The sequence below is a fragment of the Epinephelus moara genome, chromosome 1 (assembly GCF_006386435.1).
Source record: "Epinephelus moara isolate mb chromosome 1, YSFRI_EMoa_1.0, whole genome shotgun sequence".
Classification (NCBI taxonomy): Eukaryota; Metazoa; Chordata; class Actinopteri; order Perciformes; family Serranidae; genus Epinephelus; species Epinephelus moara.
Genome location: NC_065506.1, coordinates 30,823,052 through 30,887,061, shown reverse-complemented (window position 1 = coordinate 30,887,061; position 64,010 = coordinate 30,823,052). Strand labels below are relative to the sequence as shown.

At 41.2% G+C, this 64,010-nt stretch overlaps 1 protein-coding gene across 2 annotated transcripts; it reads left to right on the top strand.

The window, feature by feature from the left end:
- The first annotated feature begins 16,695 nt into the window (after positions 1-16,695).
- On the top strand, positions 16,696-60,736 carry acsf3 (acyl-CoA synthetase family member 3). Of its 2 annotated transcripts, none has more exons than XM_050051485.1 (10): positions 16,696-16,774; positions 18,973-19,768; positions 23,662-23,817; positions 28,069-28,223; positions 29,805-29,950; positions 37,594-37,691; positions 38,076-38,202; positions 54,402-54,536; positions 55,611-55,722; positions 58,312-60,736. In XM_050051485.1, exons 2-10 carry the CDS (start codon positions 19,046-19,048, stop codon positions 58,424-58,426), a joined length of 1,767 nt encoding a protein of 588 aa, XP_049907442.1. In that variant the 5' UTR covers positions 16,696-16,774; positions 18,973-19,045; the 3' UTR covers positions 58,427-60,736. The 2 variants fall into 2 exon arrangements, with proteins under 2 accessions (XP_049907442.1, XP_049907449.1); XM_050051492.1 differs by lacking the exon at positions 16,696-16,774 and adding an exon at positions 18,565-18,584.
- The last annotated feature ends 3,274 nt before the right edge of the window (positions 60,737-64,010 follow it).

Below are 64,010 nucleotides of genomic sequence, written 5' to 3'. Positions count from 1 at the left end.
GGTGAAACCCTTGAGATGTTATACACCTTTATGTGATGAGCCACGCCCTCCGCAATATTCATTGCCTTATAGAAGCTCAGTTTTAGTAAGTTTTCCAACTTTTGCCAAGAGGGAACTTTAGATATTGGTCCCTAGATTATGTTCACCGAGTTTCATGCAGATTGGTCAAACTTCCTAGGAAAAGATGGATTTTAATTGATTTTCAAAAAATTCAAAATGGCAGAAAATCTATAAACCGGAAGTTAAGGGTTCTTGAGGCAAATTTGTTCATCGTGAGGAGAGGTATCTCTGTGCAAAGTTTCATGTCTCTACGACATACGGGGCGTGAGATATGCCCATTCAAAGTTTGCAATTTCAATCGGTTGCTATAGCGCCCCCCTTTGGCCAATTGATGTAATATTGCTTCATTCGCATCCTCCCATGACCCTCTACCACTGTGCCAAATTTCACATGGATTGACCAAGTCAGTGAGGAGTTTTCATCATTATTTAGTAAGATGAACATTGCAGATAATGTGTTTTTGTTTAATTTGTGCTGTTTGTATTTATATATTTGTTTTTCATGCTGATGTTCCTAAAACAGAAAAACTTGAATGCCAAAAGAAAAAGAAATTAAAAGTCACCAGAATGTATCTGTGTTCTTTATTTCTGTATAGTCACAATAACTAATCATGCCATTTTTTTTACTGATATTTTAAGATCCCAATATGTGACAGTGTTTAAATAAATGGCAAAAGTTGTTAAATTTGAACATTTCTATGTGCTCCTCCTGGGAAACAATAGATTCTTAGCTGCATACAGTTTCAGTGAGCCTAAAACATCATGTTTTTATCCAAACACTAAAGCAAACATATGTAACAAATTTAAATAACTGTCCTCTGCTTCTTGTTCCTGCTGCTTCTGCCCTCAGCTGGCCTTTCTCTCCCTTTTCCTTTAATCATTAAAACCTCTGTATCTCTTTGCTCCGGTCTTTAATGTCTCCTCTCTCTGTCATCTCATTAACTGAAACGTTATGCCCGGCCATGTTTTTCCCCCCACTTTATATTGTGCAAAACTGTGAACAAAAGAGGAGCAAGGGAGAGCAAATGGACTAGAATGAAAGTGGACAATGGACCACAGAAGTAAAAGGTTAAAAGGTCACTTCGGTCGTGACCCCTGCGGCCAGTTAGCAGCTATGTGGTCTGTGCTGCCACCACCTAAGCAGCTTGTTACTGCTGGTCGGGTCACCTCTGTCTGCCCTCTCATTTATCCACACACAGCAGGCTTACAAAGTATACAGACTATGTGGAAAATATACAAATAAAATGATATTTGATTCTTTTTTTAATGGCTCGAAATATTCATCTTCTCATGTCCTCTTGTTACTTCCACATCGCTCTCTTTCTTTATGTCTTTGCTATCTTTCCACTTATGCTAAGTGACACGGTGTGACCTTCCTCCAGTACACAAGCTGGCTCCCAGAGCCTGCAGAGACCTTCACAATATTGCTTTTGAACAGGGTCCAATAAACAAACAATTACAAGAGAGGAAGACGTATCAGGCTGAATTGCTTCACGATGGTGAAGCGTTTAATTTCTGATTTCACAGTCTTTTGGAAGAGGGGACAGGGGGCCAAGCCAAACAGCAGTCACTTTCCCAGGGACACACACACTGCTTCTTTCTCCCTCACACACACACACACACACATACACACACATTGTTATTTCCATGCCCTACTGTTTTTGAACGGCCTGTAATTACCTCTCGTAGCCCTCATGTCATGGCTCCCATTTTCAATTTAATGTATAGATGTAATGCATTGTGGCCCGAGGAAAACATCCATCTCTATCTGGGTTTTTACATGCTGCTCATAACTGAATTGCATATTGAATAATTCAATTTGCAGCCATATATAATCACTACATATTGTGGAGAGTAACCACAGTTTCAATACTCACCTAATGGATTGATTCAGTTATAACAGTGGGCTGGAGTAAGTAGTTTTCCTACTGGCTTGTCTAACCGCAGTGTAGCCATAAAGACCAACATTAAGCTACACACAGATCAATACATACCACTGGAAAGGGGGTGGGGGGAAATATCTTGAGTAATATCATGATGAAGCCTTTTCCTTGGTGAAAGTTAAATGTTAAGGGATATAAAACATCCTTTAACGCCTCTTCTGTGAGATGCATTCATGTTCTGCTGCAGTAATTACAACATGACTCTGAGCGGCCACCAGAAAATCAACAAGATACCTACACATTTGCTGCACGAATTATGTTTATTTTATGTAATTTTCCTTTTATAGACCGTAAAATATGAATATCTCTTTGTGATTAAACAATCTGAAAAGGAAACATCACTGATTAAACTGTCGGCAGCCTTTGATGAAAGGACAGCAGACAGCAGTGGCAAAACATAATTCATATCCTTCAAGTTAGCTGAGAAAAAAATAGAAGCACCACAAAGTACAAACAATCTTTTAAAACCTCATTCAAACTTTCCGTGACAAAAAGAAAGGAAGCACTAGCTGTGAATTAAACTATTAAAATGACTCATTCAGAAACTGGTTCCTTCTCCGTTGTTAAATATTAATGTCTTAATTTGTTAGAAGCACTGTGATGGTGTAGCCGGTCCAGGTGCTGCTACATCTTACAGCTGTGCTGCACTCATATCCTGATGGGTAGCTGTCACATTGTTAAAGCAGGTAACTACAGCCTTTATGTGCCACAGTAGAGAATATAGTATTTCTTTTTTCTTCTTCTTCTTACTTTTTACTTGTTCTACTCGACCACTAATGAGGCCGGAAGCTGCCAAAATTGCAAATAAATAAATGACTTGATAGATAAATCAATATGCCATTTAATGTATAAAAAATAATATTGAAAATAATTGTAGTCATTTATTAACTGAATAAATGTGACAACTGATATTTTTAGTTGTAATTTGCTTAATAATTTCTTTATCTTAGAATTAATGCCCCTATTTATTTAATTTTTCAATTTCTTTATTAGATATTTAATTTTATGACTGTTTAATTTTTTTTCATCTTAGTGTTTTTTTTTATTTTAAATGTATTTTTAAACATATTCATCCAGTTTTAAATGCATTTATTGATTTTTCTAAAATTTATTTATTTATTTATTTATCTATGATTTTGGTTTCTTCCATCTTCCATAGACTGTTGTTCCTTTCACTTAATGATTGAGAGTTTGCACTTCTACTTAAACTACCCATTGAATTTGGGGGTTATTGTGATGTTAATGCAAAGAAAATGTGAACAGAAATGTTTCCCACTATGTTTCCATCTGAAACATAATGATGAGAGCCTCACCAAAATATTTTTTTTTAATTTTTTAAACCAATACTTTTGTGCTAATACAGTAATTCTTATTTAGAATATTAGGGGTAAATAACTTATGGGCTCATGAACCCCCTCGCTTTCTCCCTTGCAACCTCCCTCTTTCTATCCTTTTGCCTTTTTCTGGGCACACACACACACACACACACACACACACACACACACACACACACACAACCACACAATAAACCGACACGTGTGCCTGCCCTCTCCCATTGTTCCTGTGGTATTGTTCTCAGTGGATTTGCGCGTATCATTCGCTTCACCGATACATCTGCCAGCCCTGATCCATTGTCCAGCAGCGTGCCACACAGACAGGCATCAATTAGGCAGGCCGTCCCTTTCTGTAGAGATGTGATTGTTTTGGCCTGGTCTCCATCGCAGCACCTGTCTCACACATGTTGGTGTCCTTTGATGGGCCATAATTTAACCCCTGTTCAAATTACCCGGGTGTAAAAATAGCGTGTGCATGTTCAGCTAATGATTAGCTCACTTAAGATCTCTTTACTGTACAAAACATTACAACCAACTTTTACAATACAGCAATTATGACTCAATTGCCATTTTTCATGTAGGCCCAGTTGAGGGGCATCATGGTCTTTAACACATATAAAAGACTTATTAAACTTTCTATATATTATTAGTGCTATTCTTAAAGGCTTTTAGATTATTAAGGTCAGCCCCTGTGGAGCTCACTTTAAACTGAGTGAGGAGAGAAGTTGATGACAGAGCACAGAATCATGACAGGCATCACAGGGTCTCACAGAATGTCCATTTACTTATACATCAGGTTGATGTCATATCAATAGCTTCAAAAATGAATCTGTGAATGATCAAATTGAATGTCATTGTGGCACATCAACTATTCCATTATTTATTTAGTGTCTTTTTTAAGATATATTGACTCTGCATTCAGATATCTTTGTTATCTCAGGGACCGTTCAAGAGTTTTGAACACATTTGCGTATTCGTCTAACGTTTGTTTTCAAGTCACATATTTTAACAACTGGCACCGTTCAGTGTAAACACTCAAACTGCAAAGAAAAAGCTATACATACATTGTTCAGTTAAAGTGTTTTCAAACTCTAGTTGACATATATAGTGCGTAAAGTACTTTATTTTATTTGTCCCCTTGAGAATTTTTTTTTTCATTTTGTTGTTATTTTTCTCGATTTACACACCAACACATTCTCACTCTGACCTTGTCATATATCGACGTTTGGTCATGGACTTTCCACGTCCAGATACGCTGTGAAAGGTACCCTGGGTGCGCTGCGTGTAGCGTTTTGGGTGACATGTCAAGTTATGCCTGTTACATGCATTGTCATCTTTCAAAATACACTTCCATTTTCACAGGAAATTGACCCTTTTACATACAGTCTCTTTCAAAATAAACGCACTACGTCGGTACAATACTGCAAATTTAATTATTTTTTCCATCAACAACAAACACATGTGGTTGGGTTTAGGCAACGAAAGCATGTGGTTGGTCGGTGTTTGTTCAACCCATCCTCCCACCGTACTTTTGTCACCTTAACTTCCATTCCTGTCCCGCTGTGTTTCCCCCTCACACCCCCTAGTGCCACTAAACTATAATGGCGACCGGCCGCATATCATGATGACGTTAAAGACAGCTTTTTTCGTCAGTGTGTGACGCCGCAAGTCACTGCCAAAGCGCCAGATTTCAATGACTCTGGAGTGAGACCAGGTTGTACACGCTCATACAGGCATGCATCATGGCGGGATGTTCAGGATGATGGGTTACCGCAGCACAGCACCCTGAGCAGTTAGAGGTTTCGGTGCCTTGGTCTAGGGCACCTCTGCATTGCCCAGGAAGTTCACTGGCACCTCGAAAGCTAACACTCTGTATCTGGTCTGCGTGGAACTTAAACCGGATACCCTCCACTTCCAAGCCAAGTACCTACAGACTGAGCTACTGCCACCCCATTTCAACAATTTTGAAAATGTTATCCAGAAATACTATACTAACTTCTCATTAAGTATTCCTTGGCATTTCTCTGCCTTTATTAGATAGTTGGCAATAGATAGATGACAAGAAATGAGGGAAAACAAAGATGGGTAATGACATTTAACAGAAGTCGCAAACCAAGGTCAAACGTGAGACTTGCAATTCATGGTCAGTACCTTAATCCCCTAACGCCGGGGCATCCCAGCTCTCTAGACTTCGTCAACGGTTAGGTTACAGTTTAGTTTTGCTCATTAGATTTACTTGTAAAGTGTCAGTAAAGTTGCAGTATCTATACTTGAGTAGGTATTATAAAACTGTCTCAAGCACTACCTACAGTTTAATTCTCCACAGTCTGAATGCTGTTTCAAGGGACTTTCTGTGCTGCTGAATAGATACAGTACTGCTCACTGCTACAATATGGTTTTGCTTTTGTTGACATGGCAAAGTTTAAATGTAAAGAAACTGAGTTTTGGCACAAAAGCACAAACCAGTCAAACTGCATTCATTGCACATCTTGCTTTTCTAATAAAACCACCCCAGCAAAAGATGCTGTCCTGCATATGAACCTCTTTCAAAAATATGTTGTCTCTCAACTCTGAAAATTACAAGCGCTGCAGATCATTTCACTTTATATTGTTTCCTCTGGATAAACAAAACAATAAAAGCATTGTAGCAGGCCCTGACTAGTACCATAATGGGACTGTTATTTGGATTCACCTCTGTTAGGTTTGGCCAAGAACTTTGACATATTAGACTCTGCGAACAAAGACTGCAGGAAGTGAAGAGCAGTGATTGGATAATGAAAGCCAGAGCAGAGGGCTGTAAGAAGCCAGAGTTCTTAAAAAAAAGAACCAGACAGCACTCACAACACATGTGGACAACTCATATGTGCACTTGTAACAATCAGATATAATACACAACAGCTGACTCAGGCTAGTGTCTAGACCAGCATCTGACCTGCAGGGTTGTTTCTCGGGGTCACAGCGCTTCAAAAAGGCTTTGAAAAGGACTCTTGTTTTGGCTGAAATTACACCAGCTACCCTATAAACTCCCACACGTCAACAGTCAAAGGATACAATACAATACACCCTGTCATAAAAATAAAGTTTCAAACTGTAATTATGTCCACATCATGACTCAAATTGAATATTTGTATATTAGTAATAGACATAATGATATAGTTCCTGAGTCTGTCTTTTATCTCAAACCTTTATTTTGATATAAAACATGTATAGATAATAAAAGCAAAAGATTTATTGAAGAAGTATACATTGTAGTAAACTAACTTGAAATGCACGATTTCACCATTTCATTACAGTGGATCAAATGCCAATTTGTAAACATTTCATGCAAATTTAATGCAAATCCATAGTGAATCACAGAAACATGAAAAATACACAAATTACAGCAGTGCAGAAGAAGTCACAGTGTGTCTGGGAAGCAGAAGCCGCCGCACACTCCACTAATCACACTAAAAAGCTTTTGTAAAACATTAAAAAAAGCAACAGTACCGAATAAAAGTCCTTGTTTTCTGTGGTTTCCATATGTCAACATCCACTGATGTGCATTTCATCTATGTCCGCATGGATGGAGCAGAAGTAAATATTAGCTTGTGTACAAAAAGATACTGTTAATCTGTTCTCAAACTTCATGGTTTAAAAGAACCGCAGCTAATTAACCGCACACCAAAACAGGAATACATTTTAATATTGATCCCCTTATGTCCCTGGTGCATTGTCTGTGTGCATGTGTGTGTGTGTGTGGGTGCATGTGCGTGTGTGCAGGCAAGAGTATGATTATGAATATTTTAAGAGCACATTTAACATGGCGAAGCCAGAGCAGCCTCGGTGAGGGATTTGCGCCTACTCTTCAGCTAATGACCCCAGGCGCTTCCAGCAAAGCTTCTTCATATTTTAAAGAAAGTCGATAGAGCTGCAGCCCAGTCAGCAGCATTAAGATTCATACAGACGCCACAGGGACCCTGAAAAAATTAATAACACGCGTGTCTAACAATCCTTCCTGCGATTTAGTGGAGCACCCAAGCTCTCTGCCTGAAATGCAAAGTAGTAATGAACACACAGATAAGATAAATTCTGAACATGCATCCCCTACCCCTCAAGTCAATGCACAAACACACTCTTTACACACACTCTTTCCTTCATCCTCTGCTCAACAAACACACCCAATCACCTTCCCGCACTTCTGACCAAAGGTATCCAAACACACTCCTTTAATCGCTCTTCACTCCACGGTTTCACTGCCTGACTTTTTTCTCTTCTCCTCTTTGTCTCTCCTTTTAAAAAATGAGAAGAAAGCACAAATCCAAGGGCTCTAAAAGACCAAAGATGGCACTACTGAACAAAAGATTTTTTTTCCCACTTTGCCTGGCTGTAATGAATTTTTCAAGACTTCTCATCTGCAGGTGTGCAGAGGCATTGACAGGTCCTCTCACTGCAAGGTTAGCCTTTGTCTAGAATCCATCTCAACAGCTCTTTACTTGTTTACAGTTTGCCAGAATTGTTCAGGCTGCACTGCTGGTAGCGCTTCCTATCGTCCGATGAGATGAGGATGCTAAGTGCACACATACATTTACAGTATGTTTGTATGTATTCCTTCTTTCTTTGATATATTACAAGAAATGAGAAAGTGTCAGCACACTTGTGAAGAGAGCTGTTGTTCCTTTGTGTGTCTTTCCAAATGTAAACTAAGGTTAAATAAATAAATGAATGAGAATCCATGAAATTATCTGGATAGTTTAGACTTTCAAAAGACTTAATTTTTATTCTAGATACCTACAATCTTAGAATTAAGGCACTATAGAACCTTGGTTCCTCCGCTTGTCCCCATAGGAGGACTTTTTGGTTTTCGATAAAACCTTTTGTTAAGGTTTCACCTGGTAACCTTTCACAGGGTTCTATCGACAACCCAGTGTAAAGAGTTATAGCTAGAACCATCTGTGAAAGCTTCCACCCAGAATCTCCTATGTGATGAAGTGATGAAGTTACACCATTGGTCTAGAAATTCTGAGTGATGACATGAGGATTGGTCTTTTCCCATTGGCCTTTGCTCTTTCAAAATGAATAGAGTGCTCCAGGGATGAACGTTTTTCTGTGGGCCAATGGCGTTTATGGTTCTTACACGTTTTGTTTAGCCAGATAATCTTCACAAATGAAAACATCTTTTATTTTCTTTATAGCCCAAATGCAATCCCTGACTTAAAAAGCTAACATTAGGCCATAAACAAACTACGCTACAGTTACATTATTTAACATCCCTACCACAACAAGGCAGTAAAGCTGTGGTCAGCATGATGATGTTGTGTAGTCTCATGTAGCCACTCGTTAGCAACCGCCTTTTCTTAGGACACGTTCAAGCTTCAGAATTCACGAGTGGGCGATATGCTGACATATGTCGTAGAAAAAGAATGCCAAAGTCTCTTGAGCTTGTGTTGACCACAGACCTTATTTCAGGCATCTAAGCAAAAACCCACTAAAAATCCCCATTGAATTTGAGACAAAGAACCTGAGCGCAAAAATGCTAACTCATTTTCGGGGACTCATTCCTGGGGCACTGAATAGGTGCTGACACTGACAGTCCTGTATTACTGTACTACTCATTTTCTGTCACCATCAGAATACTTTAGCAGTCATCCTCATCAGATGCTACATATTGCCAACATATTAGCGACATCAGGAATCTACAGCTGTTGAAGTCGTGCTGCTGATGAGTTGTGGTTTGCAGTTTGTAGTTCTGAAACGAAACGCAATATAAAGGCAATGTTGCTCTGTAATGAGCATCAGTACGACGTATGGTGCTGTCTGGGTAGCATAGCATGATAGCATGCACTCTTGTCACAGCATACGAAATCACATTGCTTTCATCGGATAAGTTCCTTGAGGTAGAAAGGGGTTTCTGGCACAACTTCACCGATTCACAAGGTGCATGGAGAGTGAGGAAACACTGAAAAATGTCAAAAGAGCTCCAGCAACACTTGTGGTATGGAAAAAAAACTTTTTTCATCGGATAAGTGACAACTTTGTCTGGCTCATTTTCTGTAGCCATTGTAACGTTACAAATAGAAGTATGGGGGAATTAGCAAGCTAACTTGCTAACTAGGCAGCCACCCGCCAGCGATGGCATTTTAGATGAAGGAAAGTGAGGATCACCTTATCAGTTCATCAGTATGACACAAGCCAAAACGTTATTGACAACCATGTGTTACAATGTCAGATATTATTGTGGTGAATTAATTATGAATAAAGTCCATTTGATGCTCGTTTTGTTTATGTTTTGTTTTTTTTACCGTTTCATCACTACTACAAGTGCAGCTGTATCCAGTATCTCACTATCCTCATTCATATTTTAAGAAGCTACAAATTATATTCAGCCACACAAATAAGCCTGAAATCAGAACAGAAGTTCAGAGAATTGTTGCATAGGGATGATACACTGTCGAATCTACTTGCATGGGTGTGAAAAGGCAGGTTTTCAGAACGTTGCAGAACGGCGCATTGCAAGTAGCTGCATGTTTCAACTCGACTTGTCAGGAATCTTTGGGCTGAACTGAACTGTGGTCTTATAAACCCTTGAAGAACCTTTTCTTTAAAAAGGGTTGTTCAGGGGCAAATGGTTCTGGGTAGAACATCCTCCCCTCAGGAAGAACCCTTTTGAAGCCCTTAAACATTTATTCAGTATGACAATGGGCGCATGCATTAGGAGGGCGTGCTCAAATCTGTTGTAGAGTTGTAGAAATGTAAATTAAATGACATAGGTTGAGTTTTCGGACTACCAGGAGGTGAGGAGCTGTAGTGCAGTAGGCAGGACAACGGTACAGCAGTAGGCTTTGCCCTCCCTGTGAGGCTAGACAACATATGGCACTGTCTCCCAGAGAACAACACACCACCCAAGCAGCCTGGCAGCCTCAATGTGTGTGTGTGTGTGTGTGTGTGTGTGTGTGTGTACAGGCAAGTGAGGATGCGTGTGCCTGCTTGTAGTATGTTCATGTTTTCAGAGGATGGAACAAGACAGATGCCTGCCAAGTTTCTTAGCATGGCAGAAGAAATAAATTGATGATGTATGGAAAATGTTTCCCCTTCCACATCCACACAAGCTGAACAGACATTAAACATGACAAACATTTGCAAGGCTTTCAGACGGATTAGAAACAACCATCTCCTGATGTGAACTCAGAACATCTATTTTTATCTAAGCCATATCATGAACATGCTTTAAAGAGTGAAAGAAGATGGAGGAACTAAATATTTCCCATTACATCTGGATGTAATAAAGTGCAACCGTATGCAGCTTTCGCATGCTTGTTTGAATGAGCTGCTATAACCCTTTCAGAGGCAGCATTATGTTGAGGATGCAGGGCAGAGTTAGTGAGCTGAGCGGAAGTCTTGATCGTCTGTCTAGCAGAATAGTTTCCATTTTCATGTGTGTGAGTTAAAAGGGAAAGAGGAGAATCAATAAGGCATTAGTGGAAAGCCATCAAAAAATTCTGCAGCGATCTGAAGCTTATTACAGCCCGTAGGTCAGGAAGCTGGATATCATTTATTTAGGGTGAGTTACCTTAAGACTACAGTTAAATCAACTTTATTCCGTCCATTTGACCACGGCGTCTGCCTCAGTTATTCAGAGAACGTGTAAATTACAATAACAAGTTGCAGCCGTTTTCACATAACCTTTATTGATATACAGTGTTTGTCCCCAGTGAATTAATATGACATTTTATAAAAAATATAAAGAGGGAGCAATTCTGCAAACAGACTGCTCTCTACAGTAAGTATCTTGACTCAAAGATCCTGTGCCAACCCCAACAGTGAAGACCCACAGCATATAGCCACTCCAAATCCTCTAGTGGAGACATCTCTCTCTAAGGCCATGATGAGAGGCTCATGTAAGCAGCTCATCAGCAGCCTGTTTGCCCATATGTGCCTCACACCCCACAGTCCCCAGTGGGTCCTGGCTCTGTGCAGTGATACCATCTCATCTGCCAGCATGGACCACTTGGAAAAAACCCCAATCCCTCTTCTGGTTGGCCTATTCTGCCCTCACTGGCTCGTGTTATGATCTGCACAGAGAGTGCAGCCAGTCTGTCCACCAAGTCAAGTACCCAATGAAGGCTTGGCTGCCAGAAACAGAACATATACAGGTGAATAAGAGAGGTTATGAGATGCAACTGAAAATCCAGCCCTGCCTCACAGAAATTACATTTATATACAGCTAATTTGAAACAATAAATATGTTTTGAGGGGAACGTAATGCCTGGCAAATTGTGTTTCCATTAACATAATGAGGAGATGTTGCTAATTAACACATCTGGCAAGTCACAAAAATGTTGATACTGAACGTATTAGCAAAGTGTTTACTGACAATGTAAATCAGTTGTTTCCCACCAAAATAGACCATTTTGCAATACACTATCCACTCATAGTGACTACAGCATTATTTTTATGACCTTTTTTAATCAACATTTAACCCAAATCTTTCTCTAAATTCAACCAAAGTGCTCTTGTTGCCAAAATCTAAGACAGGAGTCTGGATGCGAAGTTCTTGTGTCAAAGTCCTGCATTTTTTACTCCCACCATCCTCCCCAACTACCTCCTACACTCTACATCAATACAGTGTTTCATTGCCCAACAGAAATGTTGTCACTGAAGAATCCAGGCTGTGATTACGGTGCCACAACGTAATTAAGACAGAAGTTTTATAACATAAACATAATTTTTAGGAGGCAGGGTTGGATTATCAGTGGAGGCAAGCACATATGGTCTCACAGTAGACACACACACACACACACACACACACGGTGCATCAACAGTAAGAAGTAAAAACTAAAACAAAACACACATAATCCAAATCTTAAAAAATTCACTTTTTCTGGTACGCAAAATTCACAACACACATTCTTGACTCAGAGCAGGAGGAAGAGAAGCAGTCGTAGCGCTGTTTTGTCAAATCACTAAGGTGTGAATCCTCGGGGCCAGTATTGATGATGACATATGCTGTGGTAAGCAGACAGACAGGAAAGCAGGGTCCAGTGTCATATCTGCAGTGTGTCTGCAGGTCCCGCGCGGCGATGGTTCGCTTATCCCCCTGCCACCACACATATGTTTGGGAAACGGAACAGTTGGACGTGGCCGAGGGCTAAAATGGGTCAGACCGACACAGATGGAGAAAAAACTCCCACTGGGTCACTGTCAGATGACTAACACCCACAGAAAAAAAAAAGTGAGGGAATATGTGTGTGTAAGGGAGAGATGTAGTCAAATTTTGACAGATTTTAACAGCTTGCCAACATTTCTCTTGAAACAAGCCTAGAAATAAATACTAACAAAACAAGTTTTGAATTCAAATTAGGTCACGCTGTACTCGAGTAGCCAAGAGCAAACCACAAACTCTAGAGAAAGATGTCAAAAATTCCTGACATTAAATTCGGCTTTCTGTTTCTTCTTTTTTTTTTTTTTTAACTTTTCTTCCCTCTACTGTTTCCCTTAACTTTACTTCATGTATAAACAGAGCCAAAACTATATGATCAATAAAAGTCTCTGCTCAAGCTGCCATTTAAAGGAATACTTCACCCATAAAATGACTACATGGAAAACAATTAGTCATGCTTTTTTAGCAAAATATGCATGTGTTTGGGAAGTACTAAACATATGACTGGATAAATGAGACGTGGATTATACTACATGGGTTATGAGAGAGTTTGAAAATGGGTATTTCGATATAGTTTACTGTTTTTAAACATGGTCCCCAATAAGTATAAGTTTTCTTCATGAATTTAAGGTAACATGACACGACTAACTGATTTACAAATGTTCATTTTTTGGGTGAAGTATTACTTTAATACTGCAAGCGTGATCACGATTAACACAGTTTTTTGTGTATCGTTATCAAACTTTGATAGCTGACATTTGGGATAAATTGAAAGCTTTGTGTTTTTGCCCTTGGAACATGAGGGCTTCAAGAAAAATCAATTGGCAATGCAGGAGACACTAAACACATCTCTGGACAGATGGAGAGGAGTTCGTATTTAATGCATCTCAGTGATGAAATGGATTAATCCAAACCAGATATTTTCTGAGATAAAATGTAAAAATATATATATAGTGTCAGTGAAATAATGAGGCAATCTTCAGACAAAGCTGTCAAACTCTTTCTCCAATCCATGGTGTCACAGCTATAATGTATTCAGGGCGCTTCAGGCAAATGTCCTTGGTTGTCAAACCCTCCATTAGAAATTGAATGTGAGGAAATAATTGCAGAGTTGAAAGGTCACTCGCCCATTTGTTCATTATGAAAATGGGAACAGAAATTCCTTTTAGAGTAATCCTTGGCTGTCTTTTGATTCGATCTTTCAACACCATTCCCCAACACAAAGAGATGGGCCGGTGCTGCCTGGTGAAGAGCACTGAGTCCAAAATGCTTTGCCTTTCTGAGTGTTGTGTTACTGCCACTTATGTTTGTCTTTTGCTCACTGTGCTTTTGTTGATTTGATACTTTAAAAAAAATCACCTTTTGTAAACCAAGAGCTTCCAGTCATCTGTAAGTTGTTTCTCCCTGAGCCGCTGTGAAAGCACTTGGTGCAGATACAACACAAAGAGAATCATTACAGAGCATCCTTCATCTTTCACCTCAAATGAACCGTGCCATCACATGAGGACACACAAGTCCCTCTGCGCACGATACAAGCCATGTTGTCAACCGTGCATTAGTATGTGGGTGGCATGTGCTCTGCGAGGCAGTCATATGTTTACAGTGAATCTCTTGGATGAAAGTCAAGTTTGCAGCTGCAGCCTCGGAATAATTCATCGCTCGCCTTTTTACCCAGGAGGAGCCACAGGTAGTTGATGAAGTGGCAGTGCCAAGACTCCCAACTGGCGAAGACGAAGCGCAGCTGCCAGGAGTCAGCGCGGCCAGATGCCGCTGCTGATGTACCATGTGTTCCAAGCAGGGCAACAGTGTGTTTGTGTGTGAGCTGGGGTGGGAGGGGAGAGAACGGAGTGCTTGCCAAGAGATTCTCACATTGATGCCAACCTGACACATGCTTGGTTACTCCCCACGGTTTGTGTTACCATCTCAGCCTCTCTCATAGATCTGTGGGGGGTCCCCTCTTTCCCTCTTTCTCTTTTCCTCAGATGCAGTCCTTTGCCAAGATGGGAGTTGGCGCCTGCTTGCGGCCATCCTGCCCATCAGCGGCGAGATCCTTTCAGGTGGTCTTTGCTGAATGGTGTGCTGGCAGCAGGCCATTGCATCAGAGTGCCAGCTCCTGCTTGATACTCTTTCTAATCGTGTTTTCGCCATAACCGTAACCATAACTCCTGACGGTAGCCATGTCTTGTCCTCTCACCTCTGACAAACAAACAAATACATGATACCCTTTATCATCCTCCACTCTTCATCCATCCCTGCATGTCTCCAGTAGCTGTAGATAACTCCCTCAATGGCTCAGATTCCAGTCCCCATATAGCGCATGTCAAAAATATGGCCAACTTCCAGGAAACAAATCCAAAAGCATGGGTCGTCTGTGCCTTATTTTGTTTAATCGAAGACGACATTCGGTCTTTTTTAGGTCGAATCCTTAGAAAATGCGGCAGTGCCATCTGCATCAAAAAAGACTAAAGACTGTACAAATATCCTACAAAAAAGGAGTCTCTGGAAATTACATAGCTGCTGGGGTAGCATAGCATCCCCTTGAATAGCGTTTTCCCCACGAATGGGAACGAGTGGTCTTTGACGATACTATTCCTGAGAGTGGAGGGGAGTTCTCTGAAACAAAGGCTCCAATTTCGTTAGGAACATGCCATCCTCGTTTGCAGTGTAGGGGGTTTGGGGAGGGAAGTGAAAACTTTTTGAACGTGTGCCATGTCTGTACCATTCTCTTATCTGAGGCACGCGACTGCCAGCTGGCGGCTGAATGTGCCCACTTGCACTGTGATGATGAAGCCAGCCAAGCTAGTTGGCACACTGAGTGGTAGGACTGGCATGCGATCTAAAGCCAAACACAGCTCTGTGTGGGGTAGCTGCATATATGCTGCATTCTCTCTCCCCCTGTCCTCATCTCTGGTGAGCAGCCTCTACACCGGATCTGCAGGTCCTCCAAAATGGGGGCAGGCCTTGCCAACAACTACCTAGCAGAGTTAGGGACCACCGGATGGCAGACAAAAAACAACAAGTAATGCTAATATCTCTGTAATCAGTGATAGAGTTATCCAGTGGTGCACTTGTAGTTGATGACGTGGGTGCACTACTAGGTAGATGGATATTTTACTGAGGAGGAAGTGGGTATACTCACTATGTATTCCAGTGGCTTTAGAAATGATTGTGTTGCCTCCTGCATTTAGTAGAAAGTACTACATCAGATCATGTGTGTAATATTTAAACTCATAAATTTCCAACAAAAAAGTTAAATAGGCCTCATCTAATACAAAAAAAACTACATTAATTCATCTTAAAGGCAATGCAATGTCATAATTATCTGCACAGGTGCTCATTTAAGGGTAACACCACCTAAATTAAGAATTCCAGTATGACATTTCCATGGCCTAGAAAGGTGCAATCAGTATTTGTGAACATAAGCTACTCTCCGTCAAAACCAGAAACCAAAGAGGTAGGTCTCAAACTTGTGATGTCATAGGGCATAAATCTTGCTTTACTTTGTTTCCCCAAATGAACACTATATTGTAATGTTCTCAGTTCTTAATTAGAAAATGTTCCCATATACTCATAGCATTCCCCTGGGTGCTCTCAGTGTCATCTATAACAGTAATCTATAACAGTAATCCAGAATTCCTCCTTAGTCTTAGTTCAAGGTCATACATTCAGCATCATACTTGCATTTGGCCATGTCGTTTAGCTAGTTTGCTGTGTCTGTTAAGTAGCTGTCCATTTTTCACTCAATCTACAACAGGAAACAACATTTAAAATAAAAGCTCTGTGCCGGAAATTCACTGTACTTAAAAATAAAGTGTGTTTTTTACAAACTTGACACGTTTCGAGTCACTTGTGGTCCATTCAGAATGAACTTGCGACCCACCTTTGGACCATGACCCACCAGTTGTGAACCACTGATCTATAACATTCCAGTTTGTGTTTATTGGGAGCCTTATGACACCATAAACTTGAGTTTTAGCACTTTAGTTTATGGATTTGTGAAAGAGATGTTAATTTTTACTTAGATTTTTATGCTGTCTCAGACCATAGAAAGTAAGTGTATGAGTTTTGAAAATGGGCATAGTTCCCCTTTAAATCAAATAGTGGTAAAATAGTCATTAAAGTCACAAAACACAATGTTCTCGAACAATTACTATTTTTAAAATCTCAGTCACCACTCAAGAGCTACTGTGTACTCGTACTGTGTACTTACGAGGCAGGAACCATTGACGCGGTTTGTTTCATGTCGGAAGAGTAAAGCCGTTGCGCTGTCCTTCACTACAAGACGTACCGGCTCATGTATTGGTAAGAGAAATATGAATTTTAGGGGACATGTGCACAGCGGAACATGGGTATAACATAAGAAATATTCACGTACTATTTGTTGTAAAGACGTGATTTTTTTCGTCCGTACTTTGTGGCTGAGTTCCGTATCAGGGTCGTCTTCTGTCATTCGCTGTCAGTTGTCTAACATTATGTCAAATGCAGTCAACATTAGCTTAACGGTTAATTACAGGTAACGTTACTGAACTTGACAAACATTCGTGGCAGCAACAGAAAGAACAGTTCGCTAGTTTCTGTTTTAACTCGACAGTGTTTCATTAATTTCAGTGGGCACAGTTACACTGAATAACGTCATAGGTTTGAAAAGTGTATCCACAATCTACTGGTTACAAATGTCATTGTGTTGTTTTTATATATTCATTATAACAGTACTGGGGAAGCTGAAGTTGAACTCGGAGGCTACCCTGAGGAGAAGTCTTGTTTGGTTAACTGAAGCTACTTAGAAAAGTAGTTGAAAGTAACCTTGATCAAATTGACACTAAATTGCATGTTGTACAAAATTCTAACTAAATAATACTAAAAGTCACATGCCAGAAAAAATGCCACTCAATTTAGTTTATTGTAAAAAGTGCTCGCTTGTTCACAGTAGGTCTGGGAGATATGAGACTATATATTGTGTTCGATTGTGGATATTGTTGTAGCATGATTTTGGATTTATGGTGTTCTTTAAAATGTCTGCATTACAGTAAGGTGATGTAAATGAATCAACTATTCATTTCAAGTCAGTTCCTTTTATTGTCATTGTAAATAAATACAACAAAATTTAATGCACAGAATACAAAGGAACTCATTATAAAAGTAATGAATTACTAATAAAGGAGGGGATAAGATATAATTCATTCACACACACAAATGCACACACAAGCAGTGCCAACATATGCCATGAACATTATGTTAAAATTATCGCACATAAAGTAAATAAAAATTAATTATTACTGGCTGTGTGATTTCTAACCAGACTTTTCTATTTGCTTTAACACTTGGCTTAACGCACTTAGTCGTGATATCCACATTATTGGTCATTATTGATCAGTGAGCCAGGTAACTTTTAAAATAGCATTCTAACATTTATTAATAGATTAAAATAATAAATACTAACAACTAATTTGTTGTCGCAGGTGGTTCAATTACAGTTGAGAAGCATTGGTAAAATGAAAATTTAAAAAATCATTCCTTTCCTTTCATGGGCCAAAATTCTTTGCAGAGTTTCACCAGTTAACAACACAAAAAATTGCAAAAATGTAACTTAAGTATTTGATTCATATTGCAAATAACTGCAGTTGAACTACCAGCAAGCTGCTGCAAAATGTAGTTAAACTAGTAGTTTATATAGCTAGCTTCAAATCAGCAGATTTAGCTTTGCTGTCCTTGTTTTTAGCTGAATATCTATTTCACTTTAAAAGCAAACTGAGTCACAGTCCTTGTATGTGTATGTACTTGGCTGATAGAAGTGATTCTGATTATTATATGTTTATAGAAACATATAAAACATGTCTTTAGAAATAGAAAAGATCATAGACAGTGGTGACAGTCACACAGACACAGACGCTCTCCTCAGATAGATCAACAGTCCAAAAACTCAGAAAGAGACACTCCACTGCAGTTAAATCATCACAGAGAGTGTTCCCATGCCACTGAGAACGTGTATATAATTAACTCTGTGACTCTGGTGGGAGCTTCCCAAAGTCTGACCAAAACAGTCTTGATGATGTCAAGGAGTCTGAGTTACAATCTGGAGTTATGCGGAGCAATGAGTGTTATCATGGAAAATGTAGGATCCAACATTATGCAGGATATTTTAGAATAATAGTCAGCATTCCTCGGCCTCTGCTGCTTTGATTTTGGCAATCTATCTTTTGTAATGTTTCCAGCTTTAATTTTTCTAATAATTAACTAATCATTTTTTCAACCTGTCCCTTTTTCTATTCGCTAAGTGATAGAAGCAATAAATTGAAACCATGTGCACTGAACTTGTGTTAATTAGTGCAATGCTAGATGAATGAAAGTGAAGGAAAAGTGATTGCCAATTGGTCAAATTAAATATTACAGAAGGACGTCAGGAGGATACTTGGATTCATATGGTATTTTGCCTTCAGGGAAAGATGTCAAACTCTGTCTGTTGCTTGATAAAACTAATCCTTTTTCCTGTCAACTCACAGATGTCTGGATGCAAGAGGCTGAGGATGGAGCCATCCTGAGGTTCTGACTCTGGAGGGTCTGAGCAGCTCAAACATGCTGTCAGGAGTCGTTGCTGCCGCCTGTCACTCTCTGAAGTGGACATTACCTCACTGGAAAGCCCCTCTTCACAGAACTTGTATCCCATCAAAGCCAGGGCAATGGCTACTGGGAGCTGTGGTTCAAAGAGGGGCTCATAGATGGACTACAGCACCGTCATCAAGGATAAACCAGAGGCCAGTGTTTACCAAAGCCCCAGCATTTGGAGATAAGCTTGCTATCATAGACAGCAGTGGCAGTCACAGCTACAAGCAGCTGTATTGCAGCAGCTTAGGTCTTGCGGGTAGAATCAGCACCGCTCTCAACTCTGACTTTGGGGGTCTGGGAGGAAAACGAATCTCCTTCTTGTGTGCCAATGATGCTTCCTATACAGTGGCACAGTGGGCGGCTTGGATGAGTGGTGGGACGGCGGTGCCACTTTACCGAAAGCACCCTGAATCTGAGCTGGAGTACATCATCTCTGACTCCCAGAGTTCACTGCTGGTGGCAGGGCATCCCTATGCTGAAACCCTTGAGCCACTGGCACAGAGGCTGGGGCTGCCATGCTTGACACTGCCCCCGACTTCTGACCTGAGCAATTTAGATGAAGTAGACACCCAGGAGAAGGAGAAAGGAGGCATCACAGACTGGGCTGATCGACCAGCTATGATCATCTACACCAGTGGTACCACAGGGAGACCCAAGGGAGTTCTACATACACACAGCAGCATCCAAGCCATGGTAAATGTTGTCTTTTAAACCATAATTACATTGAAAACATAAAGTAAATGACATCTTTTAACTCCTTTTTGTCATAGGCTCACAGGCTTCTAGTTTAATGAACAGGTCATGTTTATCAGCAGTGAAATGGTTGGTTCACAGCCTTGACATAGCAGGAGATGGAACAGCTTGTGCTAATGGACTAAAAAAGCTGTGGCTAATTAAAGTAATGAGCAGTGTGGGTTGTTTGTGAACTCTCTGGTCTTTCTACAATGCAGCCATTTCACTGCATTTTTACCTTTTGTCCACATGCAAACTGAGTTTTAGGTCACTGAAAACAAACCTTTTGTAAAAGTCCATCTAGGGTTAGATTTTCAGAAACTCCATTTTCAGTGCTGACATGTAGACAAGGAAAACAGGTATGTTATTTGAGTGTGTGCTGTTACTCCTTTATGAGGTGACACAAATAAGACAATATTTCGCTCAAAGGCAGACGTGGCTGAAATAGTTTGAATTCCAACGTTACTAACAGGACTTTTCACATTTTTACACATAAATATGCAGTTACTCTTCCACTATACTGGGGAACAGGGGCTACAAGGTCACTCCCACAACATGACACAGACCCCACAACCAACATGGCATGTTTGGGGGAGCCCTTCTGTGTGGAGTTTGCATGTTCTCCCCTTGCCAGCGTGGGTTTTCTCCCAGTACTCCGGCCAAAGACATGCAGGCAAGGGTAATTGGTGAATGTAAATTGTCCGTATGTGTGAATGTGAGTGTGAATGGTTGTCTGTCTCCACGTGTCAGCCCTGTGATAGTCTGGCGACCTGTCCAGGGTGTACCCCGCCTCTCGCCCAGTGTCAGCTGGGACAGGCTCCAGGCCCCCCATGACCCCTACCAGAATTAACAGTTACAGTAAAGGAATGAAAAAGATGTTTTTTGTTCACCATAGTTTCTGTGTTAGCTAATGTTAAATTTATACAAGGGGACTTTATTAAACTTACCTTTTTAAAGATTTAATGTCATACAATGTTTGTAGTCACCACAATATTTAGGGGATGGGAAGTGTAAACGCTTCAGTGCATTCAGTCGCTTGTAGGAAGCTCAGACACCAGCGCCTCCGAAGTCAGAAATCTACTTTTTCAACAAATTTGCATAATCTTTTTCATGCTGTCCACGTTTGTTTTCCGAGTTTGATTTATTTAAAACATGGCATTTGATATTTCATGCAGCACAGGCAGAGATTACGAAGCCTGAGTTCCAACAAATGGAGATACATAAAATGTATGCATGTTTCTGAGTGCAAGAAGTATTCAGACATCCTCACACCCACATTAGACTCCCTGATTAGCATCATCCCTCTTTTGTTCCAGTCGAGTTTTCTGAATAATCACTAATTTATGCCATTAGAGATCTCCGAAGATTTTCCTGTATATTTTTAAGAGAAATTGACCTACATTTCCGATAGTGTGGAAAATGAAATCCCTCTGAAAGAAGGCAGATCCTGATTTGTCTCTGGTTGGCCCTGGGAAGTGACTGAGCGAGTGAGTGATTAAGTGAGTCTGTCCTTTTTCCTGGAAGGCAGCAACATCAGGTTGTCAGAGTTCCTGGAAAGCTCCTCCGTCAGGTTAATGTGGATAAAGACTTGAGGCAAACTGGAAAGGAAAATAAATTTACTATATAACTACCACATTTAAGCTTGGAGATATGAATATATATACTGATTTTTTGGCATGATTTACATTATGGTATATCATATTCATATACATCATATAGAATATGTACAATATGTATATATATATATATATATATATATATATATATATATATATATATATATATACATATGCAATTTAATACATCTCTAAGCCACCCAGCCTCAACAGGGCTTGAACAGTATAAGTTTCACAAAAGCAGTATTTAGATTAAGCCTATTGCAATACACTAAATTTAAAGTACCTCTTCATAACTTGATATTCACAGTCTGAAACATAAAAGTCTTTTAACAGACACAGGATAAAGTTCAGTCAGTTTCCATGCCCCCCATACTCAAATCTAATTTTGGCAACAGCGTGAACCTGAATGGCGAGTTGGTGGAGTCTGAGGATGGAAGGTGTTATGTGTTGTATAAGACATATTTGTGGTTTTGAGTCATGTAAATAAAATTGACTTTACTAGTTTGAAATTACAATGCATTTTTGATACAAATTTTCATTTACCTTAATCCAAGACTAAAAGCAAATGATGAAGGGAAGAAGTGCCTGAAACTCACTGACTCACGGCACCAACGTTCCCTTTTTCGCTGTACAAAAATATGCCTGAACATATTGTACTTTTGTTTTAAAAAAGATGAGGTCCATTATGTATCAGACATTTGCAGCCTTTAGAAATCACATAAACCGTTGTAAAGTGACATCCTGAACAATAAGAAGAAATAAGACATTAAAGGGAGATTTCAACCAGCTTTGTAATACAACAATGTGGGTCGTATGTGTACAGTACATGATCTGTGATAGACTTAGCCTACATCTATTCTGCTGGTGCACAGATCTCCCTGCTCATTTGCAATAATCCAGCTGATTTTTGCTGGCCCCAGGGCTGTTGCCCAAACTACAGATTGTAATTCCTCATGTTTTGTATGCCCGCCACCACAGGCTCACTCTGTCTGTCTCAAACTTTGATCAAACTGTAAAACCAGGCAGTGCTGATTGAAAATAAACCAAGATTTTGGTTCTCTGTTGCCTATTTATCACCCATAATGCCTTTAGAATCATATTTTAGTGCACAGTTTACCTGTAATATGAGAGTTTGCGAACATGAAGTGGGTGCCATACTGTTTCCTTTATTGTGAAAAATGAGGGCTAAAAATACTCAGATCAAACACTAAAACACATACTGCATTGCCTATTTATGTGTTTTAACTTACTGTTTAACTATAATATGAGAATGTTTGTTAGAGGCTGGCCGCCATATTGTGCGGACGAGCAACTCGCATTACATAACCCAACAGCGTGAGCATTTATTGGCCCAGTGTGGCATAGTGCAATCTGGTAGTTGTAGGTTTTCCACCTCTTGGGAAAAAGCAAATTCCATCGCCCTTTGTCTCTGTTTTCTCTTGTCGTGTAGCACCAATATCAAAAGTATTTGCGTCAATCAACTGCACAGACATTTTTATAAGAAGAGCATCTCTCCAGCTGTGAAATACTTCTTCAGTATCCCTCATTCCTGCAGTAACTGAGGGGTCATTTTCTGTGAGAAACAGTCAAGCAATCCACCATGTACTATTTAGGCCTTATATGATAACACTTAAAACGTGGTATTGCATAATAACAACTGGCTTCTTCAATGTGCAACACTTAAACAATGAAAACATGCCTAAGTGAATTGTGCCTATTTTGTTGTTTGCTGAGGATTTTTTTTTTATTCCTGCAACCTGCTACAAACATACAATGACATGACATCATGCTGAGATACTCAATTTCAGAGCAGGTATAATGAAAGCATTTCAAAACATGAATGATTAACATCAAATTTTTGGTGTTTCTTTCTATACTAACAGTTTGCACATCACGCAGGGAGAAATTAATTGTTGCAGAGCTGTATGGAGATTTCTCCACTAACAGGAGTCTCAGTAGACCATAATGCGGTTATTTCATAATAACTTTGAGTTATTGTAATGCTCTCAACTGTAACCAAATTCATTGTCCGCAGGGGTTGTCAGAAGTCATTCTTGCAGCAGCAGGAAATTACTAATTGAGTTGTGAATACAGCAGTTTAGAGGGAAATAGGTACAAGAAGTTAAACAACTGAACTGCAACACACCACCACAAAATATTGTAACAAATGTCTGCAGCAGTGGAAGCTGACTGAGGTTGCTGATCCCGCTCTCTCTTTCCTGCTGTCACCATCAGGTCCAGTGTCTGGTTTCAGAGTGGGCGTGGTCCAGAGATGATGTCATCCTCCACACCTTGCCGCTCCACCACGTGCATGGCATCGTTAACAAGCTGCTGTGCCCGCTCTGGGTGGGCGCCACCTGCGTCATGCTGCCTGAATTCCAGCCTCAGAAGGTCTCCACTGCACTCTGTCTCTGTCTCGAGCTTGTTACTCTTTCTCTTGGTGCAGCACACATTTTCATTAACACACCTGAACAACAGAGGCAGTTGCACAGCTGTAAGGCTCAGGAGGTGACTATGAGAGCGCAGCTATCATTGACAGTGAGGCTAAGGAGTATTTCAGATGTAGAAGTCCTGTGTGGGCAGGGTGCTGCTGTGCTGAAAAAGACCTTCAGCTCTTTCCACGTCACTCCCTCTTTCTCTGTCAGTGTTTCCCTTTCCCCTTCCACTTTTCTTCTCCTTCCTCTCTCCCCCGTTTCGTCTCCTCCTCCTCTCTCCTTCTGTCAGTCCCTCCTCCTCCTCCTCCCTCTCTGACTGTCAAACTAAGTGTTTGGGGCTCAGTGATGAATTGCCTTGTGTGGCTTTGTATCTGACCAATGCCGACTCACGGCAGGGGCTTAAGCAGCGGATCAATCGATGAGCTGACATTGAAGGATGATGGTGCTTGTTTGGCCCTGAGAAGGGAGGGGAAGATGGGGTGCTAAGTGTGTGTATGTGTGTGTGGTGTAGTTTTGGAACATATAGGGGTGTAGATGTCCACGTTTTGCATTGTTGGGTGTTTTGGTTTATACGTCAGGATCTCTACAGTTTAATGGCGGCAAAGGTAGATGGAAAGGGAAGGTCTTGAAAGGACATATGTATCTGTCAACATGGGTATTGCTACACTGTAAAAGCTATCAGTATTCAGCTGTTATCCCTGACCTTGTGTACCAAACCACAAAACCCCTCCTCTCACCCTCAGAAAAAAGCCTTTATTCTCCTCCTCCTGAAGTAACAGTACATTGATGAAGTGATCGATAGTCTGTCTCTTCTATCCCCTAAGATCTCTGAAGGGTAGCCTAGGCAGCAGAGGCCAGCATTGATTTTTTCTGATTTCGCCTGGAGATAGTGACAAAAATTTTCAGTGCAGGAATTGTGATCCAGTAAAGCGCTTATAAGTCTATTTCAAATGGGGCAGAGACTCTTCCTGGGGCTCACACGACAGCACCGGTCAGATTTCTTGTTTTACATTTGAATAAACACAGACTACTTCATCACAGCAGTTAACATTATGATTAATCGTGAGGAAATTATTTATTAACACATTAGAAAATAGGTTGTCACAGACATTATTGTGATATCTAATTAAAGGGAGGCCTAAAAAAAGCCTGAGTAGGAACACAAAAAATGTCTCGAAATATCACAGAAAAATTTGATTACGCTTGAGAGAGGTGTATCAATAAAAGGTTAATGCAGCTAAGTGTAATGGAAACAGATTCAGTGAATAAATGATGATGTAACATTGCATTTGTTGCAAAGACCACTGCAAACTCTTTTTGCCGTCTCTGGATGGCTTTTAAAGCGCTAATGTATGCTCACTGTTTCCAGAACTCTTCTGAGAGCACATAGCTGTACTAACAGTTGTTTAAAACACTCTAATTTTCATTGTCCTGTGTTCTCTCCTTTATTATACTTTAGGGGTGGGAATCATCAGGATCCACGATACGATATTATATCGATACATAAGTCAAGATACAGAATTATTGTTATTATTATTATTTTTAATATGTTGCAATATGCTGAGTATTGAGATAAAATATATTACGATTTATCACCCTTTTTCAATTATAAATTATGTCCCAAAAGGAAAACTTTGTCAACATCTGTTTTATCTAATAAGGAAAAGTTTTCAGTCTGTTCATCTCACTTCAGTCATTTTTTTTTTTGTTTTTTTTTTTGCAGCAAAATGTATCTAGTGGAGTGAAAAACTAACTGATTACATTGGTCACACGGGTTACCTAAAGTTTAATTTGTATTTGTCATATTAGTTGATACATGGCACTGTGTGACTGCCATATAACAAGGATGGTAAATGATTGTTATTGCCGCGCAAATTTTATATGTCACACTAGAGGCCGACGCTGTTGTGCTACATGTCACACCTGTCACACCTCTTCTGATTCCACGATGCTGGCATGCTGTCTTAAATCACATAGTGGAGCAACACGATGTCGCCGTGGTTTGGTTCCGAGACTTCGTAGCGACCCTATAGCGTAATTTCTTGTTAGTCAGATCGACCCCTCACTCCTCCAACTGCTCCACCTTGTTATCCAGCTATGGTTGCCTCTGACTCCAACAAACCAAGATGGCAGAAATACCGAACTCTTACATAAACTAATCAGTCACCAACTAATCAGTCACTAGCTGTGTCCATTATATTATAAAGTCTATGGCCAATTCCAAAACTATGCCTTTTTTGATACCTTACATTGAGGATTTTTTTCTTTTTAACAAAATGAACCAAACACATCAGTGTTTAATTTAGTTTTAACACAAACCACTGCACAAAAACTTTCCTAACTTAAACGCAGTGTAAAATTAATGCAATTATGATAGCTAATGAACAACTAAGTAAATTAGATTAAAGATCTGACCGAGCATTAATGCAAACTTTTGATACTTGACAGTTTTCAATACTCAGTGCTGCAGTCACGTCAACGTTCAACATCCAGCCCTTCTCCAGAGGAATTAGCAAATCTATTTGAGTCCCATGTTTACTGTTGAGCCCCGAGCAGATCATAGAGTTGTTTAGGATGCAGGCCATGGCCCTCGGCTCTCATCACATCCTGTCCCCTAGGTGGAGGCCAGCTCTTTGACGGACATAAATTGCTTTCCTCTCCCCTCCAGTCTGGACTTGGTGGAAGCGCTCCACTGCACTTGATAGACACCACCCAGAATGGTCAGGGCACACTCAGTCACTAATCCTTCCCTCTGCACAAAGTTTTATTCTGTGTGTGTACAGGTGAACCATGAAGCCCCCACAGTTTTTTAATATTAACTTATAATGATATTGTGAGGAACGAGATAGGGATCTAATTGGACTGTTGAAAAGTCTTGATCATTTCAGCGCTATTTGCTTATAAATCTTAGTTATGTTTGTTTATGAGACGCAGAGGAGGTGAGAGAAGTTAGATAGATAATAGATTAGTCTACGACGAGGTGACTCTGTGGAGAAGCGGAAGGAAGAGTTTAGAAATTGTTGGCACATTAAGAAGGATGTGGTGCTACTGTAGGTGAGAGGGATGATGGGAGAGACTGCATCTTTCTGTGTGTGAGTATGTGTCTAGGTGTGTGTGTGTGTGTGTGTGTGTGTGTGTGTGTGTGTGTGTGTGTGTGTGTGTGTGTGTGTGTGAAAGAGAGAAAGAGGGTGAGAGAGACTGCAGAGGCAGCGAAGCAGGAAATTACGAAATGGAGAGAGGAGGTAAGTGAATGTGAGATAGGGAGCGAAGGGGAGAGAGAAAGAGAGAAAGATGAAGGGAAGATGTGGGGGTCAGAGATGAAAGTAGAGAATGAAAAAGAAGCACTCGGGGAATGGAGGCAGAATGAAAGAAGGAGAAGAAGAAGAAGAAGAAGAAGTGAGGATAAGTAGACTGAGAGGGGAGGGGAATCGGAGACAGCTGGGGAGGAGCGTTTGTCTCCCGGGGAGGGGGGGGGGGGGGGGGGGGGACAGGACTTAGAGAAGCTGTCGTTCACCTTCACTTAATTCATGCTGTCGTTCCCATCCTCCCATCGTCTACTGTGATGTACCCAGACTGTGTGTTTGTGTGTGTGTGTGAGGGATGAGAGGGAGTGAGTGGGGCGGGGTGTGTAAAATAGCTTTGTCCTTGAACAAGTGAGTTTATGTGATATTTGAACAGTATTTTTTATATGTGCACGTAGTTCACGATGTATGTTTATGTACATTAACGCCGTCGTGTTTTAAAGCAGCCTGCTCGCCGCAGCGGAGGATGTGAGCGGCTCCCTCTGCAACAGTCAAAAAGCACATTTGTCAAAAGTAGCCGTACAGAAGGCCTTTTAACTGGCCGACGTGCCGGCTCTGCCCTTCAGCAGTCTGCTGTTTTCCTCCTCCTGACCTTTACAAATCTTGATTTTCTTTCTTGTCTTTTTTTGGCGTTGTGTTGACAGGTTTAATATGAGGGTACTGTCTGGACCTTACTCTGCCATTTACATCAAATAAATGAAAAAAATGGCACTTTTCACATGTGCTAATGGGATGAACCTGGATGTAATAATTTAGTTTGCATGGCCCCGTCCATTAGATACACCGCTTTCCTTTTTTTCCGCCTTTTCTTATCTGCCTCTCTCCCTCACTCCCTGTTCGCTTATATGTTGTGCTTATCTCTCTCTTTCTGTCTCTCTCTCTCTCTCTCTCTCTCTGTGTCCCAGGTGTGGGAGATGCTGCTGAGCTCCAAGGCTCCCCTGGTTAATGTGTTCATGGCCGTGCCAACTATATACTCTAAGCTGATCCAGTACTATGATCAGCACTTCACACAGCCTCACGTCAAGGACTTTGTCAAAGCGGTCTGCAAAGAGAGGATCAGGTACTGACATCAGTGACAGATTGCTTACTCATGGGTTGGTGTATGGATACACATATGTGCATGTGTGTATGTAAAGACTGGGGACAAATTAATGGAAAAGCCGTTATAAAGACATGGGGAAATATAAAGTTGCTTCCCTAGACAACTGAAAGTGTCATTAAATGGTTGTCACGAAATGATAGCAGGCACCTAAAGGAGATTTTTTACCAAGTGGGGCTGTTCTGAATAATTTGAGCTTCTGAGCGTAATTCATAACATTGACATTCAAATTCTAAATCGACATTTGATAGCTACCATATAGCATGTCAATTTATTCTGTTTAAAACGGGTGTTTCTGCACAGTTGCAGATAAGAAGATAGCCTACACTAATATCATTAGTACATTACTGTTTGTAGAATAATGCGGTGGCTGTTTGGGATTGTTATCAACTCATTTCCAATAACTTCAAAGCACTGTGAAGTCAAAATATATTGGAAAAAAAGTCAACATGTTTTTATCTAACAAAATATTCCTCCTCAACTACATTTTCACTGTGGTCAACAAACTATTTGCTCTCTCGCTTGCTGCACACAAAGGGATCGGGTCATTCAAACCGAGGATTTTGTTTGAGGATTTTAAATGTTATATGATATGATGACAGCCATTCAAAGCTTCATTTGAAAACCTCAATAGCAGCTCCAATGCTGGAGCTGGAGCTGCAAAAAAAGGCATCTGGTACAATCTTTGTCAAGGAGCAGTGAAGTTGGTGTCTGTATATATGTGTGCATGCAAATCAAAATGGCTATTTGCTTTTGTTTTTAGATGGCATTTTATTGCCTCTTGATATGCTGCAGCATTTTTGACCAGGAACACCGTGGACAAAATTCCCAACTTCTTTACTCCCAAAATAACTAGGAGTGGGAATAACTAGACGCTCCACGAAACAATATGATCACGATACTTCGGTCATGATACAATATTATTGTGAATTTTAAATGTGCTGCGATATGCTGAGCATTGCGATAAAATATGTTGCAAATTATTACACCTGCAAATTATTTCCCTAAAGGAAAACTTAATCAACATCTGTTTCATCAAATAAGAAAAAGTTTTCAGTCTGTTCGTCTCACTTCAGTCATTTTTTTGCAGCAAAATGTATGTAGTGGACTGAAAAAGCAGCTAATTATATTATTCAAGTCGGCTATCTAAAGTTTAATTTGCATCTATAATATTAATAATAAAGAAATCGATACTTGGCACTGTGTGAAGATACAATATTGTCAAACAAAAATATTGTGATGTTCTATGCTGTATTGATTTTTCAGATGTGCCTGTGCAGCACATATTATGAACTGTGGATGTACAAAAATGGCCTTCCTAATTTTTTTTTTTTAGTCCTCTTTTCATGTTTCTCAGAAATTTCCTAAACTTTCAAATCAATCATTACACTGATCCCCAGTTAATTTCCATTCCTGACTTTAATTGACGTGTTTCACAAAGTCAGAATAGAATAACCCTGGAATATGTTCTTCAGAGCCTGGTGTGTTTCCCTCATGTCTGACCCTCTCCCTCCCACTCTCTCTCTCTCTCTCCCTCCCCAGGCTGATGGTTTCAGGCTCCGCTGCTCTCCCTCTGCCCACTCTGCAGCGCTGGGAGGAGATTACAGGACACACACTGCTAGAACGCTACGGCATGACAGAGATCGGCATGGCACTGTCCAACCCTCTTAAGGGCCAACGCATCCCAGGTACACAAGTTTGACCGGCTGGATACACTGATGCGCACACACAAACACATACACACACACACACACACACACACACACATATACTTCTTTTACTACCAGTAAAAGTAAGATGTGAGTAAACTACAGTCACACTCTACCTGTGTTGAGAGTTGCTTATTCTGACTCCTTTACACTGGTTGATAACAATCATGTCATGCGACCTCAGGGATCAAAAACACTAACGGCACTGAGACAGCTGAAGATGCAGGTCTTGGTCTTTCTCCAAGCCAACTGTGGTGAGGTTACAACCCAACTCCTGGATCAACGGCAGGAAATGAAGCCAGAACAAAGCGTTCATTTCAAGACGTGTTTGGCGTCTGGTAATCAGCAGTTACAGCAGCTTAAAAACCTCTTTATGACAAAACAAACCAAGGGCAACATTTTCTCGTGTGCTCTTAACTGGTATGAACATCAATAAAGGTGAATTACAGCACCAAACCAAATGTGAATGTTATGCACTTCTAAAATATCAGTCTGAAATTTGTTATTTTAGGCTGAAAGAGGAAAAAAATAACATCATTGTTACCTCTTTTGTTTGTTGTTGCTGTGTAGTAATTAAGCCCTATGTGTAGCTGGCATTACTTTTTAAAATTTGCTAGCTTCTGATTATCAGTCAACAAACTTGCAATCAGTGATTTCTTTCACTATAATCACATTAAATAGATAAAAAAAATGTGTGTCCAAGAAACGTGGGTAGGAAGTGTGGTTTTAGACAGAGTTTGCGGCTTTCATGGAGATTAATTAAAATAAAAATGACTTCACAGAGCAGAGGTGTAGGGATTTTGTTTTCCATTCTTTTCCAAAGTTGAACTTTTTGTGGAGCAGCTGCTAATAGCACATCTCATTATGTGTGGTTTTGGTGAATTGTTGGTGAAATCTGCTGGGTGTCTATCAAAACAGGGCCAGTTTTTATTCAGAGCCTCTGGACATCTAGTTTATAGACCAGTGATAGTCAAATTACGGCCCGATAGGATGCCAGATGGCCTGCCGACCATTTTCTAATTTAAAATGAAAATAAATTGATTTGCACTGGGAATTTTTTTGTATTTTGAATGTTAATAAGGTGCCAGGGTGCATTAGCATCAAAATAGAGCTTGTTTATTTATTTAAAAAAAAAAAAGTGCAGGGGAGGATCCCCCAGACCCACTGACAGAGGTCAGAGAAAATTATTTATATATTAAATATCAATGTTTGTTTATCAACTGGCCCCTGGCTTTCTGTCATTTTACTAAAATGGCCCCCAGGCCCACGTCAAAAGCCAACTCAGACTTACAGTATCAAATCATCAAAAGAGGCAACCCAGTCAATGTTTGGGGCTCCTCAAAAAAATTTGGGAAAATGAGCCCCCTTGATGCACTATACAGCGCACTGCCACTACCCCAAACCCCCCTAAATGCGGCCCATTTTTAGCAACCGTAGGACAGCTGGATACCGTTAGTTAAGACAGTCAGCTAGCTACCTGTAACTATCATTCAAACAACGGTATAACTGTCAGGGCCTCGATGAGCTTCTTGGCCTGAGGCCCCCTAAAGTCTAGGATCACCGCTTTAAAATTTTAACCAATTTTGAAATTGGCCTGCGTCACGCACATGAGAGGAAACGTCACAGATGTTCTTCTCTCCAATCTCAAACATATGAAGGAGGATTAGGGCCATGTGAAAGAAAAAACAACAACGTAGATTTCAAGAATCAGTCATAAGTGGAGTGATGTGGCTCAGTGTGAACAGTTCCCGGGTGGTACCACGTTACGTGACATTGTAAATGTAATAATATCACCTTAAATCCTGTTGGTAACGCATTATATTACTTCGGTACTGCTAAAATGTATATTACTGTAACCCCCAACACTGTTTGTACACACTTTGTCACTTTTTATACCATGTTACTCGACTTTCCGTTCATAATCTGTGACTTTTTTCTTAAAACTATGAGTTTAATCTCGTAATATTTTGACTTTATTCTCGTAGATTTACGACTTTATTCTGGAAATCTAAGATTTTTATTTTCTTTAACATGGCCCTAATCCTCTGAACATGCACACACTGCAAGATTTGAAAATAATGGCTCATCACACAACAGAATATTATTCAGATCACTGTGCCAGAGGGAGCACAAATGCACCACTGCACATGATCTTTTGGGGAAGCTGATATAAAGAAAATGGAGAGTGATGTGGTAAGACAACTTGATTTTTTGTCAACAATGCTTTGCAGTGAGAAAAGCAAAAGTTAGAGGGCTAAATTTATCTGGATGAGAAAATGTTAAAGATGCGGTTAGCATGGTTGTCTGCTCTTCAGCGAGACCAGGAGTAGAGATTTTAACTGTCAGTTTTATGTGTCAACAGCAGTGTGCTAGCTAATATCAGCTCAAGGTCTAGATGGTTTACCGTTGCTTGGCAACACTGTCAACTGCTTTGCACTGACGTATTCTTAACTTTAATCATCCATATTTTAATCCTAAATATCAAACAAGTTTGCAGTTTGAGGGGTTTAAGACCGGATCTGAAAATCTGTCACATTACCAGATAATCTGGGCCGAACATCGGTATCGACCAAGGACCCAGACTGGATTTCTCCTGAGTTTCTTGGGACGGGTAAATCGGGGATTCATTTCTTGACAGAGTGTTTATGATAGCGGTTTAAAGTGCAGACTTTTGCCTACACTACAACATCATTGCCTAGGTCTACCAATGAGATGCCACTGCAGTAATGACAGCTTGTTTAATTCAGCCACCTTTCCCTGATTATTCTACACATTTGACGAAAGAAGCCAAACTATTAGCGTGACCACACACTTAGTAAGTTTCCTCTTTTCTATCACATCTCTCAAATATCTCTGATATCGCTCCACCTCCCTCCCCACTTTGATTCAGCACTTCACCTTCATGTGTTGTGTTTTGATCGTAGGCAGTTCTCTCAGGTGTGATGTCAGGTAAAACCCCACGATCCCAACGACACCTCCCTCGCACATGCAGAAACAAAGGCAAGGTCTGGAAATGAGGTCAGACTAGTGGTGGTTTCTTTCTTCTCCTGTCTTCTCCTGTCCTCCCCCCTTCCCCTCTCACTCCCCACCTCCTCCTTCCCCCCTGTTCCCCAGCCAACTCTTCCTCTTACAGGTAAAGCTAATTAGCTTGCAAGTGGCTTGGGTAATTCTCTGTCTGCTGTTTTGTTGAGGTATTGTTTTGTTTTGTTTGTCAGGTAATGCTTGGCATAAACTGAGCAGGCTGTGTTTGATTCCTCTCTGGTGATTATTAAGAATGGCTGTGGTTCTATTGATGTTTCCACTGCAGCACAGAGGAAGACATGTGTATGCGTGTGTGCATGTGTGTGTTTGTGTAGGTGTGAGTGTATGCAGGCGTGAGCTCGTGCCTGTTTGTGTCAGTGTGTTCTTGTCTTGTCTTTAAGTAGGTTAAAATGGATCAATAGCAACCACAGGAAACACTCTCAGAAGAGTAGTGGAGTGGAGTCACCCTCTCCCTCCACCTCTGTTACACACACACACTCACTTTCTTTTCTTTCTGCCCTCCGCCAACTTAGTAGCAGACAACTCAGCTCTTAATACACTTATTGACAGCAGTTGTATTAATAATGTTATACTGTATTTAGGGCATCTAATTGGCCTGATTTTGTTGTGTATCTTACAGTTTTAGAGCATTCCAGATTAACAGCAGCGAGGCTTTCTAGGTCATATTGCCCTTGTTGAGATGTAAATATGTGAGGTTAGTTCATCCTCATACTTTCCATCTTATAATTATCGCACTGTGCTGCCATGTTTTTAACTGACGGAGAGATCTTATCCTCCTCGAGATGTAATCCAGCTCAAAGCTTTATGTCTTTCATTAACTTCTTGGAAGAATGACTGCAGAACAATCCTATCTGGACCTTTGTCCTTCTTTCTCCACTCCACAGAGACCTTTTCCCACCCAGCATGTCGCATTTATACGCTGCCTGTACTCCTCAAAATGGCCCTCAATCTTGTTGAATCATCGCGGCCCGAATGCCACAAAGTCTCCGAGATTTCTACAGCTCCTGACATGAGAGGGAAAAAAATGATGATGGAGGAGGGCGTAGATGGGGGAGAGAGATTCCCTCAGTTGAACCATAAATGGATTTCTGAGACTTTGTCATTGAGGGAGACGAGTCTGTTTTTGTCATTTCGTAGATGGCAGTGTTTTTGCTGGACGGGGTGAAGAACTCGAGCAAGATTGCTCTGTCTACACCTCTTCACTCGATCAAAGGAAAAGTGGACAAGACTTTTTTTTTTTTGTTTGGGTTTTGTAATCTCTGATTTACCAGGTTTGTTTTAAAGGGCAATCCAGTTCTTTTAGACCTTCAGCATTAGTTCCATGGTTTCGGACATCTTTCTGATTGCTAATAATATTAACATTAATAATCGCATAGTCTGATGGGGCAAAAACTGAAGCTGTCATATGATTAGACATCAGCCAAACAGATTTGGATTGAAAACAAAGAAATACAGTAGAATCACTTCCTAAACTCGGTGTTTATCATAAGTTTATCAGTGTAGATAATCTGGTTTAACTGTTCATTCTCCATCAACGCTGCAGTATTGCTGTGTTCCCAGACCTTGTGGGGGTGGGAAGGTCGAACTTTACGTTAAAGGCCAGCTTGATCCATGTAGCACCTTTCAAAATGCGATTACAAAGTGCTTGACACATACACGTGAAAATAACAAATGAATTAATTATGAATTAAGTATACATGAATCAGAACATAGAACACAGCACAATGACAGGAACGCAAAACTATAGCACAGGAAGACAAGACATAACACAGGGATGAAGATCTACAGAAAGATTTGCCCGTAAAGCTGGGCTTTTAGTAGCCGCTTAAGACAATCCAAAGATTCAGCAAACCTGATAGATTGGCGGCGATAATTTCAGAGGCCTGGAGCTAAAATAGCGAATGCAAGATCAGCTTTTGTTTTGCAGTTTGAGTGGGGGATGGATGAAAGGCAGAACTGAGGATCTGAGTGGTTGAGAAATAGAACAAGGAACAGGAAGATCAGAAATGTAACTGGAGGCAAGGCCATGCAGTGCTTTGAATATAATCAACAAGATCATGTAGTTTATTCAGAGTGTTACAGGAAGCCATTGGAGGGATGCAAGAATGGGTGTAATGTGGGATCAACGGCAAGTTCTAGTTAATAGTTCAGCAACTGCATTTTGAAGCAGCTGTAAATGATTTAGAGCTCCTTGACTGAGGCACTTGTGTTGGAAATTGCTATAACCTAGACGGGAGAAAATGAAAGTGTGAGTTAATAGTTCAAGATCCATTAAAAATAACACATCTGATTTTTGCTTTATTTCTTAGCTCAAGGAAACAGGACTTGAAGAACTCTGTAACATGGTGGTCAAAGGTGATCTTAAGATTCGATCAGAAAGAGAGCTAGACAGTGAAGTTCAAACCCTGGCTCCTTTCTCACCTCCACGCAGTTGTCCAATCACAGCGTAAAGTGTGTGAATGTTAGATTGTCGGTTTTGGAAAGTTACAGAAACGTTGGACACAGCCCCAGTCGGAACGGTGTTTTGGAGAGCAGGTTTCTGCAGCTATTTGACTGTTTGACAAGCAGTTGATGAAACATACTGGCAGTTTAACCCTGCAGAAATGTCCTTGAGCTGTAGCCGATCCTGATCCACTCTATCCTCCAGAGCTACCTCACGCCGTAGGTCTAAATTAACCTTGTTCGCACCGTCCACAGCAGCTCAGGATGCACTGATCATTATAACTTGGCTAGATTCAGCTTGTCTAACCTTCTGGCTCAAGCGTGTGTGTTATCCTGCTCGTCCGCTGAGAAGCAGCCCAGTTACTTCTGTGGTCAGTTGGTTTTCCCCGCTGGACTGAGTGTAAGTGATGGTGTGTGATAGACATTGCCAATCAGGAGTGGAGTGGATAAGATCAATATGAAGTGAGAGAATCACTCTTTAATCAGGACCTGACCTGCTCTTTATTGGGAGAGCAGTGGTCTGTGAAATGGCATAATAGCCTTAAGGCAGGCACGCACACACACACTCACACACACGCACAGAAAAGACCACTGAGACCTTCTCAGTGCATCCCCCTGCGCACTCTTTGCTATAATTACTTAACTCAGGAGGTCACACTTGCACACACAGATGGAGGCTGCAGGTGACGTCAGTACATGTGAGGATTTTCAATTTGTAAGTCTTTTCTTTTTACATATTTCGTATTAATAGTTTCACTTAAACATTACTGCAGCTCGCAGTTATGAATGGTTTTGACGCTCAGCTCTTATTGTATTTCATAATTTGGCAGCTCAGTTATAACAATTTTATGCAACTGTGCTGCAATAAAAAGCCTTGTCAAGCACTCAGCGGTAGTTTGGACTAAATGGCTGGATTTTACTGTGGAGCCTGAAACAGCGTAAAACAAAAAGAAGTCAAGAGTGTGTTATTTAACTGGAGGCGCATGGAGTATTACTGACATTGTGTGTGCGGAGGGAAGGGATGTTTTGAATTATGGGTTGACTTAAAGGTCCAGTGTTTATGGGAATCTATTGGCAGAAAAGGAATATAATCATAATTATGTTTTTATTAGTGTATAATTACCTCAAAATAAGAATTGTTGTTGTGGCGACACAGTGGTGCAGTGGTTTGCTTTGGGGTGGGGGAGCCCTGCTGTGCAGAGTTCGCATGTTCTCCCCGTGTCAGCGTGGGTTTTCTCCGGGTTCTCCGGCGCCCTCCCACAGTCCAAAGACATGCAGGTTAATTAGTGACTCTAAATTGTCCATAGGTGTCAATGTGAGCATGAATGGTTGTCTGTCTCTATGTGTCAGCCCTGTGATAGTCTGGCAGCCTGTCCAGGGTGTACCACGCCTCTCGCCCAATGTCAGCTGGGATAGGCTACAGCCCCCCCGTGACCCCTTCATATCTACAGGTCCTTGTCCACAAAGACTGCCGTGTTGCACCGCCATTTTTCTAAACAACAAACAAAACACTGGCTCTAGAGAGGGCCTTAAGCATTTTTACATTACCTGAAGGCCAACATAGGTTATACTACATGCTTGGAAAGGGAAAAGCAGAGGGGTTGTGAATTGGTTGCAATCTACTAGATGCTACTAAATCATACACACTGCTCCTTTAATGCCATGGATACTGCCATTTAGTAGAATTTTGAGAATACTTCCTGATAGATCACAGTGTCCTGGAGTGTATTCTCAGCCTGGCATCTGTTTTTAAGAGTTCTCTTATTTGGAGTTTACTTGATGTCAGAGAAAACAGCTGCATCAGGCTTTACCTCAGAAATCCCCATTACTGTCCAAGTAAGCTGACTTGTGGTGACTGAGACGAATGGCTTTCAGTTTAGTGTTTTACAAGCTCAGCAAACCATTTAGTGACCAGTTATGCCCTGCAGACGAAGGTTAATGCCATGGTGAGGGAGCACTCTCACTGTGGTAGAAATCCTGCACTTAAGGTTGGTGATGATCACTCCACTGGTTATTGCTCATGTACGTGTTTAACTGCTGGAAAAGGGACAAAAATCATCCTGTCTTGCTTTCAATAGTGTTCTCTCCCTTTGTACTCATGTGTTTTTTGTCTGTATTTCTGCTTGATTTGTTGACAGGGGCTGTAGGGTTGCCGCTCCCCAGTGTGGAAGTCCGGATTGTCATGAATAACACAACTAACACCACAATTGTGGAGGGCAGTCACCGTGAGACTCAGGTAAACTTTAAACTAACAAGTCATAAGCTGATTTTATCTGCAGACAGTGGATGAAAAACAGAAGTTTATCAAGAAGAAGTGTAGCCAGGATACAGATAGTGACTGCAGATGTTCCATAAATAAATAAAACATATGGGATATTCTATTTTTTTAGTATTTATTACCCATTTTGATACAGTATTTGCCTTCATAACTCTGCATGCATGCGAGATTCAGTCTAGCATGCGTTGTCTTTGTTTTGTTGGCCAGTACATCACTCACCATTAAGTGGATAGTCATTTACTGTAAGTGTTATTCTGGCTACTTTAAACTGCACTCAACTCTTTCAAACTGTTTACCTCATCCATCTCGGTCTCCTCCTTTCTCTCTGTCAACGTATGGCAGGTCCGTCCAGGTCTGGAGAAGAAAGAAGGGGAGCTCCTAGTTCGCGGTCCGTCTGTCTTCAAGGAGTACTGGAACAAACCTCAAGAGACCAGAGAGTCTTTCACCGATGATGGCTGGTTCAAAACAGGTACCAAACCCTCCTCCTGGTCTTCTTCTCTCTACTCTTAACTCACACCACAGCACTGTACATGTTCACACTCATTCCCTCGGAGGGAGTGAATTCTGTCACTAATTGCATCTGCGTGAGTTGTACTGTCGGAGGGATTCGCGTAAGGAGGAAAGATGTCAAAAGATTTTTTCGTCTCTGCCGCAGACTGCACTTTCAGGGCTTGATTTTAAACACTTAAAAACCAGGAGTCCAGTCCACGAAGCACACACACACAGAAATTGAATATGTGTGTACTGCATGTGTGTGTGCACATTTTTGGGGACTATGAGGGAGTGATAAATGGACTATGTGTGTTTTTGGTGCTGCAGGGCATTTTTCCTCCTAAGTGGTTGTGACTGCTCTGGGTCTTGAGAAACCAAGTATTGCTCTCTCCCTCTTCCTCTTCCTCTCTCTTCCTCTCCCTTAAGTGAGTGTGTGGCAGCAGACAGGGAAGCTGTCATCAGAGGCTTTCTCCCCCTACAGCCCAGAAATTCTCTTTCTGCCCCCCCTTCCCCAAAAGGAGCTCTGCTTTACTGCAAAGCCACTGGGAGACAGGCGTTATGATGGCTGGGGGGGTTAGTGAAGAGAGGCTTGAGGACGTGAGGGAGGGCAGAAGCAATCGGCGGCGGTTTTGATTGTCATGTAGACAACAGGAAATAAGAGCCAGAAGCAAAAGAGTGAGGAAAGAGCTGGAAGTATCTGGTGATTTTGGAGGGGTTAGAGAGAGTCAGCTACAAAGGATGGCATGTAAGGCCCCAGAGAGAGTGGGGACGGATAAGGTGGGGATGGGGAGCTCGCGGTGGTGGTGGTGGTGGTGAGGTTGGAGGGTGAAAAGAAGCAAGGAAGGAGCGAGTGATGGAGGGCGATGCAGAGCGAGGCAGTGGGAGAGCAGGGCAGAGTGTGTTTAATTGGCTTTGCAGGCTGGAAGGACAGAGATCCAGAGCACAGCACGCTGCTGTCACACTCCATTACAGCCACTGGCCACATAATGAGAGCCCGCGCAATCAGCTCCCCACAGACCAGTCCCTCAAGCCACACACACACACACAAACGCATACTGTGGACTACTCAATAGAAAACTATCACACACATTCCTTGCCCACCCACCTGCCTATGTTCTCCGATGCCAACTTAAACACATGCACACATATAGAGGTGTGGAGTGGGAGGAGTTTTTTTGGGCATCCAGGGTGACAGAAGTAAAAGTTAAGATTATTTTTTGCTTAGACAGTGTTAGGTGCAGTTGAAGCACTTGGTATTGCAGGGTTTAGAGCCATATATCATAGTAAAGTGACAGAAAAAAAGTAGTGATGCATGATATTGGATTTTTTTGCCTATATCCAATATGCCGATATATGCCAATAATCGATACCGATATCAATATATCCACTTTTTTCCCCACCTACTTTTAGTGATCATCAAATCTCATCAAGCAATCAATATCATGTTAGGCATGCATACTCGTCATTCAGTCATTCATTGTGCAAAATAAGAGAATTGAAGTTGGGTGATTCTGATAGTTCCTTTTAAAGCCAATATTGCCGGATATCGATGACGTACCAATATTATCAGCATGTTGGCCAATTCCAACAGTTCATTTTAAAGCCAATATGGGCTGATACTGATAACGAAACAATATTATCATGCATCTATAGAAAAAGACATAATTTCCAAACAGCAACCTCTAAAGGTGAAAAATGAAGCCAACACAGAAGTGCAAAAACCTGCAGTTCCTCTAATGGCCTCTTGAGGCTGACTCCTAAAGTGAATCAATCCCCATAGGCCCCCATGTTACAATGCTCAACTTTACAGCAGAATAAACATGTCTACAGCCTGGTACAGAAAACAGTTTTGGTCTGTATAGCTAATTTCAACATTCATGATGACTGAGCCAGGGATGAATTTTTATACAACCCACCTATTTAATTTTTATTAAGGCTTAAAGTTATGCATAATTAAGGGTGTGGACCCTTTGAGTGACAGGCTGTTTGTGAGGTGTCACCACAGCCTTTAGGCATTTTCTGACCAAACACTTCTGGGGACTCCCTGAGAGGAACTGATCACTGTGGGGCTCCCCTGAGAACTTTGCACCACTAATAGGAACACTGAAGTGACAGCAGTTGGTACAGCAATGTCACTTTTGCTTCATGGAGTCAAAATCATGTTGAAGATATATGTTCAGTATAGTCTGGATGTCACTGTCAGCACATATGTCTGTGATTTCTTCCCTTTTTTTTTGTTCTGAACTGTTGTTTGTGTTTTTATGTTGTCGGTTGTTTACAAAGCGCTTGCTGGTGCTGCATTGGCTGGGTTTGACCAATAAATGTACACTTTCATCACTCATGGTTCCTCTTGTGCTGGGAGGTACCTACTCTTAAAACAGCAGCTTATAAAGTTCCTCAAAACAGCTTTTTATGAATCATTCCTAGTTCTCGCTGTGCAGACACAACAAAAATGGGGGTTCCCTCGCTCCTGTTAGGATGGCAGTGGCAAAAATGCCAAATTGGAGGCTTTAAAACAGGAGTCCACTAACCAGTGGGTGTTAGGGTGGCTTCATCCATTGTTGTAGTACAGTCTTTGATAATTTCTCAGAAATAAATTTGTAATGATGTTAACTGACAATTTAGACTGGCTGATGACCATAACGTAAACCAGTGGTACTGCTGAATTATCCTGTCTGTCTTTGTTGTGGAACCTTGAGAACAACATCATCATCAAAGAAACTTTAAATATGAATTTACAGCGAGGTTAAAAAAATACTTCTTCAGCTAATCCCACTTCACAACTCCACACACAAAGAGTCACAGTTAGTATATAGAAGGGCACATGCTTGTGTCGACAGTAAGCCACCACATAAGTTACGCTTGTCCACACTCACATGCCTGCCATGTCCACAGAAACTGTCAATGTGGATATCTGGTGGGGGGAGAAGTGTTAGATGGAGACTCCTTGCACTTAACCCTCTCCTTAGCTTCCTAGCTTCCCCCTCACACTCTTGCTCTTTTTACCCTCACACCTGCTCCCTGTTTCACACTCCACCTTTCTCTCTAACAGTCTGTCTCGTCCTCACACTCCATCTCTGACTTGCTAACTCTTGCTGATCTCTTGTCACCTTCCCACGGAGCTTTCTGTATCGCACTTTTTCTGCATCCTCCAGGATTTGACCTCCAGGTCACTGAGGAAAAATGAATGGTGTTGAGCACTAGGCTGCTTTTCAGGGCTCTGAGAAGTACTTTCTTTGGACTTGTCAAAATCGATGTTTTAACTTTTAAAATGAATTGCAAATATTTGTCATAACAAACATCTTTTAAAAAATGTTCCAGCAGGAATGTTATCCACAATTGGGGAGAAATTAACAACATCGACAATCGGTTGTTTGCGTGTTTCCCTGGTGTTAGCATGTAGCTTCATTTAGCAGTGTAGGCTATAATGTAGTAGCCTGTCTTTAGCAGATGACTATGTAAAGAAATCTTTCACAAGCCAACGTCCCCTTGTAGTCAAAGTAAAGAAAGCGTTAGAAGCAGAGTATTCAGGACAGTCAGGGATTATTCTATGGCCACCTTTAATATGAACATCCCACTTTGTTACATTACATATATATATAAAACAGAAAATAAGGAAAAGCACAATAGTTGCAGAGAGCCATGTTCCTCCCTGTTATCCAAGACTAGATTAAATGAATCACCTCAACTACGTTCATGGCTTAAAAACTGTCGTTTGTTAGATCAGCCAGCAGAAAGACTTTGGGCTGAAATAAAAAAAATAGTTTAAAATCTATCGCTGTTGAAAATGTTTGCCCTGTGCGGCAGACACCGAGTGCAAGATGAAGTCTGAAAAGAAAATAAAGCTTGGAGGGGAGACTGACAGGCCAATAGGAAGGGAGAGAGACAAAGGGAGAGAGGAGAAAAGTGGAGTGTAAGGAGTGGAGAAGGAGTGTGAGAGTTTAGATCAATAAGTTCTCAGCTGGCCAGAGGTGTCCTCTGTAGTGCGAGCGGGTGCTGTGTAGCATGACTGGCAGCTCTATAGGGAAGCTGTCACCTTCTACTGAGTGCTCTCTCTTTCCACTCATCTTCACAAACATCTCGGAGCACATTGATCCCCTCTTGCCTTTTTTTTTTAAAACCCTCTTTTTGTTGCTTGTTCTACAGTACAGTGTGTTCTGCTGTCCAGAGAATATGAGTTCAGCTCAAGTTGACAAGTCTGAAGGGGTTTTGTTGTTGGATATGATGAACACATGTAAATACAACAAGTCGGAGTCAACAAAGGTGAGCTAAGAGCAAGAGATAAACTAAAACTAGAGCAGTAGATTTGGGTTTAGCCGGTGCCTACCAACCAAGAGAGTCTCGTATGAATGATGAGGTTCTGATATAAACCATAAATAAATGTATGAATACATAAATTAATAAGGACTTGTGGGAAGAGAGGGAAGCTCAGGCATTAGCAATTTAGCGGAAGCTGTGTTTGGGGGCTAACTATTAACCCTGGCTTTTCTGATGCTTAATTATTTATTTGATTAACTTGAGGAGACTCAGGCAGAGAGGCAGAAAAGTTAACAAGAAGGCTAAAATCTTTGTCATTGTACTTCAGTTTTACACTCTTAATTGCTTATTCCCACAGAACCTACTTATATGAGCCAACTCAACCTTGTAAACCCAGAGTTAGCAAGAAATGTGGCAAAATATTGTTTTTAAGTTCAGATTTTGTTGCAGCTAAAACGATTTCCGACTGTTTTAAGATGCAACTTATAGTATGGCTTACATTATGATCACACTGTATGTTGCTGCAGAGGTTTTTCAGTCTCTGAAAACTGATTTGACAAAGCACATGTGTTAAAACGGATTCCACTGAGAGTGTGTGTGCATCCTTTTGTTAAAACATGTGTTTGTCTGTCTGCGTCTGCTAGTGTGCGACTGACAGACATGTAACCCCAGCTGTAAAGGTGAGCTCCAGGTCTGCGGGGTAAATTCTCCACAGACAAACAGAAGTGTGGCTCATATCCTGCAGAGCCATCACTAGTCATTTGTGCATCGCTCTTTTGCTCCCAGCTGTGCTCTCCTCTTCCCTGCCTCTATCCCTCTCTGTTTTCCCAATGTCATATTTCACCCCAAGTCACATTGTGTCCTCCTAACTCCAATGTCAGAGCTCCCTGTGGGATCCACCAACACCCCCAACTCTCCCCCAGCACTTTGTTCAAACCAGCAGTGCCTGTAACATTTACAGCCAAGGTGTCAACACATGGTGGTCCGGGTTTTTATAAACACCAGTTGCAGGTAGGTGTAGTTAAACACTGCATCATGTGAGCCACTAAACTCCAGGAGTGTTTGGCAAACAGATGAAGCAGCTGCCACTTTGTTCTCTGTATATTTACCTGCAGGAAACATTAAAATTTTTATAGGGTAAAAAACTTGTATTTACCCTTCCTACTTTGCTTCCTTTTTTTCTGGTCAAAAGCAAAACTAATCTGCGTCTTGAAATCTGGCTTCCTCGGTGTTCAGGCTTTATAATCGACGGCTGTTTTCTGGAGTCGATGTGTCTGGGTTGACTATCAGATTTGTGTGATTCAGTGCAGAGTGGGAGCATGTAAACGGCAGTTAAGTAGTTTGCTTGATGAATATGGCAGATCTGAGACAGACATCAATCCTCAAGTTCAGCTTGTTATCTGCTGGTGGAGAGGCAGCCCAGCAAGGAATATAATCAGCAACGCGAATATAAAGCAATTCAAGCTCCTTTAATTGCATTATATTAAACAAATTAGATCACTCATCCAAGTGCAAAGTGCTTTCTTGTACGATATTAATTACTAAAAAAAGAGCTGTGACAAAAGTTAAGGATGATAAATAATGTCAGAGCTGAGATTTCACTGCTTGGCTGTCTGTTATTTATCCTCATTAACTCTTCCATCTAGGCATCGGGGCTTTAATGTGGAACATTAATATTCATATATGCTAAGTGTTTACAGTCACTCTGAGAAGAGGCACGACTCACATCTAGGTCTCTCTCATCTTTGTGCGGATTGTGCCGGCTCTCCTCTCCACAGTGATGAAGGACACTCAGCTTTAACCCGCAGTGTGAGAGTTTAGGTTGTGGTGAAAGACTGTGACTGCACTTGTACCTTCTCCCCGAGGAGAAGCATCTCCTCATCGGGCTCACTGTAAACACTTTAGTGTTGCTAGTGCAGAGACGTGTATAAACACAACATGGCTGTCAAAAAGTGTCTCTGAAAAGGAAAAACACTATTGGGTTTTGGTTGTTGATGGGTCATTTTTGCTACCATTCAACAGATTTTTAAAAAGTTTCCATCGCTATGCCGAGGTGTCTGCAGAGTTGGTGTACACACGACTACACTGTAACTTTAGTGCTCTTATTAGCTACACTAAAATACAGCTATCGCCCACACAGCTTATGCAATCTCCACATGAGCTGTAACAGGTCAGCTTGAAGCAGTTTTTCTGCCTTTGTGGAGTGAGTGATGATTGTCGATAGTGAAGACAGTTTATACAGTAGCAGGTCAAAGAGCAGCTCGCTATGGAAGTGCAACATATTGGCTGCACAAAATGAGAATCACCTTAGACATAAGAGTAGAACCTGGTTTTAAAAGTTAATAGATGAAGCATAAAGCATATAAATCACTCACTATACTTGTTTGGTTGTTTTTAGGGACAGGGTTGAATTGGACATTGTTGGTAACTTGAGCCTGTAAAACTCTTAGAACATTATGAAAATAATTTAATTTGACTTTACCTCTACAGTGTAGCTACTGTATGGCAACACCTTAACACAGAAGAGTTATTCAGGCTTCTTTTGTCAATAAAGATCTTTGTGAAACTTCAAATGCTGTGAGGAGAAAACACAAGTTACTAAGGGTTTCCCATGACAACAGTACAGTGTTGCAGTATTCAAGATTGATCTTGGTCTCAAGACTTCTTTTTGAAGGTCTCCAACAAAGAAAATTCAGGCTATTATTTCGAGACTGATCAAAACCACGACTGAGGGGATATCATTCAATTGCCTGTGCTAAAAAGGAGTGTTGAATAAAGATGGTTGAATTTATTTCAACTCTTCAGTGTTTGTTTGTATTTGTTTGTCCATAGAAAACAAAGGAAAATGTCCATATGTAAATGTCACCTGTGCTGTTTTATCAGGCCATCTCTCATGGTAGACTTTACATACACATATATACAGTATATGGCAATAAGAGGAATATTCATGTGTTTTCTGTGGGTGTTTTTATGGGGAATGCAGATCTTTCAAATCAGTTTTAAGAGTGCCTGGTTTGCACGTTCCACATTTTATTCTAAGTGTATCATGCAGTTTGGGACCTCCAAAGCCGTGGTCTTGACTCAGTCTTGATACACTCTGGTCTCAGTCATGATGACTTGGTCTTGGTTTAGGTGGTCTTGACTACAACACTAAGACAGTGGCATAAGGTAGTTACAACGGGCTCCAGTGTAAGCTATTATGACAGACCCTATGGTGCACTAGTTACCTGTTATGTGCCTGAACTAGCTTTTTCCTTTTTCGGGGGCGTGAGCGAGTAACAAAACGTGTAGCTCAGCGTGTGACGTAAACAGTGATATGGGAGGGAAGCCGTGGCTGGTTAGTCCTTCGACATTCATAAGTTGGCCCGTCCTTCACCGTCCCCGTCACTTGACGATTAATGGCCTCTTCGTTTGCGAGGACAAGGAGGGCACGCAATTCCTTGTCCCCCCAGTTGCTCATCTTTACAGTGTCTGTCAGGTTTGCGTTTCCCTCTTGCTACTAGCTGCTCGCTAATTCCTGCTATCAGCTGTTTCCTGTTTATCCACCGCCAGTGGCTCGCACGTGCGGCGTCATCAACAGCTCCTCCCACAAGTCTTCAACAGCCCCTCCCGTTGCGGAAGGCCGTCTCGTTCTGTTTAAACCAAAAAGGTTCCGCCAATATGACCACCCTACGTGGCAGAAAATTGGGCGCCTCGGACCAACTCGCCAATCCGGCTCTGTGTGTCTAAACGCTCGCAGCTTGCCGGCAAAACCGCCCAACATTCACCAAAAATCTGGCAGCGTAAAAGGGGCTTTATTGTCACACGATCGAATAGAGACTTGGCATTGGATAACACTAACATATATTACCCAGAAATCATCATTGCATATATATGACAAAAATACCAATGGAAATTGTAAGGTTTTTTATAGTTTATTTGTAGTTTATGGAGAGTAGTAACATATTTTGTTATAGATTGCTACTGGCTATTTTACAAAAAAAAATGGGATGAGATGGGTTTTCCTTTTCAGAGGCGCATATAGTAAATATCAAATAGACTTTTTCTTTGAACACAGGCATATTTCTAAGGTAGCAATCCAAATCACTCATAAGGGCCTGTTTTCTGCTCAACATATAGTCAAAGGGCCCACTCTCTCTATGGGCCCCCTCACCCCATCGGCCCCAGTGCAACCACCCTGCCGTATTGTCCAGGTTTACGCCCTTGGTATTAGACAAATTAGAACTTCACTCATCCCAAAAAGGGAATTTGTGCAAAAGATGGGATGATAAATATTATATATAAAAAGGACACATCTGCTTTGTTTAACTGTGAAGAGATTAAAACTGCTTAAACTTAGAATTTCAAGTAATTTATATGTGAAGATATGTGTTTGTGGATTTTTACAATGTAGTAACCCATCTATATGAAATACTTTCTACTTCTAATCCCCTACTTGGTGTCTGGAATTGGATGTTTTAGCCACACTCTTCTTATTTTAACGGTTGCAGTCTGAGTTAGAGTGTGCAGTAAGTCAAAGCCAGAGTGAGATCATAATGTGACTGTGGACATGTTTTCCTTTTCATACACAAAGTATGCACTTTACAGGAGACGGCATGGCAGAAACATCTTCAGGGTTGAGTGGGGTGTGCACACAAATACAAGTGCATGGTACTTAGATGGAGGTCAGACTCATCAGATTCAGTTGTAAACACTCACAACAGTTATTTCAGTTTATTTCAATAGCAGTAGACATTGGACTGGAAGGTCCTGACAAACTAACGGATGACTTCTGTCTCCTCTACACACACACACACACACACACACAAAGAAAAACTGTATTTGTGCATGTTTAGTCGCCTCTCACCTTCCCAGACACCTCCAGCAGCGACGCCAGTGGCGAGCAGGCTGAAGTGTTTTGTGAGGTTGGCCTTTGTCATATGTCACACTCTGCCCTTTCCTTTCACACACTTTTTGTCCAGGCAAAGCAACATGTCCAGACTATGTGTGTGTGTATGTGTTGAATAGTTGTGTGCACCAAGGTCTGTACAATTACATTTCTACCAAGGCACATCGAATCACTGACAGCAATGAATGATTTTGGGAAGGCATTGAAAATATCCCATAGCTACTTTTGAATCTTGTCAAATCATACTCCACATTTTCTGAGGCAACAGAAATGGCACCATCGCTGTGGAGCCCCCATGCTGCTTCCCTGCCAGCTCTGAGAGTTTGATGAGTGGGTACTCAGGGAGAGAGGCAAACAGTTTGTTTGATGGGTAAAGAGCCAACAGCCTGGTGCAGCCATGAGGGATCTTACCTGCATCACATGGAGTCTTGTAACGAAATATCAAATAGACTTTGCACGATCGAAATTGTGTTAAAGTTTCAGTGTGTAGGATTTAGGGGGATACAGTGGCAGAAATGGAATAAGAAATAATAAGTAAAAACATCTGAAAATAATTGTTGTGTTCTCCTTACCTTGGAATGAGCTATTTATATCTATAAAGGTTGCTGGTCCTCAGACATGGAGTGCGCCATGTTGTACCGTCATGTTTCTACACAAGTCCAGAACGGACAAACCAAACACTGGCTCTAGGTAGGGCCATTTCTGTGTTTGCGTCGGCCACTGTAGTTAACAGCCCCTCTGCGATGAGAGCATGGAAAAAACCCAGATTTTTACACTTGCTTTATTCAGCGTTTTTACTGGTTTAAATCACAAGGTCCATTTATTTTGGAGAGGAGGAGACCACCGCAGATAACTCAACTCCCATTGAAAACGTTTAAATCAGGAAAAAAAGTGAGGCCACATGAAGTTATCAGCAGCGCCGGCCATGGCTTAGGTAGTATAGGCGCATGCTAAGGGCCTCATCTTCCACAGGGGGCGTCACAAATGGGTTAAGGAAAAAAAATCTTTTACTACTTTTTTACTAATACTATAAGTACTAACATTTTGAAATATTACATAAAGCCACAACAACATAACTACATAGCAAAGCCTTTTTTTCTGCGTTCCTGCCGCCCTCCCTGGCTCGTTACACTTTACCTGCTCTCTGGGGCAGATGGGCAAGTTATCTGACGTCAGGTGAACCCTGAAAAACGTTGTATCTTATCAGGTCAAAACAACAAAAGCGCTCTGGTGCCCACTCAACTACCACGACACTACTGAGAGGACTGTATGTGGAGAGAAAGAACTTGAAAAAAACAACAAGGCCACATGAAACCTGCAGGTTAAAAGCTAGTTATCGTTACCTCTAAGCAGCCGTTGCCTGCAACAAACAGCTCATGGAGGTTGCATTGATTTACATTGTTGGGCGTTCCAGCCCTTTTCAGTAAAAAATGATTATATGGCGATGGTAAATTATAATGTTCTCAGGATGTGTTCAATGTAATCTTATAAAATGTAGCTTTCGGAGAGAAATTTGAATAAATCCAGCTGTTAAAAGGAGAACTTTGTTGATGTTTTCACAGCAATATAAAACAGATATTACAGAGGGAATTATGATGTATTATATATAGTAAAAAGGCTTTTTGCTTTTTTTTTTAAAAAAAGATTTTTATCAATGTGAGGGAAGGTTAGGTTAAAGGTTGTTTCATAAATGTGCATTAGTGATTTTTTCCTCATTCAAAGGTAGTGTGATAAAGCACTGAATGGCTTTTTGGTAATAAACGTGCAGTACTTTTACTGTTGAGCAGCTTGCCTAGGGTATGTGTTAGGGCCACCACTGGTTATCGGGAAAAAAAAAGGTGAGCACACATTAGCAGGTGCTCATTGCAGACAGGCCAAACAGCAAAGAAGAAGCATTGATATGTAGCATGAAACTGTTTAATTCAATGTTTTTCCAGGTTTTGGTCACTTTGTCTGTTTGTTGTGGATTATCTGCAGATAATTCGGCTCCCTCACCTCACAATGAACACTAAAGGAATTCTAACCTGGAGAAGTTTCAGCTGGTTGCAGTCCGCTATTCTCACTGCTCGTAGCTGCCACTAAATCCCCCTAAATCTTACACACTGTTCCTTTAAATATATCCACATACAGTAGTACATGTTTTGTGGAGTTTTTTTCAGTGTGTCTAGAGGTTCTTAAAAAGTCTTAAATTCAATGTTAAAACAATAAGGCCTTAAAAGTCATTAAATATTCTTAAATTTGAATTTGTGAGGTCTTAACTACGACATTCACAAATACTAACATTTGATCTAATTTCATTTATCCATTTTGAATCTCTTTTTGTGGAAAATGAGTCAAACGTTCCTATGTAAAAATCCACATTTCTAATGTTTCGAATCTTTAAAAAACTTTAATACTGTCATTTTACTTCATACTTGCACTTACTTATCAGCAAAATTTAGACTGCCTTAACTCACTCTGATAACTATATTCCCACATAACACCTCTGCACAAGACCACATATATATACTACTTGCCTGCGATGCTTAAATAAGTAAAACATGATTTGTCCAAAAGTGTCCTAAATTTGGTTAAAAGGTGTCTTCAATGGGTCTTAAAAAGCATTGCATATTAACTGTCTGATACCTGTAGACACCCTGTTTTTGTGTCTAGAAATTTGGTAACCCCTGTCACTGCAGACAATTCATACATCTCCTCTTTCTGTCCTTTGGTTTGTTCAATGTAATTTGCTTCGTTTGCTATTGAAACTGTCAAGAATGACACCGATGTTGACTGTTTCCAGTCTGCAGGAACGGAGGCCAATCACCAGAGTTCTGCTAAAATGTTAAAATGTCACACTCCAGCAGAAATTCCTCTCAAGGCAATTTTGTGTTACTCTGGAAAAAAAATGCTGCAGCTGGAATTTTAAAAACACTGTTGATAACACACTTCTCTGCACAATGTTGTTTTTCCTGTGAAAATGATAATTAATGGCTCGAAATTATTTAGCGTTAATTTCCTGAAATTTAAATTGCGCCGTAACAGAGTGAAGTTTTCTGCAGAGCCAGCTAATGTCATTTTCTTGTTTTCTTAAAGACATGATGGAAGTTTTCTCTGCCCTCCATCCTCCAGTTAAAGTCTTGATCTGTTTTTATTTCTTTTTTTTTCCACACTGTGTGCCTTCACTTTCTTTAATGCCTCAGAATGAGATGAAAGCCCAGTGCAATTAGGCTTCTTATCGTTTTAATTAAGAAAGCCATTCGGCCATATCTGCCTCCGACGCCATAACACATAATGGCAGAGAGTCTCTGATGCCTGAAGTAGTGTTTGTGTGCGTGTGTGTGTGTGTGTGTGAGTGTGTGTGTATGTATGTACCGTGTGTATGTGTACAAGCCTGTGTGTATGCGTGCGTCCTAGTAACACAGTTCCCAACAATCTCTCTCCCGCCCTTCTTTCCTCTTTTATCAGTCCGTGTTCTCCAATCACTATTCCCACTTGTGCCTCTCTCCAAACATGCTGTTCTTTCCCTCGTTATTTCCTCCTCCTCAAAGAGACAAGGTCAAAGAGTCCTGTATAAGTACTTCAAACTCAATTCAAGTATGTTGTCTGAGTGTTTCTTTTCAACCCCTTTGTCAAACACTGCCTCAATTATACCGATTCCTTCCCGCCGCTTAAACATTTGCAGCCAAATGGACCAAATTTATGGTATTTTATTAGTTTCAGCTCATGCATACACACACACAGGACACACTAACAGATTATCAGTGTGCATGTAAACTGCTATTTCTCCATATCTATTTGCATAAGATGAAACCAAATTATTCCTACAGTTTGTTTTCTTTTTCCCCCTCATCCAAAAGAGGAGGAGAAAAGGGGGAAACTGTAACTACCCTGTTAGTGGTGTTAACACCCAACCAGGCTCCTCTTCTCCCTCCCTCTGCTCTCTCCCCCTCTCCCTCCATCCTCCCCCTCCTCCCCTGTTACCCTGGCCTATCAGTGCGGAGCAGTGGTCTGTGAAGAAATTCCCAATATCTAAATTTACACACTGTATCAATCTTGTTTAATAGACTGGAAAGCTTATAGCCGCCGTGGCAAGCCGGCAGAGAGGGCAGCGGTGATAAATTGTCGGTGTGCAGGCGACAGCCGCCCGTGATGTATAATGAAATATTTATGATTTATCCCAGCTAATAAACTGAAATGAAGTGCGTGATGTATGGGAACAGATGGGCCCTCTATTGATGCTGAAGCGGAGAGGCAAGAGGGGGGAAGAAGAGACAGGGAAAATAGGTGGAGAGAAGGAAACAGGAGATGTGATGAGAGATGCTCCAGAAGAAAAAATAGAGGGCAAGGATGAAACCAAGAATAAAAAAATAAAAAAAACATGGCTGTGTGTGTTTGGCTGACACTGAAAAAGTGGACGGGAAATACAAGATGGATAGAGGGATACAGGGTTAGAGTAGAGAACAAATGAGATTAAATGATGGAGTAGTGGAGAGATGGAAGATGGCAGTAAAAACAGACCACCATCAAAATACAATTCTTCTCCTAAAATGCTTCATCGTGTTGATTTCAGGTGAGGCAGAGCCAGTCTTTCTCTGTTAATGATACCATATTTCAGGTGTGGACTTTGTCCTTCTGTATTGTGTGCAACACAACAGATTAACCTGGTGGAAGTGCTCCTAACAGGGCAGTACTCGGGATTAAGGTAAAGGAATGAGCCCAGAGTCTCCCAGTGTAACCCTTCACCTCTCCTAAGAAATAAAGGAATAGATAATTACAGACATGGACAGTTTGGGAGATACACTAGTTAGATAAGAAGATTCACACCACAGTAAGTGTATTACACAAAATCCTTCAGTGATTATCAACCAAAAAAAGTTTTTTAAAGTAATTTTCTTTGTATTTATCCAAATCTCATCTCCCTGCACCGTGGTCTTAGTGTCCCTCCACAAGGCCAGGTATTGAATTCTAGTTGAAAATCCAGTTTTTAAATCCCTTTATTTTCATTTATTTCAAATTATTGTTTGGTGTTTAAAGAAAAGGTCTAAAGAGCATCTTTATCGGGGACCTGTTACGCTCATTTTCAGGTTCATACTTGTATTTTGGGTTTCTGTTAGAACTTTTTTACGTGCTTCTATGTTCAAAAAAACACTTGACACTGTCTGTGCTGTAACACCTGTATTATCCTCTGTGTCTGAAACACTCATTTTAGCATCTGTCTTTTTAAGCCCTCCTCCCGAAAAAGCCCAGTTTGTTCTGATTAGTCAGCATTTCCGGGTTTTGCGGGGCTTTCGTTTCCCAGCGTCTGACTGTAACGGAGTATATCAACACTTTTTACAATGTAAAATCACCGGTAAAATCTTCTGAATCAAAATCATCACAACTGGATATGTTCCAGCAGGAATATGATCCGAAATCAAGGAGATATTAGTAATGTCAGCAACGAAAATTGCATATTTGTTGATGCTAGCATGTAGCAACATGTAGCAGTGTAGTCTACATAATGTAAACACTTGCAGTGTCTGAAGCAGATGACCAAGTACAGAAATTCGTCACGATCTGATGTCATCTTGTCTTAAAAGTAGAAAAAAAATGTTAGAAATAGAGTATTTGGAGCGGTCTGACGCCTGAGGTTTTGGCTCACAGGGACTACTTTTACAAATGTTTATGTCATCATTTGAAACTTTGACCATGTTAATTTAAAACATCCTACATTGTAACATTATATATAATAAGGAAAAGCACAATAGGTTTCCTCAAACCAAAATATTGTGGCAGTAATTAAATAAAATGTATGGAGTGCGCAGGTTTAGCAATATGCCTTAAAACTTAAAGACTTGCTGTGTGTATTTGTATGTAGTTGTGAAACATAAACTCCATCCTGCAGATGAACGTTTTTTTCACTTGTAATGTAGCAACAGACACGGCCCCTATCCCTGACCTTTGTTGACCTCTTAGTACACCACCTTCATGCAGCCCTCCAACCTTAACTACTGTGTCCACTTAACCTTATCACAGCGTCACACACACATACACACGCACACACACACATCCATCCTCCCCTCGGTCCCAGCTGTGGACACACCACCTGTAATAATCCAGAAGGACACCTTCCTGTTCCTCCTTTTCCTCTCTGCGCTCCTTCCCTCCTCTGTCCATTTTTCTCCCCCTCCGTCTCTCTCCACTCATCCATACTGACCCATTTCCTCTGCTCGTCATCCCCAGGCCCAGCTGAGCCCCACATACTGTACTCATCCTCCCCCACACCTGTCCCCCAGACACCTAGCTGTGTGTGTGTGTGTGTGTGTCTGGAGGATGATGTGGGGGGATCCTTAACACTCATCCATTCACTGCACTCTGACTTTCTCTGTCACAAACACACATTAACAGATTTTTCTCCACAAAGCTTAAAGTTGTGTTTTTTTGGCTACAAGAAAACACTCATAGCAATTAGGGTCGATTAGGTTTTCTTGTAAGCGCAGCGTAGTTTACTTCATGAAAGAAAATGCAATAATTAGGAGAAAATGCTAATAACCTGCTGATTTTGCACCATAAATGTAACTAAAAACAGTAAATGTTCAATTTGCAGCTTGTTTTTGCTGCAAATGTTAGTTCTTTTTTTTTTTTTTTGCCAACGGCAATGTTGGTCTTTCAGTGTGTTGGTGGGTCGGTTGGTCCATCTCTGCATTTGGTTGAACTGAAATATGTAATGGACTGCTTGCCTTGAAGAGTAGTACCAATATCCATAAAGTCCAGACGATGATTTCTAATGATTTTAGTGATTCCCTGAGCTTTCCTGCAGCACCAGCAGTAGCCATTTAGTGCATGTTAGCATTTCGCTCAGAACGCCACTGTGTTTAAATACAGACACAGAGCAGCTAGTGAGGCTGTAGACTTTTCGTCTTGTTTAAAAATACAAAACATCAATCAGGTCACAGATTTTTTCCGATCAATCCATCTGTTTTTTTACCTGATCATAATGAACAAAAAAGTTCCTTTCCTTTCTTAAATCACCTGTACTCTCTTTCTCTTTGTATGGACACGTCTTTTAGGAGACACAGCGGTCTATAGAGACGGTGTGTATTGGATCATGGGGCGCACCAGCGTTGACATCATCAAGAGTGGTGGCTACAAGATCAGTGCACTCGAGGTGGAACGTCAGCTGCTGGGTCATCCAGACATCATAGGTAAGAGTGCTGCACTGGTCTCAGCGTGTATGTAGATAGACTGGGATGCATTTTTAATTGTCTTGGCTCTGGAGCACATTGAAGTAAAGTTAAAGTGTCAAGGAATTTAAGGTTGTTCATATCCAAATTAGGTCAACACTTACAGGACTTTCAGCCTTTGTAAATAGACTATATAATCTCAGAATTGTGCAGCAGGACAGTGATTCTAAACATACAGAAAAGATGATTGAAGACCTGTCCCCTAAAATTATTAGGATATCCAGATAAAAGGACTACAGGTCCTACACTTTCCATCTGATGCCCGTGCTTAAAGATAAGAGTCCACAATTTTGACCCCAGTTATTGTTCCATTTTAAAAACCAGTGAGCTGAAGGACAGAGCCAACACAACAAAAAAGGTGGCAGCATCCTAAAGGCCTTCGCACACCAAGTCATTTTTCATACGAAATTGTCGCACATTTAAAAAATAAATACCTCACGTTGTGTCAATATTGTTTACACACCAACTCCAAAACTTAATCCGTCATTAAAGTTTTCATGACAGGTTCCCTTTTCTGCACTTTTTTCACATCCATCCAAAAGCCTTTAGACAGTTGTTTGATCAAGAAGCAGTGAAGAAAATGTGGTGTAACCTGCGGGACAAATATAACCGCGACAAGAGAGAGAGAGGAATAGGGAAGAAGTGGATGGCCGACCAGCAAGAAAAAGAAGCAGAGGCATTGTTGTTCTCGAAATCTTCCACGACAAAGAGAAGGTAGCATCGGTTTCAGTTTAGTTTAGTTTATTTAAGACTTGACAGTACAAATTAAAAATGCCAGAATAAGCCAAGAGGCTGTTTTTCATCTGTAGTCCCTTGGCCAAGATGTTACACAAGGCTACCTAAAATACAACAAAGCACAATAAAAAAACAAAAATGAACCAAAATGAAACAAAAAAGGGTCACAAAGTTTAAAAGACGTCCTTTGAGCACACCAACAAGAACAGGACATGCAAATGCAATTTAAAAAGTAGAAAAGTGGTGAAGAAAGTTCAGTGATGGAAAAAATTGTATGTATGTATGATTTTTAATCTGCAGATGTGGCTGTGATTGGGGCCCCAGATGCCATTTGGGGTCAGAAAGTCACTGCAGTTGTGCAGCTGAAGAACGGGCAGAGTATGACCCTGGCAGAGCTGAAGACCTGGGCGAGGTACTGTGACTTTCAGATAGATAATCTGTCTGTTGGTTAGCTCTCTAATGACATTTGAGTGTTGTGTGTATCCGTGTTTTCGAAGTGATGTGAAAGCATTCCACACATTGATAATAGATTACTAACTGACCTTTGTAGGCATGCTGTTATTATTTTCTCTGGGGAGTGGGAAAGATGCTTGCAATAATCCTGCATCCCTCAGTCTAAGGTTGTGTTCAGACTGAGCAGCAGCCTCTGGGGCTGAAATTGAAGCCAGTGGAGAAGTGCAAAAAACTTGAATCTTGAATGGCCACGTGAGGCTGCCTCCAAAAGTGAGTCAATCCTCATAGACACTGATGTTAAAATACCCACCTTTACACCAGAAATTAACATGTTTACAGCCCGGAACAAAGAACTGTTTTGTTCTTTATAGCTAACCTCCTCCTTCATGGGTGAATTTTATATAGCTCGCCCTTTTTAATGTCATTTAAGCTTAAAGTTATGCATAATAAAGCTGAGTGACAGGCTGTCTGCAATACGTCAACACACTATGAGGCAGATACAACCCTCTTCCACAGCTCCACCCTCTCGTTGGAATATGGTCATCTCAGGTCACTTCTGGCTACAAAAATCCAAGATGGCAACAGCCAAAATGCTGAACTTAAGGCTTCAAACTAAGTCCACAAACAGACACAGACACAGGATTACTCTGCAAAAAAGTTTTATCTGGCTCAACTTTTGCAGCAGCACAAGTTCACTTTCCTGGTAGAAGAAAAGTTTATAATTACTTTGTAAAATTCTTTCTCATAGTTTTGTAAACTTTGCAGCAGCAGGTGGTTTCCAACTTGTACTGCCTTTGTAGACTGTGGCTTGAATAACTTACAACCAATCCACCATCCTGAATTCACCAACAAAAAAAACAACAACACAAAAAGATCCCCGTATCCCGTTATTGCAAAGGAGTGTTGACCCTGCCTCGGTTGAACCTTATTGCACTGATTCAAGAAGACTATTTCCACATCTCTTTGTCAGTCTTGTGGTAAACAAATGAAGGCTTCTAATGCAGACTCTGCAGTTCAGCACACACATCCCCAGTGACCCGCCCCCGAGTCCTCAGATCAATAGGAAGGGATGTGAGAGAAAGAGAGGCCAGAGATGGACTAATGAGGAGATGAAAAAGAGGAAGATGTGGAGGAAGTGAACAAATGATTGTTACGGAGGGCTTTGTCTTACGTGCTAACAGTTTTTTTTTTTGTCCTGCCCTTTCTAAATGTCAGGAGAGTTTATTTTGTCTAACGCAGAAAGTCGGTGGTGACTTGCAGCCCTTTGCTTTGGAGTGACTGAAGGCACTTTTTAAAATTTTCCACCTTCTCTACGTATAATTTTGTCTAATTCATTTATCTGCTTTTTTCTTTACTTTCCCACCATCTGTTTTGTCTCCTACACTAACTACTACCCACCACTATCATTTATTCACATCTCTGAATTCTGTATGAGTGCATTTTGTATGTGTGTGTCACGGCTGTGGTCCCCATATGGTGTTGGGGTTTTTAGATCCTACTGCTGTGGCCTGCTGGTCCAGCATGGTGGATTTCTGCGACTGCTTGTGACCCAGGTTAACACACACTTGCACACACATACACACACACACTCTTACACACAGTGTTTGCAGCCAGGGGTGCTGCCAGCGGACAGGCAGTGCCAGCACACAGCCCTCTGCTGAGGCCAGGGTGTAGGGGAGAGAGGGAGAGGGAGATAAAATGAGACATAAACAAGTAGATGGATGCTCACTCTTCAGTGCCCTGGCTTCAGCTGTCAGTCTGAATCTCTATCACACCCTGTGCGCCGCACACTGCCTCGAACACACACACACGCACGCACAAACACACCGCCCCAGAGAAATTGGTGACACGAGCAAGCCCCATTACAGAGATGTGTATGTATGCACATATACTCACTCACACTTTACTCACTGAGTCAGAGAGACGGAGACATCTGCTGAAAGGAGTGTTTGATGGCAGCAGTATGAGTCATTATGCTCACTCGCACCACAAGCATGCACACAGGAACACACACACACACACACATACACACACTCGGGCACAAACAAACAAACAAACTAGGTTAGAAGATAATAGAAAAGCTCCAGGCTTCAAGACTTGACGTAACAGCCATGCACTCAAAACCGAAAAAATAAAACACTTTTAATTATCCCAGCCTTCTGTTTTTCTTTTTATTATTTGTTTTTTTTATTTTTTTTATTTCATCTCACAGTGATTATATTGTTTTGTACGAAGGGAATTGTCTGTGTCTGGAAGGCGAATTGTGGATATTAGGGAGGAGAGCTGCAGAGTGTATGAAGGACATTTCTTTTCTTATCTCGACTACTCTGCCACGGGGCTAGCCTTTGTTTAGCAATTGTTTTCTGTTTTTTTGTTGTTGTTTTTTTTTCTCCCCGTTGTTGCATATGTGTGCGTGTGCATATTCTCGCCCATGTGTGCACACTGATCAGTGTTGTGTGTGTGTGTGTCGTTGTGCATGGCTGTCTGTGTTTATCTCCCTTTCTGCAGTAAACAGTCTTCAGTGTATTAACATCAGTGTTTATTGTAGGGAGCACATGGCGCCTTACACCATCCCCTCAGGCCTGGTGCTGGTGGAGGAGATGCCGAGGAATCAGATGGGCAAGGTCAACAAGAAGGACCTCCTGCGACACTTCTTCCCATGACTGGACCACGTTGATATGTATGACAACACACAGGATCCTGGTTAAAGAATTGCAGATGTCCTGACTGTCCCCATCTGGTCCTTAAATCAGACAAGTGTGCAGAGGAAACACAAAGTAATGGAAAAACACCTCATGGAAAATGACTTAACCTCTGAGGTAACTTAATCACAACTACGAACACTGCTCCGAAGGTAATTCTATTACACTGAATGCCAATTATGCCAAGCATTGTTTATCAGTTACTGTGTAAGGCAGGTCTGGAAATCATCACTTTGATACGTAACTTATTGAGACAATATGTAACAGCACTCCACCAAGAGGACACAGAATGTGTTCCTGACTGTATTTATCATGAAAACCTCAACATTATCAGAAGTAGCATCAAAAATAGTGGTAAAAATTTAAACTAACCAACATGGATGTGATGGACATATCATATCTCAGATGCTGCCAAGTACTGTTAATTGGTGTGCAGCATATGACCCACTTATGTAGGGTTTGCAGTTGTAGTGGTCCCTCAATTCTGTAATACAAACTGAATGCAAGTTTGGAATATGTGGTATGTTCACACTGGAAACATAACAGAGCTATAATGCTAAACAGTCAGTATGCTGACTAAAAAACTTTGAGTGTGCTCTTAATGGACACTTTTGTCCCGCAGCGTAAAGAACAAAGTAAATGCAGATTTTAGTGAGTTGACTGTCACTTGACAGCCACTGGTACTGTAAAGATTTATATACAGTACACACCTCATACAATTGATATGTAGACGGATGACTGTATATAAAGATGGACAAAGCATCTCCACTTCCCACTGTACAAAAATGAAGCCAAAATACCCCGGATACGGCCACTACCATCTTGCACAGGTGACGTCTTCTCTGTGGTATTGAGTTCTCTTCTTGTCGTTGAATCGCCCGCGGTGTCGCTGATTGCGAGCACACTGACGGACACACACAGCCATCAGTCATGATGTCATCCCCGTTTCTATGGCATCAAATAACTGACAAAAACCACACTTGCTGGCAAAATGAACTCTTGAACACACAACAGCATAAGAACTACCTTAAATGAAAGAAACCATCTTTGGGAAACTTTATTTAACGTGTACTTCAATATTTTAGCTTGGCCTATGTCCCATCCGCTAACATGGAGGTGGCGGGCTTTATGATCTATACTGCAGCCAGCCACCAGGGGGCAATCAAGCTGTTTTGACTTCACTTTAAGGGACCTGTCATGTCATTCATTTCTATTATACAGTCTATGGCAGTGGTTTCCAACTGGTCCGGCTACGGGGTCCAGGTTTCTCCTTAGTAATTAGCTCAAGGTCCACACAATTAAATATATTCAGCGTCATAATTAGTAGCTGTCCGTTAGTCCCTCTCTCTGCAGCAGGAAACAGCACTTCAAAATGAAAGCTCCGTACCGCAAATTCACTGTACTTCAGAATACAGTGTGTGTTTTTTAAAAACTTGATAAATTTGCAAGTCCATTGCACACTCAGAATGGACCTGCAACCCAATTTTGGACTGCAACTCACCAGTTGGGAACCACTGGTCTATGGTAAGTAGTATAGAAGTGGGACTAAACATGTGATATAGGTACTTCAAAGTCAGTATCTCTATTTTTGGAATGTCTGCATCCAGAAGAATTACAGGACCGATCGTTCAAAGTGCCTTAGTGAGACGGGATCAGGTAGTTTAGTCTGCTTTAATGAATAATTGCATGCACCATGAACTGGACTCAACTGTTCCATTAGAAACACTTCAACACAGCAGCTCCTACTGCTGAAGAGTGCTTCGAGTACTCTTACTGGAATATTCAGATTTTTTAAATTGTGTGATCAGAGAATACAGAATGACTTTTGATTGTAGAGAGGTGTGGTGTCTAGAATCATGGTTAATTACACCCACGCTAAAATGACAAATGTGGTGGCAGAACAGGAGACATGACGAACTTTGAATTATGATCAGTGAGAACACAGTGTTAATATGAAGTCTCAGCATTGTACACACACACTGATGCACTTGAAATAACAGATAATGTTTATCTGAAAATTAAAAAAGTTTTACAAAATAGAAATCAAAAAGTGTTTTGGAGTTATTTTTGTTTGCGACTTCTTCATAAACCACAGTGTTGTCACACTTGTTTTCTCTGTGCATGTGTGTGTGTGTCTGTGCAGCTGTGGTTACACAGGTGCGATGAGAGCCTGAAGGCGGATTCTCCAGCAAGGCACAACACCACAGCTGGATGCCCCGCACTCCATCTGACTAACCCTCTCGCTCCGCTCGCTCTTCTCACCTCTCATCCTTTCTCATCTCCATTTCTCCAATACTTCACCTCTTCTGTCTTCATCACAAGTCAAAACAGATTGCAGTGGCACCGGGACCAACTTGACTGTGAAGACTCCTTTTGAATGAGCCCTGGCGTGCTGCCAGAATAGCAGAGAGCGCGTGAAGAGATGAAAGAAAAGGCACAGAGAGGAGAAAAAATATAAAGCAGGACTGTCAGAGAGATTGGAGCCTTAACAAGAGCTGGCTCGAGAAAGTTGATAGAAGGGGATGACAGAAATGATGTCGAAAGAAGTCAGTGTAGGGTTTTGAGCAAGTGATATGTAAAGGATTTGGAGATAAAGAAGAAAGGCACTAAAATACGGTTGAGATAAACAGTCATGATGAACAGCCAGAGAAGTGAAGATGGAAAGAAACACAAGTGCAACCCCCAGCCGATACAACCTCCTGTCCACACACACATACACACACTTGTCCGCCCACAGTCACCAGAGACCTGATTAAGAGAGCAGAGCTATCGATCTGTGGGCTGGCAGGCTAGGATGGATGAGCAGGCAGGGCTGCAGGAGCACCAGAGGACAGCTTCAGTGCCCCCAAATCCCCCCGCCGCCCCACCCAAACACCCACGCCAGAGCTGGGATTCGGCCAGGGCCAGGGGCAGGAAGGCTGGGGCTGCCACGCCGAGGCTGCGGCTAACAGCAGAGGGTCAAAATCAAAACTGAAGTAGAGCTAGTGTGCAGTAATAGATACACTCTACTGTAGGTGTGTGTGTGTTTAGAGGGGCACTCAGGACTGGTTCCAGTGCCTCTCTGGTGCACGAAAGGGGGGAGGGGAAGCTGGTGGTTATTCCCTGGACTCAAGCTTGATGGAGTACTCGTGCCCTTGAACTACATCCACCTCCCTCTCTCTCACACACACACACACACACATACACACACACATTCAAACACTCTCTGCCTGTGTTTGCTGGAGCGTGGTGGAAGAGGTTGTCTGCAGATGTCTGCTTATTGGGCCCCAGGGTCCTGGAGGGTGGTGGGTTATGGGGGACACCGGTGAGGTTGTTTATGTGTTTGAGACACTTGGAGACATTGAGCAGAATGGCAAAGGTTTAAAAGAAGCAGGTGATGTGAAAACGAGATGACGGGAGCGTTTATAATGTCTGTTGTTTTTTAGCGTCATTGCTTTGTCACAGTTTCACTTGCAATGTAAGCCTGCCCGCATGATAATACTTACTTACTTTCCTAGACTAGTTCAGCTTCCTGTTCAGATGAAGGACACATTGGGTTGTAACGGCAGCCAGCTGGCATCACAAGCTAACAAAGGATTGAAATAGTATTACATTTCAAAGTGAGATTTTTTTATTACATCAGACACACTGATTGAATGTCAGTTAATTCAATCATTGATTCATTTTCTCTACCCGCTTTACAGAGTCGTGTCCCAGCGTAGGCTACACCTGGTTGAGGGCAGACAGAGATACTTGACAGTTTGCAACTTCGTCTCAGGGCTGACAGAGATCAACTGACAGTCAATTAAGTTGTGTAAAAAGAACAAAAAACACAAGGACAGGTATGAATTATCTATCTATATAGAACATTTCTAAGCAAAAGTTACAAAGTGCAGCAGGATAAAAGCAATTAAAGAGCAACGTAACACCATCCCACCACTCTGTAGAGATGTAGAAGTTTACTCCAGGGTGTGTAAGTGCTCCTAAACATCATCGTTGCGTGTGGTTACAGGTGTAACGGAACCTTTCTCACCACACCCAGTGATGCTGTTGAGAGTTTTACATTAGGGAATATTTGCTTTATAACCAAGAACTAGATGACCTGATCTGATGGTGAGTTGTCTCAGTCATCTCATCATCATCTCATGTCAAATGTTTGATTATTTTTAGTGAATATTAGAGACAGGACAAAGTCATTGTTTTGAAAGTTGCAAGTAAGCCTTTAAGTAAGCAAGTCCCTAGTTAAGTCCCAAAACCTAAACTTTGACTTTCAAGTCTTAAACAATTCATCATGGGCTCTCCACCAAATATAATGCCATTTTAACTACAGAATATTAATATATTAAATTCACAAAAATCATGAATACTTTTTAAACTATGTATTTATTTATCAAAACAAGTTTGTTGAAAGTTGTTGCATCTCCATCTGTAATTGTCAACCTCCACATTTTGCATACTGCAAGTCATTTCTTGTTGACCATGGCATAGTACACGAATGCAGTTGACCGTTCGCTAAGCCCCGCCCCTTCGTGATGGTCCGACAAGCTGTTGGAGTAAGCACAGAGCCCACACTGTAACTAACTGCACTCCCTGAAGAAATATTATCATATTTTTGGATAAATGAAACAGTGATTGCAGAGAGAAGCAGACAGAGGGGTCTACAGTCTGTGTTTGAAGGATATATCCAGGATGTCAAACTGACTCAGCAGCAACAACAGGTTAAAAAGACAAAGATAGTTAGAAGCTAAAGCCGAACTATAGGCTACAGATCACAGTGTAAAAGTGAACCACCACATCACTGCTGATCGCCACAGAAGACAATGAATATAAAGGGAAACTTTGCCGATACTGAACCAGCTGTGTGGCATCACAGTGTGTGCTGATGAACAGTGTTTGGCTTTACCCCTGTGTCGCTGCCAACACCCGGACCACGATCTTTAAGGGAAGTCAAACAACTTTCATCTGCGCACAATGTGATGACACACAACTGTTTGAATATCAGCAAAGTTCCCCTGCTTCCCTTCACTGGTTCCTGTACAGCAGGGTCGGCCTTTGTTTCACTGTTATAATCATTAAAAAGCAAAAGCAGCATGTGTATACATTCAGTAGGCTATATCTTCAGTAGCTAGCTAACGTTAGCTAACCCTACACTTTTCAGGGTTTGACTTTGGTTTTGGAACAGGGAAGAAACGTATATCTTTTTCCAACCTCTCCAGGTAACGAGTATCATTAATACACGATGTGCCCCAGACACAACATTTAGCTCCAAATCCACAAAACCAGCCTGAAAATGAAGGAAAACTGAAATGATTGCGTTAGAGTCAATGGAGCACAGCTGAGTTGTTGTGGGACCCTGGTCTGAGCCGCCCCGACCTACGTTATGATTGGCCAGTCTGCATCTGGGGGCGGGGCTTAGTGAAGGGTCAGTTACCTTTAGTATCATTTTTTTACAGCTGGTTCTCAGTAATGTAATTTAAGTTCTTTGTGGTTATCTCCTGCAGCTTGACTGGATGTTGTTGGATTGATTCAAACACATTTGACCTGTATCAAGTATTGTCAAGTCAAG

Bases quoted from the DNA above. Each gene is read 5' to 3' on its own strand.
- acsf3 (XM_050051485.1), top strand. From the start codon at position 19,046: ATGCTGTCAGGAGTCGTTGCTGCCGCCTGTCACTCTCTGAAGTGGACA. The intron at 28,224-29,804 runs GTACTGACATCA...CTCCCTCCCCAG, and splicing joins GTCTGCAAAGAGAGGATCAG to GCTGATGGTTTCAGGCTCCG. The intron at 55,723-58,311 runs GTACTGTGACTT...TGTTTATTGTAG, and splicing joins GAGCTGAAGACCTGGGCGAG to GGAGCACATGGCGCCTTACA.